The sequence below is a fragment of the Azolla caroliniana genome, unplaced genomic scaffold, assembly GCF_043228905.1.
Source record: "Azolla caroliniana isolate FFs.n. ecotype wild unplaced genomic scaffold, voAzoCaro1.0.p SCAF_8, whole genome shotgun sequence".
Taxonomy (NCBI): Eukaryota; Viridiplantae; Streptophyta; class Polypodiopsida; order Salviniales; family Salviniaceae; genus Azolla; species Azolla caroliniana.
The window spans coordinates 7,018,453-7,090,541 of record NW_028230443.1 but is presented as its reverse complement, the minus strand read 5'-3'; the positions used below and the strand labels follow the sequence as shown (position 1 = coordinate 7,090,541).

General features: G+C 38.6%; 3 protein-coding genes across 5 annotated transcripts; all 3 read right to left on the bottom strand.

The window, feature by feature from the left end:
* Positions 1-24,151: 24,151 nt before the first annotated feature.
* Positions 24,152-29,203, bottom strand: RRP41 (3'-5'-exoribonuclease family protein). The gene is made up of 12 exons (XM_087324024.1): positions 29,075-29,203; positions 28,827-28,873; positions 28,025-28,085; positions 27,792-27,830; positions 27,602-27,669; positions 27,444-27,522; positions 27,304-27,340; positions 26,857-26,973; positions 26,645-26,730; positions 26,470-26,559; positions 24,592-24,675; positions 24,152-24,445 (listed from the first exon to the last, which is right to left on the bottom strand). Exons 1-11 carry the CDS (start codon positions 29,126-29,128, stop codon positions 24,619-24,621), a joined length of 735 nt encoding a protein of 244 aa, XP_087180150.1. The 5' UTR covers positions 29,129-29,203; the 3' UTR covers positions 24,152-24,445; positions 24,592-24,618.
* A 2,911-nt stretch (positions 29,204-32,114) lies between these two features.
* On the bottom strand, positions 32,115-38,188 carry LOC147860936 (dehydrogenase/reductase SDR family member FEY-like). Its single transcript, XM_087323776.1, has 8 exons — positions 37,954-38,188; positions 37,110-37,221; positions 34,635-34,752; positions 34,416-34,552; positions 33,053-33,154; positions 32,858-32,953; positions 32,675-32,747; positions 32,115-32,522 (listed from the first exon to the last, which is right to left on the bottom strand). Exons 1-8 carry the CDS (start codon positions 38,139-38,141, stop codon positions 32,275-32,277), a joined length of 1,074 nt encoding a protein of 357 aa, XP_087179902.1. The 5' UTR covers positions 38,142-38,188; the 3' UTR covers positions 32,115-32,274.
* Positions 38,189-46,797: 8,609 nt separating this feature from the next.
* On the bottom strand, positions 46,798-61,393 carry LOC147860935 (Urb2/Npa2 family protein). 3 transcript variants are annotated; one of them, XM_087324033.1, is made up of 11 exons: positions 60,927-61,391; positions 58,342-60,118; positions 56,715-58,121; positions 55,328-55,659; positions 53,699-55,259; positions 52,510-52,762; positions 51,965-52,439; positions 49,758-49,920; positions 48,606-48,709; positions 48,431-48,522; positions 46,798-47,136 (listed from the first exon to the last, which is right to left on the bottom strand). In XM_087324033.1, exons 1-11 carry the CDS (start codon positions 61,193-61,195, stop codon positions 47,060-47,062), a joined length of 6,510 nt encoding a protein of 2,169 aa, XP_087180159.1. In that variant the 5' UTR covers positions 61,196-61,391; the 3' UTR covers positions 46,798-47,059. The 3 variants fall into 3 exon arrangements, with proteins under 3 accessions (XP_087180159.1, XP_087180160.1, XP_087180161.1); XM_087324034.1 differs by having other exon boundaries at positions 52,510-52,759; XM_087324035.1 differs by lacking the exons at positions 46,798-47,136; positions 48,431-48,522; positions 48,606-48,709 and adding an exon at positions 48,775-48,912 and having other exon boundaries at positions 60,927-61,393.
* Positions 61,394-72,089: the final 10,696 nt, after the last annotated feature.

The following is a 72,089-nucleotide window of genomic DNA, read 5'->3' as shown; positions in this document are numbered from 1 at the left end:
GCACAAGTTTTGTTGTATAGTACGTAGGTAGGTATAAGTCGCCTGAGGCGAAATCCTAGGTAGTACGCGTTCGGTAGGGAGGAAATCGAGGCGTATCCCTGTCCGAAAGGATAGGGAATAAACATGATGTAACGAGTGGTAACGGCCTCCCTCCTGGGGCTATAAAAGAGAGGGAGAGGTATTGTAAAAGGGATCAGGCGTTTTTGGTGGAGGAGGAAGTGTTGCCAGACTGGAACCGAGCGCTTCTCCTCTCCCCTGTCATCTCTATAATTGTTTTGTGCAGGTTCCGGGGGGCTGACTCTGTTCCGCGGGACGCCCGAGTGCTCCCGGTAGAGCCCCCATCTCGCGTTCTGTCTGTGTGTGCGTGTGTGCGTAGGCGTCAGAGCCCATCACTCACCGGCTTACCGGCTGTAACATCTTGATTTATATATATATATACTTAAACATTCGTCCTGTCTCCATCTGGTGTTCTGTAGCTAATTGCAATTCCTGTGATTCTGTGGGTCTGTGCGCGTGTGAATTACATCATAAGAGTCCTTCCCCTCCCTTCATTCGGTTATTTCTCGGTCTGAGGCCCCGGTGGTCCCGCCTCGTTCTCCATGCACGCGCATAACAACACGACAACGGACTCGAGCCTCGATTGGCGTCCCATACCACCGTCGTGGCGTCGAGTCGTACCTGGTGCTGGCACGCTTGGTACAAGAGTTGAACTACCACGAAACAGAATCTCAATGTAGTCAAAAGATGATGAAATGAGGGTAGCTAGGCCTCTTATTTATAGCGATACCCAAGGCCCCTAGGCAAGTTCACACTTGGCCTAATGGGTTGTCTCAATCCTGAGGATTAAAAGTAATCCTCCCCTTCTTTACACTCTAAGTCGTTTAACCCTCACACTTATCCACGTGTATAGAATACTACGATAAATTCTCACCACAGGATATTATATGGTCATGCCCGTAACATACTCCCCCACTTTAAAACATTGCACTCTTGCAATGGAAAGTTAGGGAAGTTAGTTTTAAGAGAATTTTCGCGCTCCCATGTGGCATCTTTTATTGATTTATCCATCCATTTTATTTTAAATTCTTGGATTTCTTTAGTACATAATTTTTTTATTTTAACATTGAGAATTCTTTTTGGTACATGTGGTTTAGAAGATAACTCTTCAGAAGTAACCAGACTTTCAGTTGTAACTGTATTGTCACCAGAACCTAGAAATTCTTTTAGATGACTCACATGAAAAATTAGATGAATTTCAACACCATTAGGAAGAGCGAGACGATAGGCTGATGACCCAATGCGTTTGAGGACTATAAAAGGTCCAGAAAACCGTGGGGCTAACTTAACGCACTTACCCTTAGACAATGACTTAGAATTGTGAGGTACACGTAAAAATACCTTCTGTCCAGGGTTGAATACACGAGGTTGCCTATGATGATCGGCATAAAAACGCACTCTATCTTGAGCTGTTTTTATATTATCTCGTGCAATATGCAACATATCTTGCATATCCCGAAGAAAGTTTTGCGTACTTTGCAACTCATCATGATGGATATTAACATCAATCGGGGCTCGTGGCTGAAAACCATACATAAACATAAAAGGACTATATCCTGTCGACGTATGCTTGGAGTTGTTATAAGCAAACTTCAAAATTGGGAGGTAACGTTCCCATTTTGTTGGTTTTGCACCAACGTTCTTGTGAAGATCCGTTGTTATGCGTGGATCGTGAGGCGGAACCACTGGGGTTCTGGACTGGAAGGATTCGAAGTTTGCACTAGCTTTCATGAGAAAGTATTTAAGATAGATTGAAAGAGAGAGATTGAGATAAAATTGAACGCTTGACTTTAGATTGAGAGCAATTGATATGGCGAGAGATTAAGTTTGATCCTTTGACTTTAGATTTGAGAAATACGATACATCACTAATTGGGTAACAAATTTTCTTCTTTTAAATTTCTTGATTCATACCTCACCACTTTTTCTTCTTCATCCACTCTTTTATAGATGCCCCCATGTATATGATGCATGTGAGGGTGCAAGACACGCATGTAATGCATAAAATGCATGAGATGCATGTTTGTCATTTGGCGCTCATGTATTACTTGTGTTGCATGATAACCATGTCACTCATTCAAGCTCTCATGTATGAGATTTTACATATGAAAAGTACAATGATAAAAAAATAGCTCTAAAGTCATGACGTGGCTTAATGGTAAGTCATGTGGCTCTGATGTAGGAGGTGCAAGGTTCAAATTCTTACTTACACCCTTGTAAACACAAAATTATACAAGGCTTTAGTCTTGTATTTACAAATGTTTAACTGCATATTACATCTTTAGTTGACCTCCAATGAACCGATGGAACCGTTCGACAATACCGTTAGCAATGTGGAAGTATTCCTTCGAGGATGTGGTGGTGTCTGTTCCAGACTCAACTCTTGCCCAATATTTCGCAAAATAACTGTCATTAGGACACTTTCCTCAAAGGTGATCATGAAGATCTGATGTTATTTCAGTGAAGCTAAGCATGTTAACTTCACGGCTGCGGCTTAGTGCATTAGCGACAGTGTTCATAGAACCTTTATGATATTGTATGGAAAAATCAAAGTCTTGGATGAGATCAGCCCATCGTGTCTTACGACCTTTCAGGTCTTGTTGGTCACAAAAATATTTCAAGGACTCGTGGTCCGTAGTTACCACAAAGCGATTTCCATAAAGATAATGACGCCATGTTTTGAGCGCATGTATGACTGCAAATAATTCCTTTTCTTGAACTGTATACCGAATTTGAGTAGAATCAAGTTTCTTACTCTTGAATGCTATTGGTTTACCATCTTAATATAAGACAACACCTATAGCATAATCTCTTGCATCAGTTTCAACCTCAAAAGGTTTTGAAGGATCGGGTAAAAGAAGTGAAGGAGCCTTGCACACAAGGTCCTTGAGTTCCTTAAAGGCGAGGTCTAGTGTAGCATTCCATACAATAGGTTTTGTAGACTTACGCGTTTGACCTTTTAGAAGATCAATAAACATCGTCGTCAATTGGGAATAATTACGAAGGGATTTTCCTAAAAACCCGACAAAACCAAGGAATGATTGAACTTCTCGAATATTCCGAAGAGTGGGCCAAATCTTGATTTTCTCGATGCAAGAAGGATCAATTTCCACTCCTCGTTCGGTTATGAGATGTCCAAGATAAGTAATTGATTTCTTGAAGAACTCACATTTTGAGATGTTCACATAAAACTGTTTGTCACTCAATGTTTGTAAAACAAAGTGGACATGTTTAGAATGTTCTTCTAATGTACGACTATAAACTAAAATATCATCCAAGAAAATAACGACAAATTTTCCAAGTTCTCGGAAAATTTCATTCATTTCTTGTTGAAATGTGGCCGAAGCATTGATCAAACCAAAAGGCATAACCAAAAACTCATAATGGCCATAACGCATACGAAATGCCGTTTTAGGAACATCGTCCTCACTTATACGAATTTGATGGTAGCCCGTACGAAGATGAGGTTTCGTAAAATACTGAGCTCCCTTGAGACGGTCAATTAGATCGTCAGCCCGGGGCAATGGATATGAATTCTTGATCGTCACTTTATTCAGGCGTCGATAATTAATACACATACGCCATGTGCCCTCTTTCTTTTTTACCAAGAGAACAGGTGCACCCCATGAAGATTTACTATAACGTATATAACCCATTCATAAATAGTCATTGAGTTGCTTAGATACCTCATCCTCTTCGGATCGACTTAAGCGATAAGGAGGTATACTTATTGGTGCAACCCCAGGTACAATATCTATACGATGGTCTATATTACGTTATGGAGGTAACCCATATGGTAGTTCACTCGGAAAAACATCACGAAAATCATTTATGATTTCATCGAGTTGTTGTTGTTCAAAATATGATAATTGAACTGAGACATCATCAATATTGTAAATGTAAATGTCTGGATCAAGTATACAATAAAATAAAGTCAAATAAGACAACTTGGATATTGATGGAGAGGAAACAATCAAAAGAGATTGTTTTTTAACACACTGAATAAAATGAGTAGAATCGTTCAGTACAAATGTAATTGAATGATGAACCCAATCAATAGATAAAGAAGAGTTTTTATTATAGAACCAGGGATAACCTAGTATTACATCAGTGGTACAAAGATTCATTACATGGAAGTCTACTTCCTCTATATAAGTATCAATAGAAATTCCCAATGAATGAATTGCCCCGTTGATGTATTGTACTCTTCCATTAGCCAAGTGCACCGTATAGGTGTGATCACTTATGGTGGGTTGGATTCCCTATATTTGAACCAAACGATCATTCACAAAGTTGTGTGAGCTTCCCGAATCAAACAAAAATTGTACAGGAGATCTAGTGATATACCCGTTTGCACGTAGTAAATCATTGGGTCCCAATACATAGTGAGGGAATGAACATTTACAATTACTTAAATGATGTGTATAGACCTCAAGAACATTAGGAATCTGACATTTATGGCCTGTAGCATTTGTTTTGCTGTCGTGCTCTTTTCGTTGGAGCTTTCGACATTGCTCTTTTGTATGACCCTTCTTTTTGCAGAATACGCAAAAAGGATGTTGTCGCTTACAATCACGATCCATGAATTCGTTGGGTGTCTTGTGTTTCCCAGCGAATTGCGACTGCTTAGTCTCGGGTGCTTCGTTGGGTTTGTTATGGTCCTTCTTCGAAGTGCGTTGATAGTGAAGAACTATTTCAACGACCTCTTCGAAGGATTTTGGACCCTTATCGTGCACTATCCAATGATAGTCTTAATTGGGGATGCCATTGACAAAACAAGCTATTAACCAGTTGTCCCGTTCTAGACCCGATTTTTGGATTTGGGTTCTAGCATGGTGGACATTGTCTTCTAGCGAGGAAAACTTTCTGCTAGAGAGGTTCATTAAAGCTTGTGTTGCTTCAGTTCGAGAGGGAGGTTGGAGAAATTGGCCCTTAAAAACTGTGACAAAATCTGTCCAAGTATCGGGCAATTTCCCCAAAGTTCGGAGCCCACACCACCCGGCGGCGGCCTTACCCCCTAGTTCTTAGCCGACATATGCAATCTTCGTACTATTTGGCGTGGGATAGCGCTCAAAATGAGACTCCCATCGGCCCAGCCACATGTAGATTGCTTCTTCGGTTCTTTCCTTTTTTTCTCCCATAAATGGCTTAATGACAAACGATGGTTAACCCTATCGCTCATCAGGTCTATTAGTCTCACGTTGTAAACTAATGACACGGCCTCGAGAGCACTTTGAGATTGTTGAAGTTCGGTCATCTTTTGAGCGGTGAAACTAAGGTATTGGCTTATTTGTGAAAAATACATCTCAATGGACATTTGTCTAGGAGGATTTCTTTGAGTTCCTTCCGCTTGAGCGGATGACATCGGGTCGTTATTTTGAGCCATTGAATAATTATTTCTGGCAAAGAAATAGGATAAGGTCAGACAAATAGTCATAACATCATGTCGTGATGTAAACATATCATGGGCAAACATTAATCGATATCATGATCTCACGTCAATACCCCTCTAGATGTATGAGATAAGGTTCAAGATCAGGTTACTATGGTAACACAAAGGTGTTTTAAAAACCATGGGGGTGACAAATGAATGTGATCTCTATATCGATTTTTTCATGGCGGCTCCCCAAGGCTCAACCATGGATGTTCGTGTCATGAATAGTTTATACACGAAGAAAATGTTAACAATAAACTATTTTGTTTCTGTGCCCACGTATGTGGTTTCGGCTCTTTAAGTCCTATTACGAGGACCCCGAAGTGCACTTAGACCTCAAGTCTAAACATGTGTTATAGCCATATGTATCAACGATGTTGTATGGTCTTGATCATATTTGAACTCGAGACCTTGAGAACAAATGCATTAAACACTATAGCCAACCAAGTAGGTTGCTCTTCTTGAATGTTTAATATTTAATGCGTATAAGAGATATGCGAGGCATTTGACCATATATGTTTTTTTAAAAGAAACATATATGTCAAGAGTCCTTATTTCCCCCTTGTTTACCACAAACTTTGTTGGTATGTTACCTAACCTCAAGTCACGTAATTACGATGGCAAACGCCAACATGCAACCTAATGGTCAAGCCAAATGAGCCCTCTTTTCATAGTAGGCCCACGTGGCCCATCACATGGTTACGTCATTACGAATGCCTTTCGTAAGAATGATCTCATGGTGGCATCCTATACATGTAATGAGGGAGGGAGGTTGGATATGTGTGTCATAAGAGCGACCTCACATCAAGTGGGTCAAGCCCTATGTTCCCAACACCATTGTGGCGAAGATTGTTTCATTACATAACGAAAACAAAGTCACCAACGGGGATGTCAACAATAAAAATTTGTTGAAAAAGGGATGGTGACAACGCCATTCTCACAAAAATGTGAGGACGGCCACCAAAATCCTTTCCCCGAAAAGGAAAACATTCGATATTGAAATCATGTAATATCAAATATACACATATGTTTATTTATCAGATATATACGATCAAATATGTATACATGTGACCACATAGGCGTATATTAAAAATAATCATAACATCAAATAGCCAACATATGATGAAATCGAGACAATAATCACATATTAAATATATGTCAAATGAGGTATTGACCTCGTGCACATATGTAAACGTTTTATATAACCAATTAATTACCACTACAATATCATTGAATTAATGAAAAAACAATTACATATGACCATATACAACCTCAGCCTCGATCGGCGTCCCATATCACTGTCGTGGCGTCGAGTCGTACCTGGTGCTGGCGCGCTCACTACAAGAGTTGAACCACCACGAAACAGAGTCTCGACGTAGTCAAAAGATGATGAAACGAGGGTAGCTAGGCCTCTTATTTATAGCGATACCCAAGGCCCCAAGGCAAGTTCACACTTGGCCTAATGGGTTGTCTCAATCCTGAGGATTAAAAGTAATCCTCCCCTTCTTTACACTCTCGTTTAACCCTCACACTTATCCACATGTATAGAATACTACGGTAAATTCTCACCACGGGATATTATATGGTCATGCGTTCCTACAAGGTGATCTTGAGGAACAAGTGTACATGGTATAACCCCCCGGATTTCTATCCGAACAAAACACCTCGGCAATTTGCCCATTGAAGAAGTCGTTGTATGAACTCAAGCAAGCCCTATGTGCCTAAAACGCAAAGATCACGCAACGATTGCATAAGATGGGGTTTGCTCCATCAAAATCGAACTCTTCGTTCTTCATTTGGCGAAGTCAGACTAGACCTATTAGCTTTCTGCTATATGTTGATGATTTAGTACTCACTGGTGTCGACCTCGGAGAAATCGGCTAAGTAAAGTCTCAGTTTGCGGCATCATTCGAAATGAAGGATCTGGGGGACCTTCATTATTTCCTCGGGATCGAAGTGATCCAAACACTCAAAGGCATATTGATCAGCCAACGCCATTATGTGCTCAATATGCTCTTCAAGTTCGGGATGGTCGATTGTAAGTCCATCTCAACCCCTCTGGACAGAAACGTGAAAGTTTGCCAAAATTCGGGAATGGCGTGGGACCTGACACGGTTCCGACAAATTGTCAGAAGCCTCATTTACATGACGATCACTCGGCCGAACCTCAGTTACCCGGTCACCTTGATCAATCAATTCATGTCGCAGCCAAAGGCCGAACACCTTAAGTGTGCGCGAAGGATATTGAGGTATATCATCGGCACCAAGGACAAGGCGTTGCTGTATCGGGTAGAAGTAGTTGATGCGTTAATTGGCTACATAGATGCCGATTGGGCCGGAAATGCTGGCAATTGCATGTCACCATTTGGATTCACGTTTTTGTTGGGAAGCGTTGCGATCGCCTAGAGCAGTAAAAAGCAACCGATAGTGGCATTGTCGAGCATTGAGGCCGAGTATCGAGGGGCGGCTATCGCCACATGCGAAGCGATTTGGCTCAAAAGGCCATTAAAGGATTTGCATGTAGAGGTGTCCGAGCCAACAACCATATACTATGACAACCTTAGCAGCATCCAGTTAGCAAAGAACCCTGACTTCCATGCCCGGACCAAGCACATCGAGGTGCACTATCATTTCATCCGCGAGCATTACCTCTCTGGTGAAGTCGAACTTGTGTATGTTCTGACTAATCGGCAGGTGGCCAATATCTTCACCAAACCTCTTGGCCTAGACAAGTTGCGGCAATTCTCGGGCATTCTTGGCATACAACACCTCGTTATGCTGAACATGAGGGGGGAGGAGTGAAGCCGAAAAGCCAAATCGGATGAAGAATTCGATTTCGGCGCAACTTAAGAAGTCGGAACGTCTAGATCGGCTGGAGAAGCCGAGGACACATGGACATGTGGAAGGAGATCGACTAAGCAAGGACTAGTCACATGCAAGGGGAGTGGCTGAAAGGGAGAGCCGAAGCCAGAGCCAACCAAACCAAGGGGTGGTGAAGCCGAGAAGGGCAAGAGAAGCAGCAAAATCGAGAAGGACAAAGCCAACCAAGGGAAGGCCAAGACCAAGACATGGGCAGATGTGGTCAAGGGCCTTAAGAAGGACAAATCGGAGACAACCTATTCGGATGAGAGCTAGAACGAATCGGAACTAACCGATTCGATTGTGGAAGGTGATTTGGACCAGCCGAATCACACAAAGGCCAAGTGGATAAGAAGGAAGCCAAAGCTGACGCCGAGATGGAGGAGCCAACAGGTCGAGGGGCGCAAATACCGCGACCGTGAGGGAATTGACAAGGGCCTTGGAAGCAGACAAGACGACTGTAAGGGTCGAAGTGCGTAGAAACAGACCAGTCGAGGAGTACCGTACCGAAGGGGTCGTGGGACGCAAGGCCGAATTGGACATGGAGTGCGAGCGAGGCATTGGGACGCCAGGAGAGGTTGGAATGACGAACCAATTGGAGCTGACACGGGGGGACCTCAAGTTGAGCTTGAGGGGGAGTGTTGAGAGACAAACTCAACATGGGCCGAATCGGCTGAAGAGACGAGGCCTGAGAACCGAAGAGCCGAATCGAATAGAGTTCGATTTGGGTGTGCCAAGTAGAATGAAATCCGAAAAGGCCATTGAGGGCCTAGTACATTCTTATTTATAGTAAATATGAATATTCTAGGTAGAATTAGCATCAGACTCATTTATGAGCATTCAAGTACTGACGGTACTTGTGCCAGTCCACTCGTCAAGGGCCTGTATATAAAGTGCACTATGAGCACTGTTGGAAGTACTGAGTCTTTTTGTAATCAAAATATTCTTGTCTGCTCTACTCGGTCTCTCTCTCTCCCACTCTGTATCCATTCTCTGTGTTTACCTAACTGTCGAGTTTTAGAAACCAACTGTGTACTCGGTGTCTATCGCACATGCTTCTGCACACGTATTCTTTTACATGATGGAACCAAAGTCCTTGTTTACTTCCCGGTCCAGCGCCGCGGTCTTTGTGAATCCCGCATCTATCGATGGATCAGCCCGTTCACCATAGTTCGTGCCATCAAATCCACTACTTACTTGCTCCGATGCAATTCCAATGACTAATTCACCTCCACCCATGTTGCCCACATCAAGCCCTATGCCATCCTAGGCCCATCTTCTAGCACCTGTCCTTTCCTCATGTCGTAAAACGCCTTGGTCTCTCAGGGGGGAAATGTGGTGTCCCTTTGGTGCAAGTGCATGCCTTTATGTTGTGGTTTATATGTGTTCCTTTGTGACACCCTTTTAGCACACATGTATGGTGTACATGTGTTCCTTTGTGCCAGGGTGAAAGCATGGGAATGGAAACACTGTTATAGTTAACATGTAGCTAAAATGGCCATAGCCATAGAATGAACCATACATATCATGCGTGCATTCGCATTTGAGAATGATTCAATCAAACGTGTATGGTAAATCATCTCAAAGTTGGATTGGATTGACTATGGTCTATACTATATATTCATTCACTCTCAGTCCCAATAAGTGAACTTTAATCCAGTGTGAACCACCAACATAAGTATGATTGCAATATTTTTTGGAAAAAAAAGAAAAGTATGGTTGTAATATTTGCATTGTATCACATGCATACCTTTGGGATGCTTCTTAAGAATCAAGACATCTCTATACTCCTCACTTTAGAACTTTACAAAAAAATGAGTATGAACTATAGAGATTGAATCAATTATAAATTATAATCAAACGTTCAAAAACTCATAAAACGTGTATTTGAGAATATGAAGAAAACGTGACATAAGCCGTAGTAGCATAACAACTTACCACTAGGGTGAGCTAATTTATAATAACAAAAAAGAAAAAGAAAAGAAGGGAATATGTCACTAACATAAAATTTTGCCATGACATGACACTGATGAGAGGATATGAGAAATTTGGGAATAGAGCCCAAGACATAGGCAATAATAGCATGACAACTTACCGCGAGGTCGACCTAATTTCTAATAATAAGAAAAGAAAAAAAGAAATATGGCACTAACATAAAGTTTTGCTATTACATGACACTAACAAGAGAGAGATGAGAAAATTGGGAATTGAAGCCAAGACATAGACATCAATAGCATAACAACTTACCACTAGGGTGACCTAATTTATAATAATTGTAAATGAAAAAAGAAAACAAAACCAGTGCCATTTTTCCCTTTTCAAACATGTTCGTTTTCAAACGTTTGAATGCTTGCACGAACACGTTTATTACATTCTATGCCATAGCTATTTAATTATTTGTTTAACTAAATTTTTGTGGGCAAATCTTAAGGATCATTTACAAAATTTGTTTGATTTAATAATTAAATACATATGATTTATTATGGTGAGGGAAACTTGGGAATACTCAAAATTTTGAATTTGGGATCACACACGTAGTGGAACATGGGGAATAATGCACTAATGTAAACTCAACTTTAATGTCACCAAAGTCCTTCCAATCCTGAGTTTTACACCAAAATTCAAACAGAATGGAGCGCTATGATTATGAACGAAAACAAAGCGCCTGCAATAACACAAAATCTCAAAAATCAACATTGTGCCATCAGACCGCCAACACAAAACCAGTTCCTTGTTTATCAAGGTGTGCATCAAATACAACTTATATACTAACATATAACCTATATATTTCTTTTTTTTCTAACTGTCTTTTTTCCAAAAAAAAACTCCTTCCATTAGTTATAAAATTTTACAAATGAGACGATTATGTACAAATCCCTAAAGGGACGCAATAGTTCCATCTTATGTGGAAGCCCACTGACTCAAGAAAGGGAGAGGACAACCATTGTTGGATGAAGGCTATGCGTTGTCTTTCAACTCCCTCGGAGCCACCTTTAAGGCCATAATATTGGCTCTTCAGAGTGGCTACAATTTCACTCCCTATCTCTTGGAATAACCTTGTTGGATGGGCGGTTTGGTTGGAGAAGACTCACCTGCATCGTTGTTTCCATAGAATCCAAAGGGTTATTGGGCTGACCAATTCCAACACCTCTTGAGATTTGTCATTAAGAGGAATAGGGTGGACATTGCCGCTGGAGGAGAAAAGGACCTCTTGTGCTTTTATCACCAAAGTCATCCCCTCCTCTTGATGCTCGTATCGTCCAATTGCAGCCTGCCATGATAGCCAACATATATTTCCCCACTTGATTGAACCTTGCACCTGGCATAATTGCAACAAGCGGCCAACCCCCCGCCATATTCGATGGGACGTTGGGCAATCCCACAAAGCGTGTCGTATGGATTCTACTACATGTGGGCACTCTACACAATTAGGAGAGCTAAGGTTCCCACTTTGCCATGCTCCCACTGGTAGGGATTTATGTATTAACAGCCATTGGAAAGTGGTAATTCGCCTCGCGTGTTGTTGCTTCCAGATTTTCTGCCAAAACTTGGTGATTATTGCGGAGGGAACTTGAAATGTGTGCCAGACCTTCGCAGCAGCCGGTTCTCGGGCGGTTTGAGCAGCTAGAATGTGGTAACCCAATCTAGTTGTGAATTGGAAGAAAGGGATGGGTTTGCTTCCTTGCCCCGCGTAGGGATCACGCCATGTCCATTGCAAAGGGTCCCAACTGACCTTACGTAGCTATGTGTTTTCATGAGTACATATATGCCAATCGGGTTGTACTTTGATCGGATCAGGATCTACAATCCATTTATGACTAGTGTACGCGAGTACTCGAATGGCGTTATTCTGTGTTGGTGTCTCAGTGTCTCGCAATTCAGGGCCTTCGAGTCTGTCTAGTGATCCCCTACCTCTCGAGATCAAAGAACCCTCCTCCTCATGGCCTATCCATTTCTCCATTGTCGTCCTTTGAGTAGCAGATTCCCTAATTAGTAGAGCGTTAATGATTTCCAATCCCATAGTCCATCCGCCCCTGATTCCATGGAGTATGTTCACTTGATCTTGTAGTGGCATTGACATAAACCGTCACCAACATTCTATACTTTTGCCTAGACCTTCTGCAATGTATCCCCATGACAACCCCTTACGTGATCCCAGTAGTTAATTAGATTCATCCTTGAGACATGGGTTCCATAGGATACGTTGACTGAGCCAGGCAGGTTCGGATCTCGGTTGATCACACTTGAGCCCTCGACGAATGTCACACCATGCCTTCCACATGGATGCACTGAATCTATCCTCCAAATGGCGGGAGAAACTAGGTTTGAGATCCATGTTTAGAATCCATCCCGTTTGGGGGGCCCAATTGAACCCTTTTCGTGGCCTAAAGTAAGTGAAACGTAACCTCAGTAGCATTTTCCAACAATCATTTCCTAGTTGGAGTCCTCGCACCACAAATTTGGCAAGTAAGGCTTTCGATTGTGAAAGGGGATCAATAAGACCCAATCCCCCTCTCGACTTGGGCGTTGTGAGTATAGGCCACGCCACCTTGGCGCGAGCTACATGGTCTTCCTTACTAGACCAAATGTAGTTGCGGACCAGTCGTTGAATCTGATGTATACTTTCCTTGGAGATTGTCCAACATGATAGACTGTACCATGCTGTTGCGAGGAGTACCTGATTTGCCACTATGATGCGACCTGCTAGCGACAATTTTTTCGAGCTCCAATGTATCAACTTTTGTCAAATGGAAAGGATAACGGGTGCAATCATAGTCTCCGGCGGTATGTTGAAACCAATTTGGAAGCCCAAATATTTGGTGCTCGCTCCTTGATTGATCCATTTGAAAGCGGGGTGTGGGTGCCACGCCGGATGTGTTTCCTGAGAGAGCCATATTGCACAAGATTTGTGCCAATTGATCATGGCGTTGGATCGCTTGCAAAATAAATCTAGCCCACTTTCTAGCTTTTGGAGGTTTTCCAAGTCCCCTTGCAGGTAGACTGTTGTGTCATCTGCAAATTCTATATCCAAGATGCTTTGGTAAGAATGAGGTATGGGAAGACCACGTAGGTTAGGATGCCGCGAGTTGAGAAAGCAAGAGAGTGCTTCGGCGTATAATAGAAATAAGGATGGAGCTAGTGGGCATCCCTGTCGTACAGAGCGGGATATTCGGAAAAAGGGACCCCTTTCACCTGCCAGCGAAACACAACTGCTGCCATTCCTATAAAATCCTGCAATGCCTTTGATCCATGTATCTTGAAAGCCGAGTTTCCTCATCACACTTTCTAAAAAGTTCCAACATACCCTGTCATATGTTTTCTCAAAATCTAGTAGCACCACCGCTACCTTCTTGTTGGTCTGCTTGGCAAGGGCTACTGCTTCCCAGAATGAGAAGAGGTTGTCTAGGATGCTCCGATTTCTAACGAAACCTGTCTGAGATGGATGAATGAGTTGAGGGAGAAGTGGAGTTAAACGGTGTGCCACGATTTTTGCGAGCAACTTATAGACAGTATTGAGAAAAGTAATGGGCCGCCACTTGTGAATGTCGTTGGCATTCCCACCAGTTTTAGGAATGAGATGTATCATCCCCTGTCCAAATTCCTCCGGCATGCTTCCAGAGGTGATGATCTCCTCATATGCCTAGATTTATATGTTTAGGGTTTAGGGCAAAGTCGTTGGAGTCGCAGACGAGGATGTCGTGGAAATTGTAGTCTAACAGGTGAATTTTCGTTTATTTCTAAAATCGATGTGAATAGTGTTTGACGTGAGTAGAATGAGGTTGTATTAATTTTTTATTAGGGTTGATTTTGGAAGGAACAAATTTATGATTAGAATGTCTATATGCAAATTTCATAGTAGGGTTGCAGGCAAACATTCTAACTAGAAATTTCTGATTAGGATTGATTTTGGAAGCAACAAATTTCTGATTAGAATATCTATCAACAATTTCATAGTAGGGTTGCAAACATACATTCTAACCAGAAATTTGTGGGTATGGTAGAAATAAATATTTGTTGCGAATAAGATAACATGCATATCTGATTTTGGTAGAATTAGAATCTATGTTTGATTTTGGTAAAATTAGAATCTATGCATATTTGGGTTGTTTATGATTAGACTTAAATATTTGTTTAGAATCAAATTCTAAATATCTAGATTCTAGAATGATTCTAAATTATTAGGGTTGAATTCTGGTTGTGGGAAGATGTGATTGAGTTACACATGTCCCAACAGAGGTAACATGTATTGATTTTTGAATTCAGGTGGCTCGTTCCTCCCTATCCTAGGGTGCTGAACTTTGCAAAGTTCTACAAGATAAAGGAGGATTTCAACCATATATATGGTCTGTCACTAGAGGGTATTGACCCTACAGTGCTAACAAATAAATTGATCAGTTATATAGATTGGTTGTTAGTCTATAAAGTAACTCGAGTGAAAGGTAAGGTGAAGTTGAAGCATGTACGACCAGAGTTGTATGAGGACTGGATGGCCCTAAACCCTATCCATGCATATTTGGATAGAATTAGTAGGGTGGCATGTGAAAACATGGGAATGGGAACAATTAGTTATGTCCTTGACATAACTAATTAGCTATGCAAAAAGTTATAGTTGTTTTGCAATTATAGGGAATATGAAAACGTGATAGATCAAATAAAGATATTTAAGTACATGTGCACCATAAATGGAAATATTAGAATGGTTTAATTATATACCAAATTCCTAGGTGGATTTAATGCTCCATTATGCATGCAACATCACATTGGGAATGTCATGTTGGATACGATTTAGGATTTCATTCCACTACAACCTTCCTTACAACCGGCTCTGCATGAACTTGTGTTGCAAACGTTCTACTGTTGCTCGTCTGTTGCCATTGTTTGCTCACATACCTCGCCACTATTCGCTCCATTGTTGCCACTATTCGTTGTTGATAGCCTGTGCAAAGGCATACGGTATCTTCATCATTTCCGACTTCTCTACCTTTGTCTTCCGGCTCTGCTTTTCAGACAACTTGCAATTTTCCGGAAGTGTTGACCTGACCGACTTAGCATCTTACATGTTGAACCTTTGAAGCACCTTTGTCACGTACTTCTCCTGTGACAACCACAACTATTTCTTCGTCCGGTCCCAAATTATGTGCATCCCCAAAATTTGTTTTGTTGCACCCATATCTTTCATTGCGAATGACTGACGACTTTCTTCAACATCCCAATTTTGATATGGTCCCGTCAGACGATCAACATGTCATCCACGTACAGCAACAGTATCAGGAAGTCTCCTTCGTCGAAATTCTTCACGAATACGTAGTGATCAGCCTGCGTCTTGTGGTATCCCTGATCGGTCATGGAGTCAAACTTTTGGTCCATTGTCGGGGGCTTGCGTTAGTTCGTATAGGCTCTTCCTTAACCGGCACACCAGTTTCTCTTTCCCTTTCTTGACAAATCCCTCTGATTGCTGCACGTAGATCTCCTCAAGGTCATTGTGTAGAAACGTTGTCTTGACATCTACTTCCTCTACCTTGAGGTCCATGCTCGTTGCTATGCTCAACACTGTCTAGATGGATGTCATCTTCACTATTATGGCAAAGATCTTGTCGAAGTCCACTACCTTTTTCTACTGGAAACCCTTCACCACGATCCAAGCTTTCTATTTTGGTGATTTTTCGGTATCTCCCAGTTTTATCTTGTACACCCACTTGTTTTGGAGCGCTCTCTTTCCTTTCGGTAGCTCCATCAATTCATATATATGGTTCTCATGTAGGGAATCCATTTCATCCTGCATGGCACTCAACCACTTACGGTTGTGGTTGTCCCTCATTGCTTCTTCAAAGCTTTCCGGCTCCCCCTTGTTGGTCAACAAAATATGCTCTTCTTTCGGGAATCTCCGAGGGGGCACTTCTTTCCCTGAGAGGGTATCTCTGTTTTTGGTTTTCTAGAGAGAGAGAGAGAGACCAGATGGATGTAGCTAAGTTGGTAAGGTTGCCCAATGGAGACGAGGTGGTCATGAATTCAACCCCTACATTCCACAGTGGCATCTAGTGAATTAAGAGATATAAGAGAGAGAGAGAGAGAGAGAGAAAGAGAGCCTAGATGGATGTAGCTCCCTTGGTAAGGTTGCCCAATGGAGACTAGGTGGTCATGGGTTCAACCCCTACATTTCACAATGGCATCTAGTGAATTAAGAGATATATAAGAAGTATATAATAGAGAGGTGCGGGAGTTGGGTTTCGAACCCACAACGCAATGCTGGTAGTAGTGCTAACAACTTACCACTAGGGTAAGGTAATTACGATAAGAAGAGAGAGAACAAACTCTTTTCTTTTTTCATTCATTCTCCATAAGGGGGTTAAATAGTTACAAGAGGGGGTAGATACATAGGGGTGCAAGTCTCCTTGCCATTCACACTAATCACTCACTCACACCTCCTCGTATCTATCCACATGCACACACGTGTGTGCCATGTGTTCAGATATGTATCTACTCACACTCACAATTATACTTATGCACATTCACATATACACAACAACATTAAGTCTTTCACCCTCACACATCACACTTATAAATCTCCCGTACATCCCATATGGTAACACATTATGGCACGTCTATGGGACAGTGCCTTGCATGTCGAACCCACAGGTCGAGTACTCCATCTGTTTGGAGTTCGAACTCGAACTCAGGATTATCAAGAATTTGATGACATTCAAGTCGACCTAAGATGATGGCACTATTCCCCATGTTCCACTACGTCAGAAACCAAAGTTCAAATATTTGAGTATTCTCCTAAATTAAATAACATGTATTTAACTAATAAAACATAAAATTTCATAAACCATCCTTATGATTTTCCCACAAAAACTAGCTAAACAAATAGCTAATTAGTTGTGGCCATTTTAGTAGCTAATTAGCTATAATAGTGTTTCCACTTGCATGCTTTTACCCTGATGTTGATCTGAAGGAGGTGATTGGGCAAGACTCTTACTTCAGCCACATTGCCAAATAGCTCCTCGTCCGTTGTAGCGTCATGTTGACCAGACACATTATCCACGTGAGTTACTCCCTGAGGTTCTACAACAACATGTATCAGCTAATTAGCGGTTGGTAATTTTGGCAAGCTATAGTTATTTAGCTAGTTAGCTACTACTCTTGTACATCTATAGCTAATTAGCTAACACCATTCAAGGCTTAGCTATTTAGCTCTCACTCTTTAGCTATTTTCAACAATATAAGCGCATATACACAAAAGCCCATTTTATCCTTTGGTATTGAAATATATGGGTATAAATGCTAAACATATGAATTTATACCTCATATTAGTCTAATTATGCTCTGGAAATGATGAAGTCCTATCTTTAGAATTTCTAAATATGATAGGTGATTGCAAAATAAAAGAGTTTTAGTCACCTCATTACAAATAACAATTCTTTGTATGCGAACCTTAGAATTTATTGGTGATTTTGCCATGCATATGTAAGGCTGAACTTTGAATTTCTTCATCGGTACATAATGTCAAACATTGAATGTCTTAAGAGGCATCCAAAATATCCATGTCTCCAACCGGCCTTGTCCTTATCACCTTCAAATTTTAAACTATTCTAGAAGGGGAAAAAACCTTAATGTCTAAACAGTCCATCACCATTTAAGAGTATATAGTTTTGTAACAAACAAATATACAAGAACTCTCACCCTAACGAACTAAAAGCAATTCCATCATTACTTTATTTACAACCCATTACTGGTCTAAAGTTGCATGCAATTTTATTTATTCATTACGATGAGCATCCTTGTCTTGTGCGTGAAAAGAAGAGTTCCCTTGGATCAATTTCAATAGTTGGAACTTTCACTTTTTAGTGTTAATTCATCTTGCGGTGCACTATAATATCATTCTCCATATCTAAATCACTGATACCCCTTCTTTATGACACAAAATGTCACCAAAGGTAGCACACATGGGGGAAAGGCATTAATAAACTCGAGCAATAATCAAATACTCATCCTAACTTCCGAAGTCCTTTCAATATATAATAAAAGTAAATAATATAAACAATGGATCCAATATCATACCATTTGGTTTCTATGATTCAACGTTGCACAATTGAAATTCTCGCAGAAGGTATAATTTTGGTAAAATGGATTGTTGAAGAAACTCCTCTTTGAATGGTTAATAAATCATTTAGAAGGTATACTGAATCGATGATATATTTTCAAAATATAAATGTTGGGTATTCTTTTCTATAAATAAATTGGGTTGATGCACATTTGTAATTGTATTTGTGTCCCTTCATATAAAATGGTTACGATTCTTCAAAGAATATCGTTCTTTGATACTTACATAAATGGTTATATAACTCTTCAAATCAAATTCATATTTTATCACTTATCACTAAATGTATTTTAAAATTCCCTCTTTCAATAGAGAGAATATGAATTTAGTTAGAAAGAATATTGTGAAGTTGACACAAGCTTTGTTTTTGGCATCTTCTAGTTTGTTATGACATGGCATCTTGGAATTCTAGTTTGTGATGTCAAACTTTAGTTTGTAAGCTTCTTTGTATCACCAAATATTTTTTTCACAAAAGCGACATTTACAAATTTTTCATAATGATGTGTTAATGCAAATAATCCACCAAACAATGTAATCCTTTTTGAAATAAAGCTCACAAACAAACTAAGATAGTAGCTCACCAACACAAACTCCAAGTCATGCTCCAAAGAAGTTTCTGAATCACGAATAAAATCAAGCACTAAATAGTCCACTGCCCCCCTCTCCTTTTAAGAAAATCACAAAACTCCAAGATAAAACATGGTAAGAGTAGAGATTGTGTGCGCTTTAAGGGCACATCTTCAAGCCATATTGGGAAATTATCCACTCTTGCATCAACATCCACACCTTTAGTAACTTAAGAAATATATGAGTCAAAACCAAACATCCTAAAGAGGGCAATTGCTTGTAACCATTGTCATAGATGAACAAAGGGTTTTATGCCTTTGATAAAAATCTATGCTTGGGTCACTTGCATCCTAACACATGGATGTTGTTGAAGAAGAGACGTGATATGCGTTTATTGTGTCTCCCCACTTTGTGAAAGATGGAAGATGTTATGTACTAGTTAGTCATATCCTATACTTATGTTGCATTAAGGAGGAATTATGGCTCAACTAGCATCCTAACAAGTGTAGGGGAATGTTGATGTCACAATGATGATATGGGTTTGGGGTTGGAAATGGATGTCAATGCAAGCAATAGAGAGCGCAAGGTAACTTTGAATTCCTTCAACTCATTTTGGTGTCAATTAGATAATTAGAAACTACATTGCATGAGGAGGAGGAGGAGGAGGAGTTTTTAGAGTTTGCATAAGTGCCTTTCTAGAATCAACCTGTACAAGTGTTAGAAGTGAAGGTGTTTGTCATGATACATTGATCACTCTACTCTAGTATGGTGCTAAGAAAAAGGTGAGAACAGAAAGATTCATTTTAAACATTTCATTTGGATGCAATAACTATTTCTTGTGTTAATTTAGAAGGAGTTTTTTATAAGGTCAAGGTTATTATTTACGATTAATTCTGGATGAGCCTAGATAAATCGCAAATGGTAAATTATGTTATCATAAGGATTTTAATAATAGTTTAGATCCGAAAAAGTGGACAATCTAAACAACTCAATAATAAATATTGTAAAGAATCATAGGAATTTCAATTGCATATACATTTGTGGGACATGCAAATATTGTGCATGTTGGTTTGTCTTCTTTTTTTCCAAAAAAAGAATATACTCCATTAGTTAAAATATACACAAACTCGATCCCTTTCTCGTGTAGGCCATGCCAAGACTATCCTATCAGGTTTCAGGTTTAGGGTTTAGAAGGAATAACTATTTGTTGTGTTAATTTAGAAGGAGTTTTTTATAAGGTCAAGGTTATTATTTACAATTAATTCCGGATAACCCTAGATAAATCGCAAATGGTAAATTATGTTATTAGAAGGATTTTAATAATAGTTTAGATCCGAAAAAGGGGACAATCTAAACAACTCAATAATAAATATTGTAAAGAATCATAGGACTTTCAATTTCATATACAGTTGTGGGACATGAAAATATTGTGCATGTTGGTTTGTAGATCAAACTTTAGAAAAAGTCAATGAGTTATTAGAGATTGATCACTCATGAACAAACAAACATATTATTCAACCATTTTTCTTAGAACAATACAAATGTATTCTTTCTTGAGAAACCCACCAAACTTGTAAGCCCATTCCATCAATTATGATTAGTCTTTTCATTAGCTTCAAACTTAGCCTTTACTTCTTCAAGCAATTGACAAATTGTTAAATTAAACATGCATTTTATAACAAGAGCATAAAGGTGGTTCACAAAGATTCAAGGCTTTTGGTAGAACTTGCCCTTTGAAGGTGCTTAAGAGTTTTAACATAAAAAATGGATATCAATGTATACAACAATCTATAACATTACTTATATTTCTTATAGATCCATTCTAACCATAGTTCGTAACTTTACACCCCCTCTTGATTAAATCTATTTTAAAATTCCCCTTGTTTGTCTAAAGATGTCACAATGTGCACAACAAGATATACAACGCCTTTTGAGTCTTTATGAATTAATTCTATCCATAAGAAGTTAACCACTAAAGTGAATTCTCATCCATGTGCATAGGAGGATATACAATGACTTGGAGTTTTAGAAAGTAAGCCAACCCATAAGTAGTTCATTCTAACCATAGTTCGTAACTTTACACCCCCTCTTGATTGAATCTATTTTAAAATTCCCCTTGTTTGTTTGAAGATGTCACAATGTGCACAACAAGATATACAACACCTTTTGAGTCTTTATGAATTAATTCTATCCATAAGAAGTTAACCACTAAAGTGAATTCTCATCCATGTGCATAGGAGGATATACAATGACTTGGAGTTTTAGAAAGTAATCCAACCCATAAGTAGTTCATTGTTAAGATGTTAAGCCATAGTGTTCAGTGAACATGTTGTCTTATGGATCTTAGGCCATGGAATCGAAAGTGGAGCACGCTAGGTGTTTGCTCAAGGAACTATTGGAGTGAAATAAGTAGGAGCAATGAACCATAATTAACGGCAAGGGATCAATAGAGCTCAATGTCTGCTTGGTTTAGCATCTTGACCGTTAAGGAATGTTGGTCAACCACCCACTTTTCTTTATATTTGTATTCCACAAAATAAATCAAACTTTATCTTATGTCCATATATTCCTCTAGCGCTAGAGGTGAGAACATTACATGCTATTTCAACATCTTTTGGATTACTCTTAATGAGCTTTCCTAAACTAATCAAATGTATGTCCATTGATGAAATTCTTCTAAATATCTATCCTTTGTGTTCTCTAGCAAGATGTTGTGTGATTAAATGGATTTGTTTTGACTAGGTAAATGTGTCTTTGTCTCTATTTACCAAAGAACTTGGTCCACTCCATTTGTTCAATGTGTACACATACGAGGCTTGACAATACTGATCCTTTGGGATCTAAGTATTTGTCTCTTGTCACTGATGTAACACCTTGTAATTTACTCAATATAGCCTTTCAAGTGAATCCTTGTCTCATCTAGAATAAGTTGGAATGTATTCCGATTCACATGAAATTCCTTGAAAAGAAATTTCCATAAGTGTTTCCCATGTAGGTCGGAAATCTCTTTTTGTGGGTGTTACATCCACCACATTTCAAGGATATGAGTGACCATAATGTCTTCTTGAGGGTGCAATAATGACCTAACATTGTGAGGGACAAATGTGTTGAGAGAGTGCTTTGAATATTTTGTTGAGATGTTAAGCTTAATTTGCCACATACCTTTTGCATGAACACACATTACATGGGGCACATTAGTTAAAAGTCTACAATTGACTTAATGAATAGAAGATACCTTTACATTGAATGACATGGATAATTTCTATATCTCTCATTCTCTCACCATTACTAAACTGATCCAAAGTCCTACACAAGGTTGTACATTGATGATCGTTTTATGTTTTGTTTTTTAACATCATTGTTGTGAGTGTGAAATGCATGATTTCCCTCAATTTTGGAGGTTACATTTATTATATGCACTTCAAAATACAATAATTAAGTACATAGTAGTAAGCACCCTCTAAGGTAATTAATGATTTTCTTATTTATGAATTATGAAAAATGCAAAGTCTTTGAAGTCGGGGAAAGGAATCAATAATAATAATAGATTAATGTATGGCACCAAAGGAATCTATGACTTTAACCGAACTTCTGGGAAGTGATCCACATGTTATAGTCTACATGCCTTGAAGGTAAGCGTAATTTTGTTTTGACGATAAGTGTAATTTGTTTGTTGAGCCTTGAAGGTAAGTGTAATTTCTTTAGATCATTAGGTGCTCCCATAGAATGATCACACATCGCCACCCATAGAATCAAGAAAGAGCTATAAATTTATCAAACCTTATAAGTTTCCGCATATCTTGCCTTGTTAATCTAGTTTTAGGATACCATGGGATCTATGGGAGGAAATTTATAGGCCTAAGAGCTCTACATGTGTAAGAAGAGAGAAACAAAGGTGAGTCAATAGAAAAATAACTCCTCAAAGGGGTTTAAATAGTAAGCCTACGAGCTCTAAATGTGTAAGAAGAGAAACAAATCTGAGTTGATAGAGAAATAACTCCTAAAAGGGGTAAAAATACTATAGGCCAAAAGTACAAGGTATGCTTACCAAGCGTTGTTGTGAAGCTATTGCTTCACTATATAAAAACATCGACGCAATGAGCATGAACGATACAACGTGTGCCTCCGCATTATGCCATTAATTGCAAGGAATCAACAAAATCCCGAATAGTTAGTGACAAGGATCCAAAATCTCTTTAACTACCCTAGTCTAACTCTAAATATCTTCTTGTCTGTTAAATACATGGACTTACCTAGCCATGGTCATCTGGCATCACCAACCATAACCCTTTTGGCGTGGTGAACAAGTTTGGCAACATGATCCCATGATAGGGTATTAGTCAAAAGCCATTAGTGAGACGAGTATTGACCTATTTGTCATGCCTTTTCTTGTGAAACATATGATTCCATGTAGGCCAACCCATCAAAAGCATAACTTTATCGGCATAAGACCAGATCTTAATTGGAACACTGGAACAAACACACCCATGGTGATTCACATCAAATCTAGGGCTTCCCTTATAGAAGACATCTGGGAACTCTTAATCCTTTTCTGAGAGCTGGACCTTAAACTTCTATGACTTTGGACGATGGAGTTGGTCATATTGCAAAATCACAAATAAAATCCAGCTCCTAAATAATGTGCTCCCAATTTTGTGACATTGGTATTGTGATTTCTCTGGATTAGACTTATGGACCTCAAGAAAATATACATAATAAGTCGGACAAAAATTTAGGTTAGCAATACTACAAATTTGTTGATCTTATTAAAAACCATTCACACAACCTATTGAAGGCTGTTTTATGTATCCCTAATTCAAGATTCAGATAATGGCTATACCTTTGGCCCCACACAGGTGTGTTATATATTGTCAGCCCTCCCTTCTAATGACTTTTCATAGTTGAAATTATAAAGATATAAGAAATTCTGAAGTTTCAACCAGATGAAAGAAATTAGGTAGATGAACCATAATTTCACCAGAAAGCTTTCATGCATGTGAAAATATGTAGCTTCCATCAATTCTTGATCGCATGCCACTATGGCATAAACAACATATTATACATTCTGTAAAAGAAGAAACTGAAAATAATGAAAAAACACCAAGTATTAGGATAACATTTGTGGCATAAACAAGCTTCGACATCTGTAACAAGGTTTATAGATGTACCAGGTACCATCTATTACTTTAGCTACATCTTTGACTCGGGAATCACAAAAACCACAAACTAATGAATAGATTTCAATGGAACATTACAACATCGACAATCTCTCACTGTTTCGTTGAGTTTCAGAAACCTAGGTTGGAGATCCATTGAACAACCTTGTTTGTTGTCATCTTAAATAATCTTCTTAGGATTTGTACCCCAAAAAGATTTCTCATTTCCTAGTCTTGCAGAACCTTCATCTGAGTGGAGCTGTGAACTTCACTACATAATTTACATCAAAGATTAATAAATCATATATTTCCTGATAACTAATCAAATTAAGGATTAATTTACCATATATCTCAGCTAATTACAAATAAACCCATATCTTAGCTGATTACTATTCAACTAACAAATATTATTTTTACCTGATGTCAAAAAAAACTGGGCATTCATCAAATTTTCACTACACCCCTAGCATACGCCAATTCTTTAGTGTTCTGCATCAATACCTACGATAAAGACATCACCAAAAGCCTCAAAGCTGGATACATCAATAAAAGTTTTTGTTTAATTATTTTCCAGGTTACCTGGCTGAAAAACCTAAATTCCATACACAATACTTAATGCTTTTTTAACATGGACTTATTGATTTGAACAGATTCTCTGATTTCCGCAAGGCCTAGTTTCCATCAACATCTCTGATTTTTGCAGATTACCCTCCACTCGCAACTCCAAATTTCCTAATTGTATCTATGTAACTTGAAAGGCATGCAATTCTTTGACTTATCTTCTTCATTTCCTTTCTGAGTGTAAGTTAAATGATACACATCGTGAAGCAATTAAACTTCAACATACTTTCTATGTAATCTTGGAGGATTTTGAATATATTTATGTACATACATCTAAAACCAAGATCAAAGATCCCCAATTGTTTCCTAATTTTCGAAATGAAGAAATCCTTTTCCAGTGCTCATGCTATGACGCAATCATAGATTGCTGCACAATGATTGATCAATATGAAAATACAGGACTAAACAAATAGCAATCTCCAATGAATGCAGGAGCATTATTTATCAGTCTTAATCAAAAAACATTTTTAGAATTACACCATGAAACAGAAAGTTGTTAAGATTCAGCAATGAACAATTCACAGAATTCTTCAATACAAGTGTGTTTAACTAGAAAACTCTTTACAAGTTATGTCACCATCTACAATTCATTACGCAACCTTCTGAATCATTATCCAAACATGTTCCACACCCTTATTTGTCTTTGAATCAAGAAGGGTCATTTTTTAAATATAATAAACGTTCTGGGCTACTAAGAGATCACAATTACAACAATGTAGGCTTCCTAAACACCACCAAATTCCTAAAACAAGATAGAAAACTTAAATTGTGCCATAAGCAAACCATGGCTTAGATTTCCATTTTGAATGATCTGTCTTAATGTTATCATGCACCCTTCATGTAATATGTACATATGTGACCACAAAAGGAAATAGGATATCACAAGATTTCATGATTTTCTCACTAGTGCATAAGGGTTTTGAGTAGAAGAGACAAATATATACAAATCAGTTCATGACAAATATCCAAACAACATCACAAGAGCCCAGAGACTGCTATGGGCTCGGTTTTGGATCAAACCGAACCGGTTGTTAAGCCATGGTTTAACGGTTTATCGGTTCCAAAAAAATTAATGGTTTGGTTTGGTTTGGATTATTAATAAACAGTTCAGATTTTGTTTAGGTTGGTTCTAAAACTCGGGTTTATCGGTTTATAGGTTTAAGCGGTTTGGTGTAAAGGTTTATTGGTTTTTGGTTGACTTTTTTTTTCCTTAATGGTTTAATAAATGTTTTTTTATTGTTTTCATTAATTTAACTTAATCATATAATTAATGCTTTTCTATTGGTTTAATAAATGTTTTTTTATTGTTTTCATTAATTTAACTTAATAATATAATTAATGCTTTTCTATTGATCTAATAAATGAACTTAAATGCTTATTTTATTTAATGTATGTTTGTTTATTTAGTTTTTTTAATTGTTTCACTTAAGTGGTTTTGGTTTAAATGGTTTAGTTTGGTTTTTGTTTTATATAAATGGTTTGGTTCGATTCGGTTTGGTTTCAAGGCAAAGAAACCAACCCAACTGAAACCAAACCGGGCCCATGGGCCCGACAGAGTCAGAACCACTTCATGTACAGAAAGCATGATCCTTAAAAATAATACTAGATAATGCAGTGCATCAATGGGCCATCCTCAAGCAGATCAAACCTACAGAAAAAATAGAAAACTTGTACCTCTTGCATGTAGTTTGCCACAGCCATGCAACCTCTACTTCCTAATTCAAAAACCCTTTCAAACATCTCCATGGATAACTTTGCATCCATCTGCATTTTGTGACAATGCATATCAAGTTATTAAAAGGAATTGTTAAAAATTATGAGTACAGCAGAAACCGTAACCACAGCTTACTTGCAAGAGAGTAACTTTATCCATCTTTGGAAGTAGAGCAACAGTAACATCTGGGCCACCACCACTATCCTCTAAATAGTTGAGATCTGAGCATCAGGAGAAAAACATGATTAAATGTGCACAATACTAGTGTAGGAAATCTACCCTACAACAGATGGCAAAGTTTAAAATTTCAAGCATATGGCTCTACTTGTGCAAACATCTAAATATACCAAGCAATGGAGTGTTATTCAGATAGCCAGCTGCACAAGATGTTACAATATCCCGCATCGGAATCCCCGCATCTGCCAGTGCTAGGGATGCAGCATTAATGCAAGCAGAACGTGTACCTGCAGTTATCATTCTACAAGCATTCATTTTGATATTAAACAACTATTTTCAAAGTGCACGCAATGGAACTAATTTGGGGAACAATGTGAGCAGAGAATAATCATATATTAGCAAGTGCACGCGATGGAACTAATTTTCCATCGCATGTCAAAGAGTATGTGTGTTCTTGAAAGGAAATGAAAACAGCTCCTACTAGACTCAGAAACCGAATAGGATGTTAAATCCTTCCAAAAATCCTCACAGATTCCAAAACACTTGGACCAAACACTAACGATTATAAGTACATAATATGATTATCCTATAGAAAATATAACACACAGAATGTTTACCTCCATCAGCTTGAAGTACATGAACAAAAATATCTATCTGCAAAACATCAAAATAATACCAAGTTTAGTCTATTTAAACGGAAAAGATTTCAGAAATGGTTTGCAATAGTTATCAAGCTATAAGACAAACACGGATTTGCCTGTGTACGCGGAAGAAGGTTTGTCAAGATAGCAGCCTCCATGCTTTGCCGGATAACAAGTGAAATCTCAACTGAACGTCTACATGGTTAAAAGATATTTAGGAAACCAAATAGTTTTAGATACAATTCATGAAAAAGGTAAACCGTTATAGTTATACCTATCTCCTTTTTGCTTTCTTCTACGATCCCCTGTGCTGAAATTTGCCATACTATACTCACATTTAACCTGTTCATGATTTAAAATTAAATGGAATCATGCATGTAGTCTTTATTCCCATGACTAAAATATTCCACATTGAGAAGTGGGTCTTAAATAAGAAAAACGGAACTGAGTCCAGGAAGAACTACCAAAGCTTGATCATTGAGCTGCTGACTCCGGTTTTGTACCTATTATCATCAAAACAATTATTACAGTGGTGCTGCAATATCAATGACTCTCAATCTTCTTTGCTAAGTGCAGTCTCTACTTAATTTAATATGTTACCACTAGCTGTTCTTCCTATCATGTAGAAAAGGATAAATCTTAGAAATCATATCATACAATTTTATTGCACATGGCATGATAAACTAGACAGGCATACCTCATGAGGTCCATATACTGCTGCTATCACTTTAGTGTTTCCCATCTCAAATGTGGCAGAACTGCTTGAAAAATATTACCGCATTGAAGAATCAACAAAATCATGGTTACCAAACAACCCATAATTGATGAGATGAAAACTTTATTTTGAGTTGACGTTTGAATTGAGACAGTTAATAGCCTTAGGATGTCCATAAGGTTTTCCGTTCAAAAACATGAAGCTTCTTTTTCCACTGAAGAAACATGAACAAACTGTTCACAAGGTTTTCCATTCAAAACATAAAGCTTCTTTTTCCACTGAACAAACATGACCTATTCATCAGTACATAGAATCATAGAGAATTCCTCCCATTAATCACGTCCATAATATTCAGATAAACACCGTATTGTTTTTGTATACAGTGTGCATTGTGACCAAACCTATGCACATATGAATCCCTCTCATTTTTCTCATTGCTCACCCATATTATTCAGATAAGCATTGTATATATGATGCAGCATTGTTGCTTTTAGCACACGGTGTGCATTGCGACCAAACCTATCCACATATACCACAATATGTATGCAACAATGCACATGTCCCCTTACACTCTTTATTTTTCTCATTAGTTATTCATATTCACCTACTGATCACATGGATCAGCTTTGATATGCCTCTTTTTTGGCTCCATAGGTTATATTTGGCATTTAAGGACATTAATAAAATTAATCTAATCTATCCATCTTCAGTAGCAGAAACACTTTTTGCTGGTTTCAATGAAACCAATTTCGGGGTTGTAAGTATGAGGCAAGGAACGTCTTACCCATTGGCTTGGTCTATCACGCCAAGCTTCGCACGCATCTGTCGCATCTGAAATATGCCAGAACAACTCTCTCTCACTCTCTCTCTCTCTCTCTCAAATTGCAATGTGAGGGAAGCAAACGAAACAAAAGAGTAGGGGAGGGGGGAAGGCAAAGCAAAGCAAAACAGAAACAACACCAAAGCAAAACTGTAAAAACAAAAAAACCAAAGCAAATTGCAAGAAGAAAGAAGAAGAAGAAGAGACTAAACCTCTGCTGGACGGCGACCATCGAGACGAAGGCCTTCGGGACTAACAAATTCCATGATATTGAAAAGAGAACACACACGCAGAGTATTGAAAAGGGTAGGATTCTTCTTCTTCTTCTTCTTCTTCTTCTTCTTCAGAGAAGAGGAGAGGGAGTGTTTAGGCTCTCCTCTTATACATATGTTTGTATATGATGAGTAGAGCAGAGTAGAGTAGAGTAGAATTGAGCCGTAAACCGTTTCTAAATGGTTTGGCGGTTCGCTTCAACTAAGTTCAAGCTTGGGTCTCCTTACACAGTTCGATCTCGGTTTGGCAATGCTCTAACCGAACCGAACCGAACCGTTTTAGGTACAATGCTTGAACCGAACCGAGCTGATAACAAATACTTAAAGAAGCATCCTTGATGCCATAGTGCATGTCTTAAAGTGAATGCACTCAAAAGAACGGGCATTTGTGGCATTTCGGTGTAATGTTTAACTTCAACAATGGTGCGTCATTGTGTTCCATAGTTTTGCCACGTCAAATGCGCTTCTAGTATAATCATCTTTACAGGATAAAGCTCAAGTTTTACAACCTCAAATTTGCTCCTTGGAAGTTGGCTAGTAGTGTCATTTGACTTTACGGACACCGAATTTGAAGTAGACACTAGAAACCATTAGGCAAATGAATAAATTCATTATCATAACTTTTGCACACATTATTAAGTGGAGACAGTTTCATAAATGGTGTCATCTACAACCCCGGTGATATGACATCAACTTTGCTCTTTAGTCTTTAAACAATTCGTTGAAAAAAGTAACATGCCTCAAGACAATGCTCAATTCGACTAACATCTACTTCGTATATGTTTCGTACTCTACCATCTAATTACTTATACCTTGGTTGATTCACAAAAGACTAACTATCAAATTTCAATATTGTATGCATATTCTAAGAGTTGGGGTGATGGACATAGATGGAGTCCATTTAATTATCAAAATTGAAAAACAAGAATTAATTATGGATATGCATTTGATTCAATCAAAGTTATGGGTATATGGTTGTCGTCCCCTCGTCGAACTAGAATGGGACCTAGGGGATTTCAGGTGGAAACATGATGGCAGATTTCGCCATTTCTTCGAGTACAACACTAAACTGGGTCGGGCTTTTCAATTACATCTAGACGACCCCTTACGCAATGGCTGGTGTACATTGGGCATCCCTGATGAGGTGCTCATTACCTTTTGGAAGGGTCTTTGGCGTCTCCACATGCCAGAAAAGATAAAGTTTTTTTGGTGGCAAATCGGTCATAATGTGGTTCCCATTGGCGAATAGCTGGGTAAATGTGGCGGCCCGTTAGGCTGCCCACTTTGCCATTCACCTATTGAGACTCTGAGGCATTGTCTGTGGGATTGCCCTCATGCTCAAAAGGTATGGGATAGATTGACTCGCCTCCTTGCGGCATGTGAAGTGGAGGGAACAACATCGTGGAGTGTTGCGGCATGGCTTGATCACTCTGGTGATAGGTGGATGGACGCCTTCAATGCGGATAGTTGGTGCTATGTATGTATAAGAGGAAAAATCGCCAAGATTCGATTTGAGAGAGGCTTGCAGTCCGCATCCCCTAGGTTCCCGGACATTTGGATGTTGATCGCAGGCTTCACCCTATGGTATGTATGGAAAGCGCGTTGCCTAAAGGTCTTCCAGGATCTGGTGCGACCCCCGGAGGAAGTGATCATGGACATATGGTTTGTGCTTATTAGCTGCCTACGAGGGCAATTGGACAAGGTTTGCAGCCATTCCTCTGACGTGGGTACTGCTCGTTTACGCTTTTGGCAGAAATGGCGGAACACACCTATGGTGACACAAGGAGGAAGTGGCCCGAGGTGGAACTACCAGCCCCCACGCTGGTTGTTTCCGGCTCACTTACCACCCTCCCTCTGTTGTTGACCCCAAGAGTTGTTCCGTACTAGCCATCATTACAGGGCACTATTTTAGCTTTAGGTACTTACACTAAGTAGTCAAGTTCGAAAGGCGATGTAACTAGTCTCAATTTCTTGAACTTGATCGGAGGGGGATTCCCCAATCTCTGTTTAAGCCTCCTTGTACAATCTCTTTGTAATAATCCTACCTAACTAATGGGAAAGTAGCTTCATTTTGGAAAAAAAAAAAAGATTCAACAAAATCAACATATATCTTGGTCTTTTCATGATAGCTTTAAATCCCAATCTCCATTGTTTTCTTCCCAATGTCTCTTAGTGTGTCCTTCACCTATTAAATCACTTATTAAGTCATAATCAATGACATCTTACCTTTGGGTGGCAAGTAGGCTTGTTATCACACATGTTATGTGTGTTGTACAATATGACCAAGCTTGCACTTTGAATCATTTCCAAAAACTTCTACCCAAAAACAGAGATGCCATATGTGGTGAAATACCAACAATTGGTAAAAAACAATTACCAAATTTTTATAAAAGACATATTAAACATCGCTAATGATGAATTGATTGATAAATTTCCCATGGTTTTTTGCAAAGAGTATTTTGCCAATATCGGCATAAAGCAAGGATTATATTAAGAAGTTTTGATCTTCCAATATTTCTACAATGTTTCACTATATAATAAATCAACTTAACATCATTAAGGCTACTTGAAAATACCATTGATGAATTTCCTATGTTTTTTTGCAAAGTGTATTTCACCAATATTAACATAATGTGCGGATTATGTTAAGAAGCTTTGATCTTCCAATATATGAACAATGTTCCACCGTATAAGAAATCAACTTAACGTCATTAAGGCTCCTTGAAAATAACTTGAACCTATCGTATCCAGTACAACGACAAATTTCAACCGAATTTTCATTTCATGCAAAACCTCACAAAACAGTGTTCTACATTTCTAATAAGATTTATTATGCATATAGGAGAACATGCAAAAAGTTTATACAGGCTTTTTTGAGCATATATTGAATAGTCTTAAGTCAAGCCAAGTGAAATGCCTGAATTCAAACAATTGTATGCAAAATTTCATCATTATCATATCACTCTAGTATTCGATACACTTGGACTAATATATACTTTTGCATTCATCCTCTACATAATGAGAACAAAAATTCTACTATTGTTCATGCAATAGTATCACTAATCATTTCAAGCAATATGCTTGTGGTAAAAGTTGATATAAATAATAGATCAATCAATGAAAGCAATGCTGTATTTCTTCTACATTGTCATTTTATTAGTTCCATCAATGATTTTTTCTACAAGCTCGCTTTTAAGACTAATGGCCTCAAGTGTCTTCTCCCACACTCTAGATGCCATATACCTCACATCCTTGACTTTCCTAACGCTAGCCATTGGCTTGCAGTCTGATGAATAATAAGCACATAGTGGCCATCCTTTCTCTCTTAAGCTATTTGCATATTTCAACACGTGTGGATCTGTGGCACAATATAGGACACTCCTTGCTCCTAAATGAAATGCCACAAAAACAAAATGATAATATATAAAATATAGGCATGAGGGTGAAAGTTTGAACAGCAATGTACGCAAAGGAAAACCCCAAAATATGGGTAAACACCACACAAGTTAGCGGTTATCTTTCCATATATATGATCTATACCTTCAAGTGGGCTCAGTGAGAAAAAGGCGAGCAAATGATATGCTGCTTGAATAAATTTAGGCAGGGTCCTCACCTGGAATTAAGGAAGTTTATTACATCTGGGAATTGCAATGAAATTTTTTATATGCAACCAAAGAAATAATGAGTGTGCATACGTTAATAAAGTTCAAATAAGAGGCATACCACATTTGTTTTCACAATCCCTGGGTTGACACATATTATATATATGCCAGTAGAGTCATTTGGTAGCTTATTCTGTAGAAAACTGCTAAAAAATATCTGCCATATATAGTAAAATAAAATATAGAACGTAACCGAATCTTAGTTTCTTCCACACTTGACAGCTAACTTCTATATTTCCAATCATAGTGTTCCTACCTGAGCAGCTTTGCTTCCAGAGTATGCAGCAAAGTTACTATATTTTCTGCTTCCAGTTGTAAAATGCAAATCATTGGGGTCAACAATGCCAAAACACTGCATCTGCACATATAAATCGGAGATAAAAATGCAATATCATCAGACAGCACAAAACCTAATTCCAAACAAAGTAATTTGGTCTCTTCCATGCACAGGTGACTGCTTAAACAATATAATTTCAATTCAGACTTAGTGATATCCATATATAGTCTACAATCTCCAAGATCTCTTACGGATTTTTAACCAAACACTTGACTGGGGAAGTGACTTGTATTTCTTGCTAGCAAGAACTGATAATTAGTTGTGTGATTTAGCACCCCTCTACTAATTTCCAATCCCTCATGCATTGTTGTGACTGCACCATATGAACAGAGAATTAAATTTTGCAGCAATTCCACCACCTTCAAGCCAACAACGAGTAAGATCATTATCTGTGACAACATCCCCTATGATAATATAGCACTTTCTGCAATTTCCAAGGTTCTAGCTATGCCAGAGAATAATGAAAGAAGTGATTCAAAAGGAATTCCTATCACAAACGATTTGGGGTTGTTGAGTTTGTTCCATTCTATATCATACTGGGCTGGTTTTTCTAGTAAGGTATCAATTTAGTACTGAATGGACATTGTCCTACAACAGGTGACATGCTCTAGGTCAATATATAAAACATTTGAATCACATATTCTTGCACATATAGTCCGATATATCGTCCATTGTACATATCATCAATTACAACCGCAGTGCCAGCACATGAATCTCTGGGTTTAGAATATTTAATCATTCGCACAACTTAGGTGTACATATTTCTGTTCTCATTACCTTCAAAATTCAGAGACTAAAAAAATACCTAAATCAAGCCCCACTTCTACATGCATGTGTACATATATATATAGAGAGAGAGATTACATGTGTAAATATATGTGTGTCTGTGTGTATGTACACACAAACACACACACACACACATATACACACATATAACCACAGGTAATATTTAGGTTTTCATTTTAATTTACAAAACAGAATTGTGTTTATAATATGAAATGAAACAAAAACTTTCTTGTGAAAGTACTACTGCAATTTCAGCCATCCTCACATCATGAGGCATAACCCTTGATGATCAGAATCCATCTTGACAGGAATCCTGATAGGGACTTTGTATGATCATGGTACACAATTCCAAAAGTCTTATGCTAAAACATTATAAAATGATGCCACACTATTTCCAAACGTACAAGAAAAGAAAACAGCATTGAAAAGGTGCTTCTTGTTCACTTCCTAAATCCAAAATGACGAGTAAATTTTCAAAGGAAATTTCCACACTTACATCTGAGTTTAGATTTATAACCCGCGATGGAGCACCTCGATGTAATGATGGCAGAAGCAACATTGTCAAGAGCGCAGGTGCCAAATGATTAACTTGCATATGCTCCTCGTATCCATCTTCTGAAAACCTCTGGGGAGCTAAACATACAATTTCGTATCACAAAAATCAGGATAACTACTCAACAAATCTATACATTTGGGGAAAATAAAGAAACGTTACCAGACATGGAAAATATTCCTGCATTGTTGATCAGAACATGAAGAGGAGCCTGTCGGGCCTCCCATGCAGCTGCAAATGTCTTCACTGATGACAATGATAGCAGATTCAGCTCCATCACCTTTAAAATATGCCATATCCGACATCCTCCATCACAATGCTACTCAATTTCATACATGGTAATCATAAAACGTAATTTTGCGAAAACTCCAGACACCACTTATTCAATAGCATGACATAACCCTTCACCCTCTGGCCCTACCCTGATCCTTTCTCCTTCTTTTGGGTTTGATACCTACACTGGGTCTACTCTTCTCCCAAAGGAGTCCTTCAATTTCTGAATATGATGGGTTATAGCACTCTGACTTTTATAGGTAAGGTTATATATGATGTCTGTATGAAAGGCCAAACGACCATTGAACACATCGTGTTCAACTTTTATGGTTAATATAAATAGTGGCCTGGTCAGCAGCAAATTGTGAGTTGAGATTGCCATTGTGAAACCTGCATGCTAGGGATTCTCCTCCTCCTGCTCTTCTCTATCGCTTCTCACCTGTGCATGCATGTACCCAGAGGTTCAAAAGGTTTACAGCACTGAACCCTTCACTGGTATTAGAGCTAAGCAGGAAAAACGAGTGCGGTAGAAACTACTCAACAGCAAAAAAAAACCACCTCTAGAGGAGATCCCCCATCCAGGTTCTGTTCTCAAAGGTAATGGCTTAATTTGCAGAATACTAACCACTGAGACATTGTCACTTGGTTTTGCGTGGTTTGGGAGGACTAGTTATAAGCTTACATTGATTATTGTTACAATAATTATTCCAGGAGCAATGAGAATCATTGTCTTTACACCAAGAGATGTTAAGATGGCAACTTCATATGTTTGATACTATATGAAAGATTTGGGAGATGAAAGATATATTTTTGGTATGTGCGTTACTCATGATAGGAGTAAGGGATGCACATTTGTCTCAGTCCGAGTACATATCCATAGTACTCCACTGGTTAATATGCAGACTATAAAGGTATTGATTACTCCCTTGCTAGCATATGTAAGGCTAAGTACGAATGACACTCCCAATTTTGATTATGAAAAGAAATCCATGACCAAGATTCCTTATCAGTCTGTTGTTGGTAGTGTTATGTAGGCTATTGTTGCTACTAGACTGGACATTGCATTTCAGATGGAGTTGTTGTATACACATGTCAAATCCTGGGCAGGAAGCATTGGGAACTGGTCGAGATGATATTGAGATATCTAAGTGGCATTAAGGATAAGTATCTATGTTTGGGTGGTAGGAAGTGATGCATTAATTACTGGATACAGGGACTCGCCCTATGTTTGATGTTTAGAAAACAGAAAGTCTACTTCAGGGTATACCTTTCACTTTAGGTGCTATTGCTTGGAGATCTCATCTTCAAGAATGTATCATCATTCACACAGAAGCAAAGTATGTGGCTACTAGTGAGGCATGTACGGAAACATTGTAGATTTCTAGACAAGCATCTGAGATGGGCATACCTCAGCATGTACCTAAGTTACTTTGTGTCAGCCTTGGCAAAGAGAACTCATTCTATCATGCAAAGACCAAGCATTTTGAGGTGCGTTAAAACTTCATTCAAGATTACCTAGTCACTGAGTGCATTTGTGTTGAGAAGTTCATTACCTAAGAAAATCTTGTAGATGCCTTGACTAAGACCTTACAACAAGATGCATTTGGACATTGTTGTCACTTGATGGGGTTACCTAGCTTTTCTGGTACAATGTGTAACATGCCTATCAGGTTTGAGGTAAAGTGTTACTCGTTTTCTAATCATGTCAAATACCGAAATATCACAGATAGTCCGGAATAAGATTCTAATGCTGATGTGTTGCATTAGAGCTTGTGGTTCACATGTACAAAGAACTCTTGATAAGGGGAAACTTATGTGAATTGTCATCTAGGGTTGATGAAGAGAACATGCAGGTGTTATTGGAACTTAGTTCAATCACAACGAATTGCAAATATTTCACAATGCAGCAAGTTCTCAACTTTTAAACGTTTTTTGGCTAGAGGCTTGCTTGGCAAACACAGAATAAAAGTCCATTTTACTTCCACAAACTGGGTGTAAAGCATATGGGACCAAAAATTGACACGCAATATCAATACGATCCACTTAGGGGAGGTGCACTTAAACCACATGTTGGACATACTCATGCATAAAAATTACTATAAAACATATACGTATTACCTGCGGAGTTTAGAAGTGACTCTCTCTGCATGCTCACCAATTTTACAGATAAGCATTTCAATTGACTGTGCACATTATACATAGATAGATGGATCGATGGGTCGATGGATTGATGGATCGAGGAGATGGAGGGAGGGACTTTTTTATAACCCTTGGGGGTGAAATATGACCCATTTGTAATAGAACACGATTAACACAGCATCAAACAAATATGTACAGGAACATTAAAAAAGGCATGTCACTAACCTCCACGGACAATTGTCGAGAAAGGTCCGCTTCCCATTCATGTATTAACCTTTGTGCCATTGCAATGTTGCGACATGCTAGCACAACATTAGCGCCTGCCTCAGCCAGTTGTCTAACCCAAACAAAGATGAACTAGTTAGAACAATGTAGTCACATGTTTCTGAATTTGAAAGGCTAATCTTCTCTATCCAGATTCAAACAAAAAAAAAAGAACTATTATGTAAATAAGCATTGATCAAGTAAGGAGAACGAACTACTGCTTGCTCAAATTAACAGTTTTTATTTTTTTTGCAGTCTAACTTTCAGAGTCAAACGTCTCTTTTTCTTCTTTCCATACTGTTTAAACTCCTTGAGAATCGCAATGCAATGCGGCCTAATTCTGATGTGAAGTACAAAGCACAGTATGCAGAATGGATGTAGCCAAGAAACTGGGCTATATGAGTCCGAGGTATACAATGCAAAAGAAATCGATAGTGCTGGTGTTTCTCTCCAAGCAATGATACCAAAATCGAAATCAGAATGATTTAAGAGACACTAAAGACCCCCAAGCTTTGAGGAAAGACTGCCATCTTTTTCTTGGAAGAGACAAGATTAAAGAAAGGTTGGGAAAAAATAGCTCAAGTTGAAGAAGAAGGAGAAGAAACAAAATTGGAAAATGAAGCCAGAATAATCGGCCCGAGTGCAGGTGTGAGGGAATGGAGGTGTCTAAGAGACAAAGTTCTATCAGGACTCGAAAGGACTTGGAGATCAAGATCGTGATGTGCATACTGTACTATAAAGAAGGAGAAGGAGAAGGAGAATGGCGCAAGATGGAGGTCAGATGCGAGCATATTGACATGGTTACCGTGCTGTTTCGAGGCCGATTCCGCTGGTGGAGCCAGTGATGATGAAGGTGAGGCCAGCGATGGAGGAGGAGGAAGGGAGGGCGATGCGTGGAGGGAGGTGCCATGTCAGGGCTCTCTGCAGAAGCGTCTGAGAGGTGATATGAGCCCAGGCGGAGGCCCAATCCATCCAACCCATCTCCATAGCCATGGCGGAGGCGGAGACCAAGATAATCTGTCTCTCTCTCTCAGTCTCTGTCTCTCTGTCTCTGTCTCTCTGTCTCTGTCTCTCAGTCTCTCAATCTCTCAGAGTTTCCATGAGGAGACGAAGTCAATTGAATTGAATTGAATTGAATTCATTTCTCTCTCTCTCTCTCTCTCTCTCTCTCTCTCTGTCTCTGTCTCTGTTCATAGCTCTCTGTGGGCTCTACTATGTACATACATACTCTGTTCCTCTGTTTTTCTTCAATTTTTACTCTGTTTTTGGCCTACTCTGTTTTTTGTGTAGGGGAAGGGGGGGGGGGGGGGGGGGGGGGGGGGGCATTCTTACTTCCTCTTTGTTTTTTAGAGGAGTTTTTTGGGGCCATTCTTACTCTCTTTTCAGTGGAAACCCCTAGCAACTCGAGCATCACGTGGCTCGGCTCGGCTCGGCTCGCACCCGAAGCCGCCCAATTCTTCGGTGTTTCTTTTGCACGGCCTTTTCTTCCCTTCCTTTCCGCCCCGTTAGAGCACCTTCCTTAGCCCCGCCTCTTGCCCCCCCCCCCCCTTGCCCTGGGTGGTCCCTTTCACTAGAGGCTAACGGATTGAATGCCGCCTCTTATTTGCCTCGGTCATGTGAGGCACGATGTATGCATCACATCTCCCGTGTAAAGGATCGCATGCACACATGGATTCACTGTGTGAGTTCCTCGATCTGCCCGAATCATGTATGTATTAAAACAGCTGGCATGGACACAACATTACGTGCTCGAGACACACATACCTCCCCACTATCCGTGTCATATTTACCATGCCAACTCTTGTTCACTTTCTTTCCTTTGCTTTTGTAAAAAAGGAGGGGGGAGTGGGCGGATCTTTTACACCCTTGAATGAGAACTTTCGTAGCCATTCTCATATTATGCTTTTTTTACTCGATAAATGCCTACATATCGATGGCATGCTTGAGAGGTTTGTCATGATGGACGACTAAGTATTAATTATATTTGCACTTTCTTTGCTCTCTTGTTACTTTTCTTCATTAATGAAAACGTTCTATTTTGGAAAGACTAAGCTATTTTACTCGCAACTTGCTTGCCTTTCTTTAACAAAGTGTACTTTACTACGTGCATAACATACAAAAACAGATCATCATGTGGACCTAGACCACGTATATGCGATAATCGGATGTTCCAGAATTTACGATGTATTGGGCTCTAGAACCACATGCAAAAGCCCTACTTGAGTTTGTAATGTGTTAAAGTATGGGTCCATACACTTGATGTTGACCTCAAAACTTTATGGTCTAGGATTTCATGACATAGGCATGTGATGGAGCCATTTAAAACATACATGTGGAAAACAAAAAGTGGTACAACTTGGCATCCTTGTTGTGAAGTTGGCATTATGATCACCTAGACATTACTAGCATTCATTAAATGAATGGCAAACAATAGTGTACGACGTACTTTTCACTCTTTAGAAACCAATTCATTTGCCAACTCTTGATGCCATTTAGGGGACCATATCTGGTTACCGAAGCTAATTTATCAACCAAATTGACACTCAATGCATGTTGTCTCGAATACTCTTTTCCCTTGGGGTTAGAATTGATATTTCAAACATTTAAACGGGTAGTTTTTTATATTAACCAGAATTTTGAAGGGCTCTCCCTATATTTAACCATAAAAATGTTTAGAATTGTACAGTACCTAGGCCAAAGCAAATTGTTGGTTATTCCTCCCTTCCGTGTATAGTATGACTAGTGAACCATGAAAATCCGAGATATTTACAACTATGTATGGAGATCCATCAAATTTCTTACTATTTTCGACATTTTCCCCTCCCTTTGAGTATATGTGAAGTCTTGTAAAATTGTCCGTACATATGTTAATGTACTTTCTTTATACAATCTTAGTGATTTTTATACATTTGTTTGTTTGTTTGTTTCATGCAAGTTGATGTTGATTAGTGTTCTCATAACATCACAATTTGCAAGCACATTTTTAATGAATATGACGATTATAATTAAAAAAGAGCTTCTGTTTAATTAAACCAAAGACCAATTTTTTATAACATTAATTATATATACACTTATGTATTTAAAGAGAGTTCATGTATTAAGGAGCACTACTTAGTTGGAGGTATAAGTTTCTCATATAATGTCTAAAGCAAATGGTTTTACATAATGCTTCATAATGTAATTATTGTTGAACACGCTAACAAGTATGTATGTATGTATGTATGTATGTATGTATGTATGTATACACACACACACACACACACATATATACATATATATTTATACACACACGGGGGAATTTAACACAATTTACAGCATGCAAACATTTATTTTGAAACTTTATTAATGGCCCAAGCACTATGATCTCGTAGCTCATTTTTTCAAGGTTAACTATACTATTGAACATGATTCCTCTGTTAATAGTGATTGAAATGAGAATATCCAAAATCATGAAAGTGGGGTTGTGGGAAAGTGATGAGAGATTCGCCTTGATTAAAGTTAATGAACCCTTCAAGGTCAATGAGAATAATGAAAGTACCTAAAGACAATTGTTCACCAGGATCAATTAAGGATGTGCTCAACCTTGAAAACGATCATGATTCTCTAACAATATGCTTCTAGGCATTTCTAGAAACATATTATTAGAGAATCTTCTTTAACGAAATAGGTGGATCAAGAAAACAATGATAGCAAATGATGTATAACATGACGTCCATAACTACCCTAAGGCTAATACTTTGTCGAGGCTTCTTGTATAAATGGATAATTGTTAAGTACTTCATGTACATAACATGATTCATGAAGGCATTGGCATCAACGTAGGCATAACTCTGAAACAGGCCAAACTTCCTTGTAAAAGCTATAAACGTCATTTGTGGTGAGTTTGGTAGCTCTTCTTCCCCCTAGAGTTTTTTCTCTCCTTACAACTTAAGATTGAGCTCTCTCATCCCCTTTCTTAATCTTAAGGTTAAGGACTAAATAGTTATACCTTAATAGCTCCTCCTTTTTATATGTGTATTGTGAATCTTATGTTAATCGTGAAAGTTCAGCATTAGTACATAGTGTTTGTCTTTACATATCTATGTACATGTTTACTTTCTAAGCTCTTCTTGGGACGGACTTAGTCTTAATCGAGGGGTTAATGCAAGACAGTGAGAGCGAGAGTTTGTGAGTTTAGGGTTGATAACTAATGGCTCACGAGTGATTGCCAACCAAGCTTGCCCCAATTTGCTACAATAGGGTATACAATGGTCTAAATCCTTTGCTCACAACATTGATGCAGAGGAAGAACTCCGTTGATCAAACATGCTCTCGGCGGTGCGCACCTTGAGATGATACAATTATATTTATTTAGCTATAAATTGCAACTAGGTATATTCAAAGCTTTACATTCCAAAAGGTTTGGTGACCAACGAACGTTCGTATAAGAGAACAAACAAAATTGAACCAAACAAGTTGTTAAAAGTAGTTATTACTACGGTTCATGATCATGGATATGTAAATAATCAAGTGTATGATTATGTGATGCGGAAGTAGATTAGAGGTGTGTGTGTGTGTGTATGAGAGAAGGAGAGAAGGTGTGCGTATGGTTATCTGGGCTTGTTGCTTGTGAGACTGTTGTTTCAATTTCCGACAGTGAGGTTGAACGTGTCCATAATTGTTGTAGTAGAAGCACTTTGGGGACCCTTGGGCATCGTGATTGGGAAGTTGCGGCGAGCGACCTGTAAACGTGGTTGGGAGTCGGATAGCGTACAAGCTTCGATGCATTGGGCGATGAGGATGGCTTCGTTAAATGTCTTGGTACCTTGGTCCTCGGGCGCGGCGGGTGATGTCATGGCATAAACGGGGCCATAAGAATAAAAGCTTGGCATGCTCAGGCATAGTAGGATTGGCGTGAACAAAGAGTTGATTTAGGCGAACACCAAATTGGCCAACTAGTTCATGTGATTGTTATTGCAATGTTTGGATCTGTTGTAACGACGTCTAAGCGGAATTTTGATGGGCAAAGTTTTGCACGAGCAGATCTTGGAGGATTACCTAGTTCTCGGTCACTTCGCTTGCTTGTTGTACGTACTAGGTGGTGACGACATTTTCGAACAGGGTGCGAGCTTCCAAAGCTTTGCGTACATCGGACCATTAGTGGTAACTAGAGATCATCTCAAAGTGGTCCAATCAAGCTAATACATCCTTAGAGGGAAAGCTGGAGAAGGACTTCGGGCGGGCCTTCGAATCTGACCATTCTTGAGGTTGTTCAATGTTAGCGAAGAGGAAGGAGAGCATAGCTTGATTCGTGTGACTAATTTGAAGTATGGCATTGGAGAAGACCTGCAGGAGCTACTCCATTTGGAAGGGGGTTGGCTGCTCAAGAGCCTACGAGAACTGTTGACTACATAGGGGTCTCGGCTTCAAAGGCGACGGGAGGCAGTTGGGACGCCATGAATGAGGTGTTAGCAGCTAAAGTTCTACCCCGCTTCTCCACCAATATGTGGAATGCACATAAAGAGATTAAAACCAACCCACTTAATGTCTTACGTCTTGCTCGATTTAAAGTGGATACACAAAGGTACCCATTTGGGTTGGCTTAGCTATATGCGTGCTAAAAGGGTGGGTTGGCTTAGCATAGCCACATGCATGTTAAAAAAAGGGTGACACAAAGGAACGCGTGCACACCACAATATGTTACTTTCTTTCTTCTCGTTGTCTCGCTATATATTTATTCTAACTTCACTTTGTCTAGTACTTCTCGGTTTCTTTGTTTCTCTAGTATTATCTACTATTTTACCTGTTTCTCTATCTTTCTTCAAACTCTTATGTCTAATATCTCTGTTTGTGTCTGTGTGTATATATATATCTCTGAAGGCCACGTACGAGGGAGTGGTCTGATTTCCCTGATCATTGGCGATGGCAATATAACAGAGACAGACCCATGGCTGGCACCAAAGAAGATTAGTGGAGATAGAAAGAGTTCGCATCAGTGTCCTTCTTTCTCCTCTGATTCCTCTTAATATACATATCAGACTCTGATGGCCTCATCATCTTCTTCTTGTACTCTTTTGTGTCCTTCTGTGTTGATGCAAGAAACATCTGTCCTGCATACTAGTATTATTTACATAATGGGTTCTAATCGTTCCGAATTTACTCTCGGCAATTGAAAAGTCTGATTAGGGTCTCCTCAATTGTAGTAATGTGGTCGGGTCTATTGAATCTTTTGAAATAGGAATTCAACTCTACAACAATTAGGGTTTCGTTTAAATCGGGATCCTCCTTGGAATTGAGGGTCTCGTCGATTTTCTTGTCGATATTGGGTTTCAGCCCTGATTGTTATGTAAGATTGTCCCTCCTTATGGGGGAGTCGGAAAGCTGAAACTAGACTCAGCTGGCCGAAATCGGCCGGAAAGCCGAAAACAAGACTCGGCCAAATGGATGAATATATATATACATATATGTGTGTGTGTGTGTGTGTGTGAGAGAGAGAGAGAGAGAGAGAGTTAGGTTAGTATATATAGACATAGTGGTATTACTTGCATATGTATGTGGGAGAAGAACAAACGAACTGAGAATATAACAGTGAGAGAAGTGTGAGAGTGAACGTTGCCAGTGAGCGCGTGAAAGAGAACGTAGCGTAGGGAAGAAGAACAAAGTGTTGACACGGTGGTGGTTGTCTGAGAGACATAGCTCTACAGCTTCTGAAGAAAAAGAAGAAAAGAGGGGTGAAACAGAGAAGAGAAGAGAGATAGAACAGAGAAGCTCTAAAAGCTTCGAAAGAGGTAAACAAACACCAACGAGTTAGGGTTTGGAATCCCTGACTGAAACTGTGGTTTCAAACAACAACCTTGGAGTACCTCCATACTCAATCTCAATCAGGTTCTATCATTCTAAGCTTATATTTTCTTTATCTCATAGTGAAAATCTTTGTACACTGTGGGTTTTCCTTGGAATTAGGGTTTTCCACATAAACCGTGTGTTGCTTGTTTCGTTTACTTGTGTCTCAATATATCTGTGGTTTTACGTCTGAGTACAAAATCTATCAAATTGGTATCAGAGCCTAGGTTCTAGATGGAAGGGAGTGTGAGTGGTTTTCCGGGGATGTTTGTCTTGAACTCACAAAGCTACTCAGATTAGAAGATCAAAATGGAAGATCTTTTAATAGTCAAATATCTGTATGAGCCTATAGAAAGGAAGGATATAATCAGAAGCCAATGTGACACAAGAACTTAGTAGAGGAAGAAGCAAACACAGAAGTCTTGAAAATAGAGATAAGTCTTATGATAGGTCGAAATCTAGAGGAAGACCTACAGGCTTCTATCGTGGGAAGCCTGGTCACTTCCAAAAGAATTGTCGACACCTTAGGAAGGACGAAGGCATGGTTGATGAGGTCGAACCCAGAAAATATTCTGATGATAAAAACACCTCAACCATTGCAACCAGTGAAGAAGAGATGTTATTTATTTGTGAACAAGCTAGTGTGAACCTTGCAAATGCTGAGTGCTCTTGGGTAGTGGACTCTAGTGCATCGTTCCATCTAACTCCCACTAAGAGAAAACACTAGTGGGAGCTATGGATAGACATTTATATAGATCATACCCCACTAAGAGAAAACACTATTGTGCATTAGGAAGATCTATACATGTACTCATCGCTATCAACTAGAAAAAAGCACACCCATGTACCTACATGAGTAGATATGTATATATATCACCTATTTTAGCGAGGTAATTCTCATCAAACTTAGCTTGGTGCGAAAAACCAAACAAATTGTCCAAGGAGATAAAAAATACGGATACAAAAACGCAACCACACACACACCAATGTATAGGTAATCCCACACGGAATACAAATTAGAGCACTCAAACACACATAAACTATGCGGCATAGTTGTAAGTTGTAACACACAATCATAAAGAACATATGATGAGAAAGACAAGAGGATTTATTTTTTATAGATACCGCAATTTTATGCTCCACTTGTTCCTGGATCGAGAGGTCACACCTCGATTGTTGCTCCAAGGATCACAAAAAAACAAATGAAAATATGAAAAAAAATTAATGTGCTTTGATACTAATTATTAAGAGTCTAACTAGTTAATTAAGCAAAACATAAGGAAATGTAGACCAAAGAAAGGAAAGAGAGGTGGCAAACTACCCGACCACCCCCTAGTAATGGCGTGAGACGAACCTAAACCTCCTCGATGTCTCCTACTATCAAGGCTTGATGCAAGTCGTACCTTGGGTCTTGTGAGGATCACATATGCTTAGCTAACAAGAACCACAACCACACTGTCATAGTCTGAACATAAGTCAAGCCCCTTGAAAAAGAAGGTAGCTAGCATTATTATATAGACATAAACCCTAGGCCACTTTATGTGAAGTGATCAAATGATAACACACTTAATAGTTATCCCATGCTCTAGAATTGAATATTACAATCCATAACCTTGTTCCTTTCAAAATTAACATGTGCGTACTTATCATAAGTTTAGGGAAAACTATGGAAAACCTATTTCATGATCAATTATGGTTATGCACAAGTTTAGGGAAAACTATGGAAAACCTATTTCATGATCAATTATGGTTATGCACGTAACACAACCAACCCATATTTAAAGGCCCTCATCAAACACAAACGAGGCAATGGACACTTCTTGTACTAAAGAGAAAATCACATCAAGGCCACTAAGAGCCATTAATACAATCAATTATAAATATTTTGACCTTGTGACTTGATTGTATATTTTATCTTGCAAGCCAAGACAATCATGACCAACTAGATGAACTTATGGTATTCATGCTAATAAACATTTCCAACACAATGCCAAGTGCACAAAAGACAAGTAGATGCCAATCTTGTTAATCAAGTCACATACATTAAGAATATGATGTAAGCAATCTAGCCTCTCCTCACAACCGACTTGATCATCATCCCCTACATTTCTAAATTTGAAAAATATCCATTTTCATTAGTTTCAATGTATATGATGTTGTGGTCATACATAAAGGGGATGTTCCATTTTCAATGTTTAAGCATATAGGATGATGTGATCCTAGAAGGAGTGTTAATTACGGTATTCAATAGTCATAACCAAATCCAATATGGCCATAGAAAGAGGAAGTGTTCCATGTTCAAAAGCATATATACCAATGATTATAAATAGAGATACCATTCCATTCTCAGTAGTTAACCATGAATGATGGTGGTTTACAGATAGATATACAGTTTGCATGTTCAATAGTCTTAACCATATACTACGATCTGGTCATATATACCAATCATTTTCCATGTCCAATGGTCTTAATCACATGATGTAATTATATATACCAATAATGTTCCATGTTCAATAATCTAACCATATATAGTGTGGTGACAGATGGAGATGACATTGCATGCTTTTAATTAAATGCTGAAGATGTTTCGGTACACAATCAATTTTACTAATGAATTTTGACTCTAGAAAATCATTTCTAGATGCAACTAGTCATTGCCCAATGAATTATCTTTTTGTTAAAACAAGTTACTCTTCAATCCATATGGTGAAACAAACTAAATATTTCTTCTTTCCAACAAGTTCACCTTAATCAGCATAAACATTTTTTCTATTGAAACAAATGAAACATTGAAACCAAAAGACAGCCATAACGAAGGTGCGTCATCTTCATCATAATGCATCTTATAACGATGCCTTTATTCCATCAGAACAAATGAAAATTTGGAACCAAAAGGAATGTATAACAGAGATGCCATCTTGGCAAAAAACTCGGTACATTTCAGAGCTGACTAGATATCAGTCAACATATTTTTCTTACACAGACCAATTCATGTATGTTCATTACAAAGATCTCAGAATCAACGAAGCTTATATTTAGTCAAAGAAGTTTGTACTCAATACAAGATTTACAGCTTACAGAGTTTTGTATCAGACTTTTCCAGTGTACTTGAAGTGTTGTTCGTAATCTCTTCTTAATTCAGAAAGTGCAGTTCTCCTTGGACCCTCTGCAAGATAATGAAGAAACACCAAGCATACAGTTATATAAAACAAAAATTCCAATGTCTTCCTCCTAAAGCACAATCAATAATCTGATGTAAGTGTAAACATTTGGTAGTTATCTAGTATTTATTGTTAGAAATATTGGGAATCGATTAGAGTTACAATCACAGAGATGGATATATGAAATCAGAACTTCGCATATGAGAGTAGCTCACAATGGTAGTTCACCCATGCACTCACAACTTAGAGCTGAGATGGGATCTGGACCAGCTCGCTACAAAATTAATGAGGACAGATGATCATCACACCATTGTGTAAGAGAGTAGATTATATTCTCTGTTTGGTCTGAGTGTAACATTAAATGTGCATGTCAGTTAATAGCAGTGGAGATATTCCTTTTCTGTCAACTGACTTGTCATTTAATATGATCCTGCTCCCTAGATACAAGCTAGTGCTAGATAATACTTACCTTAAAGTCAATGGCACATACTTCAAGTCTAAGTACGCCATAGCTTGCCCACAAAATATTCTTCTAGTTCACTTGATTAGCCAATCCTATTAGCCTACTTGGCTCTTTCTTAAATACATTGTGTGCTACGAATCTACGGTTTCCTAGATTGACACCTTATCGGCCCATATGGTCAAGTTGCACAATAGCTACTCCTCATTTGGGGCACTATCACAAAATAAGCACTCTATAAGAGTACATATGAGGATAGATTTACAACTTGGGGTTGATCATTGATTATATATAACATTTATCAAGTGGGGAAGGATACATACAACAATCTTATGATAATGATTTTTTTGTTGTATAAATCTTAGCAAATATATTATGAGTCAAAATTTCCAAAGCTTAAAAGATAGTGTGGATCATGTATTTGTTGTGATGATTTGGAGAGACTATTTTACTTGGCCAATATTTTACAGTTCTCTTTTAATCCCTTTTTCATCCATGTCCAAAACTAGAAGAAACAGAAGACAGTCATATATTGAAGTTCTTCACAAAAACCTAATATGCTTCTCGATTAGTATCATCATAAGTATGTAAAGCAGCACAGTAACATTAAACGTTAGTTATTACTTTGAAAAGATTATGATTCTTAACACAAGCATTAGAGGGTTTCAATTCCAGCCAACATTTTCTAGACAGAGACAATATTATGCATACCCTACCACAGTAAAGGAGAGAATACAAACAGACATGCTGGACCAAGATCAACTATGCAAACATCTAATGTAAAGGCTGAACCATCTACTACCAATATACATTATCAAATAATATTAACGAAATTCTACCTCCAAGAACTGCATGTAACTGTTGTAGGTCATCAGGTGAGCATGAATCTACCAAGGCATATGCTCCTGACCGGATGGTTACTTCAATTTTCCTGCAATTATTGAGAAGCATAAAGATCACACTTTATAATCCTATGTCATAACTTCATATTCGTAATAGAGTAAGAAATATAACCTTGAGAGCCCTGTGACAGTCATGCCATATCCTGATATGACACAGATGTAATCTGAAAGCAAATGAGCATAATAAGCTCCTACAGTATCTTTATGTTCGGCAATCTGCAATGCAAAAGCTCAAGGCTCAACTATGGAGCTGGGTAATGCAGTAAACACATAAATCAGAACGGAGTTAAATAAATCATGAAGTTTTGAACACTGTTATTCTTGTCATTTTGCATCGAGTTCACTAAAAATACAAAACTTACATAACGTTGTCAGTTGCAATTGAAGGACCTAATGAAGTAAAAGAAAATTCATATAATCTGTGCATGCAAAACAAGACTCCCAGCCGGTTACTGATTATAAGGGAGCAATACAAACTAAAAGGCAACAGGTAGCAGCAAACTATATACAGGGGAAAGAAATCTCAACCACATACTACAAAGAGAAAATCCCCACCCCAGTGCAACATTCTTTGAAATCAAACGAGATACGAGCCAACAAAGGTGTTCCAATGCACAAGTAACATTGATGACAACTGGAACCCTATAGCAGCAGCTCTATACATGATATCAAATATACATATACATATACCTCAAGCAATGATCTCCCAAGAATGGCAAACACAGGGTGACTATTGTGCTCACTTTAAGTACATGGAACAGCCGTCATTTCTTAACCAGGATCTGCATGTATGCATACATACATACACACATACATAACATATCCATATTTATATATACATACATACATATATATATTTGCATTTTCCTCAAGAATAGAAACAGTGTGAAATCTCCAGAAATGTTCACGGAGATATAATTCTGCATCAAATATATAGATGGATGAAAGGATAGAAGAATATATATATATACATATTCCTCAAGAACATAAACATTATCTAATGTCCAGAAACTTCCACCTTTATGTTAACTGAGATATAATTATGCATCAATGGTTCATTACATTCTGATATGAAGCATGGAAAGAAGTAGTGAAATTAAAAATACACTTACATACATAGTGTATAAAATTAGGGGAAGATTCTACCTATCCAATTTAACACTTATTTCTTGATAATAATAAAAATCAACAGGTAAAGCCTCAACAACCATGAATAACCATTCAAATAAATTTTACTCTCAAAGATCACAAGTAATGCACTGACCTCTTCATAAACTCGCCTCAATCCACTTGCACATTGAATAGCGCATTCAAATATGTGTCTGCTACCATTGTGTATTAATGATGAAGAAAGATCCAAGATCTCCAGAAAAAAGAGCATTGTGCGTAATGAATCTCCTAGAAGTGCAATGCAGTGTCCACTTTCCCTGCCACAAAAACAGTAATTTCAATTAATCAAACAGTTGCTATAACTAGACCATCCAAGATTGATAAATCAAGCTGTACAGAATTTCACATACAGACCAAGCAAACAAAATATCTAAAAAACTTATGGAAGCACAACTTCCTCCTACATGAAATCCTCAATAACAGTGCACATAAATTTTTATATCCATGTATGAAGAGAAAATGGAACTAAGGCACATGTCTCACATGTAACTCATAACACTAATTCTGCGATTATGACCAAAAACAAACTCTTCATAGTTATTAACTTGGTCACTGCCAAATCAAGGGAGGAAATTTGAGGGCATGAACAGGCTCTAAAGCCAGAGAAGGTATAAATTGTATATTAATCAAAGATAATGCAATAAATATGACTAGAATTTTCAAATGGGATTGAAAACGCTGATTGCAAATGCCAGCAGAAATGAAACTAAACTCAACTTCTCACAGTTATTAACTTGGTCGCTGCCAAATCAAGGGAAGAAATTTGAGGGCGTACACAGGCTCTAAAACCAGAGAAGGTATAGATTGTACATTAATCAAGGATAATGCAATAAATATGACTAGAATTTCCAAATTGGAAATGGTCGTTGAAAACTCTGATTGCAAATACCTGCAGAAATGAAACTAAACCAAGCTACAATAATGGAAAATGCAGTGAATAAATTATTTCTGAGCTTTTTGGAAAAAGGACATGTTACGACACAACAAAAGAGATAAATAGAGTAATTGTGCGAAAAGCTGTTAATAGCAGCAGCGGAAGAGTTAGAACAAAATAGACACAGCCAAGCTGTGAGAAGGCTGTTAGACAGCAGTAGAAAATATGGTTGCAAAGAGTAGAGACACAGCCAAAGAGTTGTGTTTGTTTCTAAGTAGCAGCAGAAAATAATCTTATTACAAAAGAGGCTGGTATAAGCCAATTTATACAAAATTGGGAATGGTTGTTTGGTAGTTAAGAGACTCTTGTACTACCAAACAGGTACAATAAACTAGGAATAAAAAAAGGGAATATCTTGGAAAAAGTGGAAGAGACAAAAAGCATTTAAAGCATTGCAGATTCTAGAGAGAGAAGGCATTTAAAGAGTTGAAGATTCTAGAGAGAAAAGAATCTAGGAAGAGAGAGAATGTAGTACAGAGATAATAAAGATGAAAGAGAGTGCAGGTCTGGAGCTGCCACCCTCCAACAATCTACAGGAAGACATATCAGCAATATCAAAAGAAGATAAAGAAACAATACATTTTGACGATTCAATCTCAAATGCTGTGTATAGGGTTCTTGCTTGCATAATTCAATGAGTCTTCTTGTTCTTTGAATTGTAATTTATGGTGACACCCTACTTCTGGTTGTTAAAAGATTTCAAGAACTCTTCAGTTCTTAATGTACTTTGTACATTTATGCTTAGGCAATGTATTGAACATTTTTACGTGTATAGGGTAGGCCTGGAGTATATGTCATTCATCTATCTTCCTTGAACCCAAATTTTGTTTAAAATTCTAACCTGTATTAAGTTGTTGGACATGTCCTCTACATAAAAGCTAAACATCACATATTCTATCCACATTTCATACCTGTGATAATAGAACAGTCATTTTGACTTGAAGAGCCTTAATAGATTATCAATAGTCACAACCTGCCACAATCATGCCTCAGCCACTACAATTTAGATTATATGGGGGCGTCTTGGTATATGTTTGGCTCTCATCTGTCATCCTTGAACACAAACATTTTCATTGCTGCTTTATATGGTGCTTTTATGAGGAACAAACATCAGAAGTTGATGAATATGTCCTCTTCATGAAGGCTAAACATCATTTAGTCCATCTAAATTTCATATTTTGACAAGAACGTTAATTTTGACTTGAAGTGTCTAACTCAATCATCAGTGCTAGTTGCAACTTGCCACTAACATGCCTCAGCTACTATATTAGATACATAACAGCTACTCTTTCATATAACATCCCCATCAATATTTTCTCAATTTGCATTAGTTGTAATTTTATATTTGAATTAAAAGAAAAACATACCTTTTTCTGTGTTTTAAAAGATTACAGAGCAATTTGCAACTGGACACATAGACTTCCAAAAGCACATTCAAAGCAGGAGAATCATCTGGAATCAAGAACTTGCAATCCTTCCCATCCCATACATCCATATTAGTTGAAATATTCTGCATCAACTTCAATTGGTTCGCATTCCTTTGGTAGAAAGGTCTAAATAACACAGAAGGAACTGTCATTGCTTGCGCTACATGATTAGATTTCATTGGGAATATCACTTCTCGAGATGCTATGGTTGATAAAATCTCAATACATTTTGATATTGCAACTGTTCTTGAATCCAGTAATTCAACATTCTCAATCTCAGTGGAACCATAAATCTTCAGGTAAAATGATGATCCAGCCAGACCATACCAAAGAATTCGATCATTAGCAAACAAGTTAAATATCGCTGCCAAATATCTTGAAGAATACCTTGACAGTATTTGCAACCTCTTGGCACCTGCAAATAGTCACTGAAATCACTAATTCCAATATTCAGAGAGTTTGTGCCAATCTTCTGTCACACTTACCAGTAACAGCATTCAGGCTTATTGAAAAGTACTCTATGCCAGCAATCAACAAGAGATTCTGTATCGAGTTACTGAAACCGGATCCTCTAATAGTTTTATGCTTAGGAACTTCGTTGAAACCTAGAAGAGCACGCTCAATAGTTTGCAGTGTTAAATGGAAGTGAAGACCAAGAGGTCTCTTCAAAAACATAATGAAACAATTCTGAAGAGAAGTTCTGAGATCCTGATAGAATTGCCCAACATTCTTCACCTGCTGACAGATTAAATTCATTAACTCCCCATACATCTTCGCATCCTTATGCACCTTCACAATAGTACATTATATTGAATCACCCAATAAATCATGCAATGAAAAAACTACCAAAATCATGATCAACTACAAAGTTCTTAACAAGAGCAAAGTAAATCATAATACATGAATCTTTAAAGTGGCCTATAAGAGACGAAAGAATTGTACCACATCTCATATGATATCTCATCCATACAATGGGGAGAAGATCTAAATTTTGAAATCGAAAATGATGAAGCTAAAGTTAAAAAACACTACCCCAGAGAAAACAAGACCATTAAAGATTCTGTGGTACAAGAAAACAGTCATTTGACTAACCATTCAAGAATGATTTTCGTTTCCATCCAAGATTTTCACTCTCTAGTGAGGTGCCCATGGCTAGAGATGACAACCTAGAGACAGCCACCAAGTTTTGCTGAGCTTGTGTCTGCAGATCATTTGAGAAAGTATAGATATATACCTTACTGAGGACATATCCTCCATGCTCTTGGCGTTGAAGAGTGGGAACCTGGATTGATGGCTTATTAACTCCTTCGTGTACCGTGTTTAGGTCATATCTATATCGTGATAAGACAAACTAATTGAAAAGAAGTGGGGGCAAAAGAACACAGAAAAATAACAGCAAATATCATACCTATACAAAAACTACAGAGTGTATAGATATGCAATTTCACTCACATCATTTTAGCTCTTTAATTATCACTTCTTTTTTATTCTCAAAGATACATAGCACAATCATAGTATCGTAAAACCATTCCTATTTGTTGTATAATCCGATGAGATCTATCGATAAATTAGAGTTTGACAATCATATTGTTCTGATTATGAGAAAGGGAGCAATTACATAAGCAAGATTACTATAGAAATAAAACATTTTACAGAATGTCACAGAGGATTCACCTGAATTTTGGAAACAATTGATCCATACAATGACATTTGCACGCTGATGAGGCTCACAATAGCTGAAGGTGAATATGTTGGTTTGGCATATGGCAGAAAGCTTCCAATAGATTCCAAGTATTTGGTAGCACCTAACAGGAGCATGAACTGCATGATATCATGGGTCTGAGACATTATCGCTGCTGCTTGCAGTATTTTGCTTGCAAATCCCCCATGCAAACAGATCAAGTTATCGGAAAGTTGTTTCGCAAAACCACCTTCACAATTGATTTTATTTGGAGAATGTGACAAACTCTTCAACCGCAAAATAGCAGCCATGGAAATGAATATTTCTCCTAGCAAATCCGAAAGTGTGATTATTTTCCCAGAAAGCATCTCTTGGAACATTGAGAGTTGATCATCTGAGATTTCTGGGAAATCAGCAAAAACTTGACCAGCTGGATGCATCAACTCTTCAGTTACATCTGATACAGAATGCTTAGAGGTTGAAGTTATTTCTCCAGATGCCCTCTTATGGTGTTCCTTGTGTAAATGCATATCTTCTTCACTGGAAATATCTACCTCGCTATCTTCACTAAGTACATCATGATAATTCGTTATTCCAGCAGCACCATCTTCTTGGCCTGCTAAGTCTACAATATTAGCTACATCAACGAAGTGATTTTCATCACCTTGAAGTTCTACTTCACTTCCAGCAACAGCATTTTCAACCTGAGAAACATTGTCATGTTCAAGGTACTTGTGTGTCTTAAAGTTTTCTGATTGTATGGCAATACTCTCATCAGCCAGTAATATTTCCTGTATGCATTGAGTTAGAAAACTTTCTATGGTACAAATGAAGCTTGAAAGTTCATGAGGGAACAAATCCGACCACTTTGTAGACCCACTTTTATCTAAATGGCACTTCTCATCAAAAGATTCCATGGTTTTAGTGACATTCCACAATACAGAGCTTATAGCAGCTAAAAAGGTGACCAACCCATATGGATATTCTTTCCGAACACTGTTTTCTTTTCTGTTCAATTCCTGCCTAACGTTTTGGTCTAGCGAGCTTGATAATCCTCTTGATCTTATGAGCTCAGAAAAATATATTGACTCAGTGACCAGGCTGCTAAAAAGGGAACTTAGATTAAAGTCAAATGCTGATGTTGCAATAGCGGAAATTGTATCATTTGACTGTCTCATTAAAAGTGGTTTAAGATATTCTCTGAATAAATTCTCACAACAAAAGGAAAAGAGACCTCTAGTACACCTTGCAAGAGAAAGTAGTGCTTCTTTTAGCGAAACATCCTCAGCAGGCTTTAAGGCATGCACACAACATGCAATAGCACGCATTGAAAGGGTAAACCAGTACATTGAAGAGGATTCATTCATTACAATAGACATGACAGAAGAATCTCCATGCGCAGCATGGAGAGCAGTATCTTTTAGAAGCAACAATTCGAGACACCTGCGACATGATATAAGAAGGTCTAGACCACACAATAATTGGGAAGCTTTTGTAATACTGCATTGCTCCAAACAATGGTTTCTTGAGTTAAGGATCAAAAGCACAATACACCTGAATAAAGATTAAAATATCAGAATCAGAATATATATCAAACATAAGATCGACCTGGTCAAAACTACCTTTCAAGGCGAAGGACAAAGCTAATGAATGTAGGTACAGATTCTGTCTCTATGTATCCATTGGGAAACTTTGAAACTAAATTCATCAATTGCACACACTTTGACAGCTTCACAGAATTAATGTTTGTGAAGTTTAAGCTGCAGTCTTCAAACACTTCATGGGCTTCTGAACAAATTGCATGACTCCTATTGAAGTTTGAATAAGTATTCCTAGTACCAAGTTGAGTCTGGATATAATTAATTGCTGATTCAATTGGTAGCTTGAGTTTAGACAGGCATAGATTGTCTTCCAGCTGTTGGCATAGTTCTTGTAAAAATATTTCCCGAACCACCTACACAGACATTTACATTATCAAATTTTGGTTAACATTGAAAGTGAATAAACATTCACATAGTGATCAATAGAGATTCAACATTTCTATTCCAGAATAAACGTTATAATTGCACCACAGGATTTATGACCTGGACAGGTGGCTAAAATGCTCTAAACCAATCTTGATATTGATCGATGTCATAAGTATTTTATAAAATAAATTTATTTATATCATTGTGTGAGTAAAATGTAGGATCACCGGTATACAGCCAAGAAGAGAAGGGCAGGTGATCATTGAATAAATGGAAAAACTAGAATCAAAGTATCATCACAAGGAATTCTCTAAAATGCTCAAGCATTTTACTCACTACCAAAACATCATTATGCATCCACGTGTGTCAAGAGTCAACTAAGTAGACTATCAGGTAATGTATGGAAAGATATGTAAGGAGCTTAAACCTGAAGAATAACAGTATCACTGAGTTAATGACATATAAGGATACTAGCCCTTCTTCATCATCTATATATATATGCTGGCAAATTTTTCACACATAACCCTATCAGTAAATTTGGAAATTCAGGAAGAAAGAATAATTATTTATTAGACAGATAGATAGATGGTGGTCAGAAGAAAGGTCTCAGGTCATCTAGTCATTTGAGACACAATGAAGATGATGAAGGACAGAACAGTACAATTTGTGGTTTTACATGTTCTTTATTTTATTTGCATCTTGAGCAGATGTGTGGAAGTACACCTGGTAGCATATGGAATTAAAGTTTCAGGTCACCTTTCTCAATTTCATAGTACGATGGTAAATATATGACTGCTTCTCAACTTCCAAGTGAGATAACCTTTAGAAAATATTTACCCACATGCATATAGTTTAACTCCACATAATCATATGTCCCAAGGCTCTATTTGAAACCAAATGTAGGGGGGAACCAGATTTCACTATCTAGAAGAATTGCACAAAAAACAAAAGTATCAAAAATATCATGAAACCAAAAGTAACAAATATATAAAATTTACATCTTAGTGTAAATATTACCTTACCAAAAAGAATCAACTATTACCTTCTCCTCATAGAATGAGTCTGTGTTCAGAAGATCTTTAGTGATTGAAAAGACATTGCAGCATTCCTTACCATCATTAGTATGATTGTCCAATGATATTGTGAACCCAAGCATAAATTGGGTAAATAATTTTAAATCGTCACTGTTAGCAAATTCTGACCAAACACCAAGATTCTGACAAATCAAACCCCATCTTGCTACTGGCAGTGTTTGACTATTAAGGTTTGTAACTACTTTATTCCAAGTTACTTCAGGAATGTGCCAAGAATCTATCTGTCCTGAAGATTTTCTCTTAGGTTGAAATCTTTTTTCTTTTCCCAATAAATCTTTAATCCATTGTAACAAAAAACTGGTAATAGCCACAGCCTTCCTCTTAAGCTTCTTGTGAAATTTTTGTAAAGACTTTTTGTGGCAAAGATTTGATTGATTTGTTGCAAGCTTTTCCTTATTATTCTTACAAGAGCTATCTAATGTTCCCAGATCTGCTTCAACTAACGTATAATGAACGGCTTTAATTTGCCTCTTTAAATCAGCAAGGCTCTGAACTCCAATACAAAGTAGGGTATACTCCAATGGTTCTACCTTGTTTTGTTTTGTTGTTTCAATCCACTTATAAATACTAGATAGAACATCCAGGACAGAAATATCCCCCTTCCTCGCACAGGAAAAGAAGCATTCATTAACTATTAAGTCTTCAACTTTGGTCTGTTCTCCTGTGTATAACACAAGCGTAGTATCATTTGCAGAGATGCTACCCTTTCTTGCCGCCTTTGGGGGCATTAAAGTGACGCATCTTCTATGCAAACACTTGACTGATATATAGAGGCGAAGAATAAATGCCCATGTTAGTGAAACAGTGGTACTGGAATCATCATGTTTATTGGTTGGACATATATGCTGAAGATCTATTGGACTACCACTATTTTCAGACTGTGCATGTGTAAACCTAGTATACATGCCAGTCATGTCATCATCACTTAACACACTGTCCACTAAAACACCTAAACAAGGGATCAAACTTCTATCCATCAATGTCCTCAATGATGCCCCAAACTGTACACTATTAGAGGCAGTGACATTTCCCTGGTCAAGAATACAGACATATGTCTCTGTGATCACTTTAATAGAAGTTTTCTGCAATCTTTTGTGCCTGTCTGTCGGATGAACGATGCTTGATTGTATCATTTTCAAGGTCTGTTCCATGTCTTCACCAAGTAATCTCATGAACGAAGCTACTTGGCCTTCAGGTATCTCTTGTATCACTGAAGACAGAACCATAAGGAAATGTTTGGAGAGTAAGATTGCTTCTAAAGCTTTCCTTGAAAGCTTTACTCGATAAGATAGGGGATTTTCCAGTCGAGTTATGTATCTCAGAAAATCGCATAAACTCAATATCACTCGATCAATCTGATAAAAAAGAAAGCAAGATAACTCATCAGTGAAATGTTACTCAAGATCCTATCATATTCATATATGCTCAAAACCCATTGAGCCATATGTTTTCAAAATGAAATGCATGCCGTACAGAAAAGAGCTAGTATATTATGATGATGAATCTTCCTGTCAGAGAAAGTTGAAACCTTTGTGGCACAATTTGGAACACCTATCAAGGGTAGGGTAGGCTGACCTGCCTTAGTTCACTGAAAATTGTCAGAATCCTTGAAGCTAAATTGACTGCTCTCTCAGTAACAGAGACCAACTGTGCACTTGCACTTCCCAACATAAATTGGAATGCCGCCATAAAGAAAACCGTCATCCATATCTTTTCCAAGTCATTTTCAAGCACTCTGTACTCAAGCTCCAGAATATGATTGATGCCTATAAAAGTACCATTTAGGACTTCCATTAACAGGACTTGGATTTCTTCATTCCCAATATTGCTCAAGTTTCCTGATGTTATTTGAGCATAGAACTTTTGCAGAGCCATGTTAAAATCAGTAAAAATATTGTATATCTTCTTGATAAAGTCTAGATTCATAAGAGTTGGCGTGTCCTCTGTTGGCACATAAATCTGCTCTTCTTTTGCTACCAAGAGAAGATTGTTAGTTGAATTCATTAAAGACTTTAATATTGTAAGATTTTCTACTGTAAGTTCATTCTTCAAGAAGCAAATGTGCGATGAAGCCTCAAATTCCTCCAACAATGGGGAGATGAATTCTGTGAAGACAGCAAAGAAAACTATTCTCTCAGGACCCTTTTTTGTTTCATGATGATCAATCCCTGATTCAGTATCCTGATCGGGCAGTTGGTCCGCCAAACCAAGAGATTTTTTAGATGCAGCAATCCTAGAAAGTTGCTTATTCCTTGAACCAAGTAAGTTTGAAGACTTTAGAACCATCTGAGTTTTAACTTCTTGTATATAAGTCCTGAATATCCAGGCTATGGATTTTAAAGTAAAAACCTTCCTTTCCTTAACAAAATAATCCAACTTCTGAAACAATAATTTGTGATAGCTCAAAAAGGTAAGCGTTTCCTTACTACTATTAGTGGATGGTTCATCCTTTGGGATGATATCATCAATATGTGACCCGGATTGCTTCAACAATTTGCACACATTCTGATAACCCTCCAAATGGGATCGATGAAACAGGCTATGCTTCAGTATATCTTCAACAACACCCAATATTTTCTGTTTCTCATCATCAGCACCTGCCAAGCTAAATTTTCCTAGCAAGCTAAGAAGACTTTCAAGCAATTTATCTACAACAGACTGAAAGACTTTGCGAGGATTAGGAGATGATCTCAAAAAAGAAACAAAACGCCGTAAAACAAGAATACTTAGATCAAAAAGTATATTCCCATTGTTTTCAATATATGTTGATGAGCAAAATACAGAAGCGATCCTTAAACATGAAATTGTAGAAGGAACCCATAAATCAAGCTTTGGTCTAAAAAGCCCCTCATATCTGCAAAATAGTAGATGAGCAACATCATGTACTGCTGCAAAAAAATCTTCTGTGAAATATCTCCTTCCATTATCTCGATCGGTCTTCTTAATGTTGTTACCTCTGCTATAGAATAATGCATCTTGAGACACCAAGGTGTAAGCCTCATCTAGTAAACGAGAGAGAGATTGCAGTATGCCTAGTGAGACAAAGCCCACATTCCAAGGAATACCTGAAGCCAAGCACCATTTGAGAATAGCCCAACAACGTATATCTAGATATGTTGCAACAGTTCTCTCCAAAATACTTTCGTGAAAAGGCTTTCCCTTATCCTCCACAATAGAGTTTGTAGGATAAGATTTCGAGGAATTGATTATCAATCCCTGTACCCATTCAGAGAGGGATGTGACTAAGTGATACCGGGGTACCAATCCACTTTCGATAGAATGAACAGATTCTCTGTTTGTACTCAATATACTGCTCCCATGTGTAATAAAACCATATGCCTGTTCAACTTTCCTGTTCCAGGAAAATAAAGAATCGTTTTGAAGCAGCAACTTTGGAGTAACCATATGACATTTGCAGATAATAAAGTTTGTTTTATGAAACATGCTTCCAAACGAAGAACATGACATGAACACATAGAATCATTTAAAGCACAAATTTGTTTTATTCTCTAATTACTTCAAGATTAAGCTACACAATGATTCTGATGACCTTTGTGTGCATTTCATATAAAAATTGATTTTTAAATAAATAGATAAATAAAATTGTTTCCATAGCAATGGACTTATGTTCGTCTAACATAATCCGTTTTCCAGAAAAAGAGCATAATTTGAGAGATTTTGTGTACAACTAATAGAAAACTAAGGTGTACATTTAATACAATTCTGTGCTTCTTTTCAGTTGTTTTTCACAACATTGGATTGATAAGAAATGCAGCTTCAGATCGACTGTACAATTTAGTTTTCTATTGTAAAATAGGAGAAAGGCATCCAATTTTTTTATGGATTTCGTGTACAGTTAATAGAGAGCTAAAAAGTGCATTCAATCTAATTCTGTGCTTCTTTTGGATTACTTTGCACAGCACTGGATTGGACTTTATATTTATAACCCAGTTTTTCAAGGAAAAAAAAAACATTGGATACAGAAGTTATTTGCAGTGTACGGTTGATATAAGACATTTTCAAAAACAAACAGAGAGAAAGAAAAATGAAAACATTAAAACATATCCTTCGATTTTGTGCATTGTCAAAATAGCTCATATTTCTGAGCAAGGAGAAACAAAACATAGAAACGGATAATGATGATGATGATGATGGCAAACCTCTCAGGAGCTATATCACGGTTCTTGATGAGTCTGAGGAGATTTAGAGCTGAAAGGGAGTCGGGAGGAAGAGATGCAGATACTGATTCAGAGAAATTAGGGTTGGTTTGAACCTCCATCTCCATCGAGTTGTCTTCTGTCTTCTGCCGTTTCTTCTTCGTCTTCTTATGATCATGATCATGATGCTGCTGCTGCTCTTCCTCAGAAGGGGAGACCACGGTCTGTGTCTGTGCAAGGCGATGCCGCTTCTCCGGCTGTGAGGGAGACATCTTCGTGGGTTCAGGGGATTGGATTGGATTGGATTGTGCTCTCTCAACTCTGCGTCCCCTTCTTTGCAGGAGATGGGAATGGTGATCCACCCAAAACCCTAACTATGGAGCCAGGAACCCTAAAAAAAGAGAAGGCACCAAAACCCTAAGGGGTCAAATAACCTTGAAAATCAAAAACCCTCAAAAAGAGAGGGCACCAAAACCCTAAGGGGCCAAATAACCTTGAAAGTCAAAAACCCTCAAAAAGAGAGGGGGGCAAAAAACAGTGAAAGTCAAAAACCCTAAAAAAGATAGGGCACCCAAAAAACCCTCAAAGACAGAAGAAACCCGGGATGATTGGGCGGCCTTATCTGATGGGTCTAGCTTCTTCTGGTCACTCACACATTCAGTTGTGCGAGGACACGTGAAGAGATCATCTGAAAGATCGAGCTGACCACGAAACACTCGCTCGCAACCCGCACATTAAATGGTGAGTGAGCTTATGGACAAGCTGGCTTTTAAAAACATCATAGCATCATTGATCACCTTGTCACCCCCTTCGAGTATTGCTGAAGGAAAGTCGCCTTAGAGGTAAAGGTTTAAATTGTTGATTCGTAGACTTTAAGGAAGCTTTTGATATGGTACCTCATGCATCTTTCGAGGCGAATGGAAGAACTGAAGGTGCCAAGTGAATAATATATGCTTGCAATTTCACGAATATATAAGAAGGGTATATGTTGTGTGCCTATGAGCGATAAACTTTTATATTTTTTCAATAGCACTATTTGTGTTAAGGGATGCCCACTCTCACCAACCTTATTTGGTCTATGCATTGATAGATTGGAAGAAATAGTTGCCAAGTTTGTAAAGGAAGAATGTGTTGAAGGAGTTCCCGTTGGGAATGTTGTCATTAGAAATTTTTTGCATGCATACTAAATTAAGTGTCAATTACTCTAAAACAAAGATCATATGTTTGTGAAGAGCCAAAAAAGAGATAAATCATGCATTACGTACAATAATGAGCCACTTGAATATGTGGAAAGCTTCAAATATCTTGGCCTTAAAGTTCTTTCAAATCATAGATACAATGAATGTGTTACACATCCCATAAAGGCCGGGTAAGCAAGCATACTGTGCATTTGAGAACACATGCAATCATGGAGATATTAAGTGTTGGGTCCTCAAGATTTCGACACTTTGGTGATACTTGTCATGAACAGTACTGAGACAGAGAAGGAATTAGTACTAAACGAAGGATTAGTACTATAAGAGGTGTGGAACTTCTTCGAGAGAAGGAAGAAGTGAGCGAGACAGAGTGAAAGAGAGAGATTGAGAGAGAGAGTGATGATAAGAAAGATATGTATTATATGAAGAGAATATACAATGGTGGCTAAAAGGCTTAAGACTGGCGTTGAACCAATTTGGTTCAACATAATGCCTAGTGCCCTCTTTTAGAGTGTTTTCAGGAGTAATCCTGAAGCATCTAGAATGTTCCAGAGAAATCTGGAATATACACTAATTTCCTATAGTAAAATGTAAATGAAAATAGTAACCTACGTATTACAATAGATGATCTAATGGTCAAGAGCTCGACCCATATAACCTAAGGTCATGGGTTCGAGTCTTGCCATATCATGACACTATCCCTCCTTTAAAACGACAACTGTCACGAGTCGTCTTGCATTAAGGACCTGGTTTGTGTGGATATTGATGATGGAAGTCTTCAAGAAGAGCACGAGCATTGGTCACATTCTCGATCGGTTCCCAAGTACGTTCGCTGGGGCTATAGCCTAGCCAATCGACTAGATAGTAGAGCTTGTTGCGAACAATCTTGGAATCAAGGATGGCGGCAACCTCATACTCCGGCCCATCTTCAAGCTCGATCGGGGGTGGAGGTTGGATAAGACATCCTGGGATGGTGCTCTCGTGGTAGGGTTCGAGGAGAGAACTATGAAACACCGGATGTATCCGAAGTTGAGGAGGTAGATCGGGACGAAAAGCAACATCATTAATTTGTCCAATAATACGGAAAGGACCTAATCGCCGATAATCTAACTTCTCACATGGACGAGTAGTCTTGATGTGTCGTCGTAGCAGCCACACCCGATCTCCAATATTAAAACTGGATGGAAGTCGATGACGATCTGCGTAGACCTTGTGTGTTTGTTGAGCTTGCTGGAGATGAGTAGATAAATCCGTTTGTATCGTGCATAACTGCTCCAAACGATCCTCCGCGCACGGATTTGTGGAAACCTCTGGGGTTTCAAATACACTCCATCGGGGGTGACATCCCGTATAAGCATAAAATGGCGTAACTTTAGTGGATGTGTGGATAGAGTTGTTATAGGCAAATTCGGCGAAGTGGAGAATATTTGCCCAGTCATCTTGATGATAGCTGAGAAAGCACCGCAAATACTGCTCTAACGTTTGATTTGTTCATTCAGCTTGGCCGTTAGTTTGTGGGTGGTAGCCGGAGGAGAGGTTACAAGTGACCTTGAGCATGTTAAAAAGGTGCTTCCAGAATTTTGACATGAACTGGGGTCCACGGTCGTTGATGATACTATCGGGAAGTCCATGATGCTGACATACTTCACGCATGACAATTTCGGCAGTGTCTTCATTGGAGATCTCCTTAGTACATGGCAAGAAATGAGCCATCTTCGTATATCGATCGACCACCGTTAGAATCGCATTGAACCCTTAGAGACTGGAAGATCTGTGATGAAGTCTAGAGCAATGGATTGCCACGGCTTGCTTAGAATTGGTAATGGTTCTCATAAACCATATGGATGATGCCTTGGCATTTTTGCTCTGCAACATGTATCACAAGTCCGAACAAAATCCTCGACAATTTGTTGCATACAGGGCCACCAGAATGTTCGTTGTACTAAATGTAATGTTTTAGTACTACCAAAATGCCCAGTTGTATATGTGTCATGACAGTTTTGTACTACTCGAAGGCGGCAAGAACCATTAGGAACATACAAAAGTTCTTTACAGAAGAGTAATCCATCATGGTATTTGAATTGCCGATAGTCTGTACCTGGTGGTTGCGACTGTGAACACGACGCTCGAGAGGGATCAATTTGTGCTAGTATAGCTTGGGCAAACACATCTGTCTTCAAGTCTTCACGTATGGTATCGATAACGCGGGAATCCATAGGCATGTCAAAGATCTGTGTTGCTTGTAGTCGTGTCGGTCCCAAGATGACTTGTTTTTGGTTATCGAAAGCTGGCTCGCCGGGACGGGGTGCTAGATACGAACGTCGTGATAATGCATCTGCCTTCCCTTAGTGCCTCCCCGGACGATATGTAATTTTGAAGTCGAAAGGCGTGAGGAAGTGGGCCCATCGAGCTTGACGTCGATTCAACACACGAGCATCCTGAAAGTAGGCAAGATTCTTGTGGTCACTAAATACGGTGACTGGATGAGAGGATCCCTCCAGAAAATGCCTCCATTGCATAAAAGAATCCACTATTGCCAATAGCTCCTTATCATGAATTTCGTAATTGATTTCGGCGGCGTCAAACTTGCGTGAGTGAAAAGCCACATGTAACTTCTCATCATTCCCCTGTTGTGACAGAATGCTCCCCAATGCAAAATCCGATGCGTCAGCTTCGATAATGAATGGTTTTTCCAGATCGACATGAGCTAGAATTGGAGCCGATGTAAATGCCTTTTTAAGACTCTCGAAAGCCATGTCCGTTTCTTCAAACCATATGAACGGTTGTCCCTTCCTGGTAAGTTGTGTGAGAGGTAGAATGATCTTTGAGTAATCTTGTATGAACTTCCGGTAAAAATTGGCAAAGCCTAAGAAGCATTGCACATCCCGCACCGAACGCGGAGTCTGCCATTCTACCACCGTTTTGACCTTAGCTGGGTCCATGGAGATGCCTTCTGACGAAATGATGTAGCCGAGAAATTCCACTTGGTTGCACCTGAAACTACATTTTTCCAGCTTTGCATACAGACCATGTTCTCGAAGCCGTTTTAGTACTAATAGTACATGAGAATCATGTTCTTCTTGGGTCTTTGAATAAACCAGTAGATCATCCAAATAGATGATCAAACAATCATCCAATAGATCTTGGAATATATCATTAGCCATGTGCTGGAAGATTGTTGGCGCATTAGTGAGGCCGAACGGCATGACCGTATACTCGAAGTTCCCATATCTGGTGCGAAACGCGGTCTTCCATTCGTCTCCTGGTCGAATCTGTACGAGGCTATATGCTCCCCGTAAGTCGATCTTCGTGAAGAACCTGGCACCATTGATCCGTTCTAAAAGACTTGAGATAAGGGGAAGAGCATACCTATTCCTGATTGTAACCTTATTCAAGCCACGGTAATCTACAACGAGACGAAGCGATCCATCTTTTTTCTTTACGAAGAAAATGGGCGCGCCGGCTGGAGATTTCGAATGCCGAATGAAAGCATTTTCCAAATTCTCCTCTATATAGGCCCGAAGGACTTCCAGCTCGGTTGGTGACAAATTGTAGATCGGTCCCCATGGCGGCTCTTTTCCCGATTGTAATACGATGGGGCAATCGTACGGTCGATGATGAGGAAGTGTGTTGGCTTGTACTTTATCGAACACATCGGCGTAATGACGATACTTCTCGGGAAGTTGAATAGTGGATTCTTCTTTAGTGGTGCTGGAGGGGTATTTTTAGTACTGACTATTACTTGGGCTACGAACACATCACTAACTTGCTTAGAGGGAATGGAACCACTAATCGGCTGCACAAATCTAGGGTTGTCCAACCAAACGGCTCCTATTTTGGCTGGACTTAGTCGTTTAACTCTTCTTCTAACTGACTAAGGACATCAAATTTGTTTGCTAGATCTGGGATATTAGTACTATTAGTACTATTAGGACTATCAGATATCCCTACTGAAATAGCCACGTATTTAGTACAATTAGAACTAGCGACTATTTGGTTTACCTGTCTTCTTGGCCTATGGGGGCAATTTATTGCGATATGTCCTGGTCCACCGCAGTAAAGACATAGTCGATTTGTACGGCGTCGCTGCTTTTCTTCTTCAGATAATGGCCCTCGACGACGTGTAGTGTCAATCTCCATCGGAGTCGGAGTATTCGTTGGAGGCGCATTATATGACTCCCTCGGAAAAGGTCTTGCTACCACTGAGGCGTAGGTGGGCTCTGATCTTGCCCTCAGCATTTGTAGCTGTCGTTCCGAACGTCGCTCAAAGAGGCGGTTGTCACATCTCACTGCGCGACTGATTGCTTCTGTTAAGGACTTTGGCTCTTCGGGGAAGGTCAATAGTAAATCCTTGACGTCGTTGCGTAAACCATAACGGAATTGCTCCATCAACGCTTGATCATCCCAAGGAATATCGGCGGCGAGTAGGCGAAAATCTGCAGCATATGCGTAGGCTGGACGGTCACCTTGGCGTAATCGCCGGATTTTGTTGATTGTAGTCCTAATGCTGTCAGTATCTCCGAAACATGCTTTAAACTCACCTAGAAACTCTTCAAAATTGTTGAGTAACGGAGATTATTTTTCTAATAGTGGAGCGAACCATGACAATGTTGAGCCACTTAACAAAGTGCCTACTAAACCCACTCGTGATGCATCGGTGGGATATCGAGAAGGATGCATTTGAATAACTAATCGTACCTGGTTAAGGAACCCTCTAAACTGCGATTGCGTTCCATTGAACTTCGTGGGAAGGCCAATCTTGGGTTCTTTATGAATCCCTTGTGTTCCGGGCCTTTGTTGTTGCATCGCTACGATGGTTGCTTCGAGTTGTTGCACGCGTAACGCAAGTTCCCCATGTTGTTGTTGCGTTTGCTGCTTTTCTAAGGAGATTTGCTGAAGATCCCCCAGCAACCGTTGGTTTTCTTGTTCCAAAGCATGGAACTTCTCCTTCAAGCATTGAAATTCTGAGAAAACAGATTGATATTCTTCAGCGCTAACAGTGGCCATGGGATGAAAGAAAAGAGGAATAAAATATTAGTAGGAAATGAGAGAGACAGAAGGTAAGAGAAATTGGTTCAAACTGTCATGAACAGTACTGAGACAGAGAAGGAATTAGTACTAAATGAAGGATTAGTACTATGAGAGGTGTGGAACTTCTTCGAGAGAAGGAAGAAGTGAGCGAGACAGAGTGAAAGAGAGAGATTGAGAGAGAGAGAGTGAGAGAGAGAGTGACAGTGATGATAAGAAAGATATGTATTATATGAAGAGAATATACAATGGTGGCTAAAAGGCTTAAGACTGGCGTTGAACCAATTTGGTTCAACATAATGCCTAGTGCCCTCTTTTAGAGTGTTTTCAGGAGTAATCCTGAAGCTTCTAGAATGTTCCAGAGAAATCTAGAATATACACTAATTTCCTATAGTAAAATGTAAATGAAAATAATATCCTACGTATTACATTAGATGATCTAATGGTCAAGAGCTCGACCCATATAACCTAAGGTCATGGGTTCGAGTCTTGCCATATCATGACAATACTGGTGCTTCTCTATGGGGTGGAAGCATAGATTGACACATGCGTGATATTCGTGATATTCGCAAAATTCGAGAATACAAAATAGCCTTAAAAATATTATAAAACCATTCGTTTTGCAAAATAAATATAGTAAAAATTAATAAATAAATAAATAAATAAATTTAATTCACTAAAAAAAGAATAATCATTCATTAATAGATTATAAAAATATGATTAGTATTAATTCTCCTTTATAGTGTCAAATAAAAAAAGGGAGAGTTTATGAATCTTTATTTTATTTTATTTATTAAAAACGAATATTTTTATATTTATTATAGAAATATGATTAGTCTGACGTCCCATTTTTAATGTTAGGTACAAATATCCATAAATTTTAGGGGAAGAAAAAGTGAGTAATTAATGAACCTTTATTTCATTTATTATTATTATTATAAATCAAACGAAAACTTTTTACATTTATTATAAAAATTTATTAGTGTCAAGTCCCTCTTTTATTGTCAACTTTTTATTGTTAAGTCCCTTTTTTTATATCCTAAAAAACTAAAAAGGAGGGAGTCATGTACTCTCTTTTCTTATTTTTGTTAAACGAATACTTGACCGTGCATTCGTATATGTATTCATTTGCATTCGAATGGGAAACCGCATGAATGCGAATATGTCAATTTATGGGTGGAAGTATGGGATGGTCGCATCCCTAAATCTACTTAGAAAGAGTTTGAAAATGTTAGAAAACATTTTCTTACAAAGTTTATACATGTTAAGAAACAAATGTCATACATCGTCCTCCTCCAAACGGGATCACTTCCCATTAAGATCTTGGCCATGGAAAGGGTTGTTGAATACATGCTTAAGGTTCAAAAAAGTCCCTCATCGACTTCCTAGAGTTGCATGGGATGCAAGCAAAAAGATCCAAAAGATACATAAAACCAAAATTTTGTGTTATGGTTGGATGCAAGATATGAAAAAGTGGTTCGGTAGATGGGATGCAACACATTTGCTTCATGATGCATCATTAGATTCCTGTATAAATGAGGCCTTTTTTGCAACGCCAAAGTATCACGACATGGGGAAAACGTGGAGGCGCACGCTTCATACATTATACTATACATGTTGCACCTAACTACAAAACCATATTCTTCACGAAACGAGAAAATCGTACACATCGATACATGTTCGAGCCCATTCCGTTATCTGCCATTCGAACCATTGCTTCCATGCGACTTAGCTCACATGCATTGCAATGTGAGATAGGGCATTGGGGCACAAGTGACGAGAGTGGTCAATTATGCACACTTTTCCCTAAACAAGTTCGAGAGTGTGAGTATCACACTTTGATATAATGCTCTGCCTTTGATCATATTTGACCATGCTTTCCACACATCTTTGACCAAGCTCAATCCTTGCACAAATTTCTCTCACAACCACAATGTGCACTCTCGATTGCAACATTCATTGGTAAAGTTCTTGAACATCAATAGTCGCGACTTGCTACTCACTTTCACATGTCTCATGTGCAATGTAATTTTTTGGGTCTCATAGATCATATTTGACCTCCGAATACGATAATATAATCTATCTAAAAACAATGTTTGTTATTAAAATAAGACAATAATACAACCATTGTTATCTTCACTACTTCATAAATAGTGATAGTGCAAGGGAAACGCTTTCAAGAGTTGTAAAACTAGATGACATAAGTCAGTCCCCTCTTCAGACAATGTCCCCATACAACATAATTGTGAAAATTGCCAAATCAACTTCATTGCATCATACGGAGTTGTTGTGTTACCCCATGAAATCCATCAAACAAGAACCCATTTCTCATGGTGCAATTAAACCACATCCCCCAATATCTAAGGTAGTCAAACACAACCTTATATGATGGTGCGGGCATAGCTTTATCCTCATCAATGAAAACCCACTTATGAGTTGACAATATATTTTATGTTATTGATGCCCAAATTTGTGATATATATCACCTAAATGGTTTAGCAACCGGACATGTAATGAACCTATGTCGGGCATTTTCTTCAGTTACCATTGTATAGGAAAAACATGTTCCATTCGAAATATGTTTTCGTTTTAAGGCCATCGCCAAAGGCAACCCATCAACTATGGCACGCCAAAGAAACACCTTTGCACAAAATGGAAGATGAGACTACCACCCTACATCCAAAACTCTACACCATCACTTTACATGTCGAGTAATGTACCACGTATCCACAAACTTATTTGCTAACCAAGCTCTATCTTCAACCAACTTATGGTACACATCATTAATGTGAACCACGAAAATTGATTTCCCAATACCAAATGACCAATCTTTCCATGGGTCCTTGACCACCAACTTTGGAATTGAGAAAACTAATCTAGGTGTTGAGAATCAAACTCAACTTCCCCTAAATGGGAACACACTCTAGGATACTCAAGTGTGTCAACACTCCACCTCCTTGTATAGTAACTAGTGTGTCATAGAAGTTAATGTCCTATGACACATTCTTTAAGTGGTTAAGACACGACCTCTTTCCCAATAGGTGGTACTAGTGAGAGAACTTAGAGAGAAGGTGACTACATACGCGCCTTCTCCCTCTCTTTGTAATTGTTGGTCATTCTTGCTTCATTGTAATACAATTTTTCTGATTTTCTATAATCGTGAGCTCTCTCTCTCTCTCTCTGCACACACACACACACTTCTTCCGCTGCACAAAATCCATTCGATTCTTTACATGGTATCAGAGTGCGTGGTTGCTTGATCAAAGCCCATTGCCTCTGCATGTGTTGTGCCTGATTCTACGTTCGACAAGAACCGATTGATCGTTGTAGCAGCCATATGCAGAGTTCATATCAAGAAAAAGAAGAAGAAGCTCAACATGAACACACAAATGGGAAATGTTCTTCCTACCGAAAAGTTTGACAAAAACAACTTTCAATCTTGGGAGTATAAGATGCAGCAATACCTTGTCGGCCAAGGCTATTGGAGTTATGTCGAAGGGGCAAACGAGAATCAACCCAACCCAACACATGCCAACTACCTAGCTTGGGAGCAAGCGTCGAGTCGTGTGTTGTACTGCCTTGCATCATGTGTCCATGATCATATGCTTGACTACATTCGAGAGGTCAAAATGTCGAAGGAGGCATGGGGGAACCTCAAGAAGATTTTTGCGGCCAACACGACTGCAAGAAAGCTTCAACTCCGTCAAGAGTTGAACGGTATACAATAGAGGGACGTGTCAATCAACACCTACACCTTGAAGATCAAGGAGTTGTGCGATGCCCTCGGGTCGATCAATGTTAGCATTGACGACGATGAAATGGTGCAAATTTGCCTTAGAGGCTTAGCACCTCGGTTCGGGGCCATTCGGTCGGTTGTCCTCGTGAGAGAGAATCCTCCCTCCTTCTTTGATCTCCATTCGATGTTGCTAGTCCAGGAGAATCATGTTGTTGCTCTATTCGAACTTCGATGGAGGAAGAGGACAAGGTAGGGGAAGAAGAGGCCGATTTGGCCAAGGCCGAGACAACCAAGAGCAACCCTGAGAACACAACTTCTATTACCGACAAGACGTCTCGAACACGCGAGGCGGAGCGTCCGGGAGAAGGGGGAGCAATCAAGCTGGACCCAGATGACAAAACAATCGCGCTAAATTCGGCCACTATGAGGTAGAGAGTCGAAAAAAGAAGAGTGAGTCGGCCTCCACAAGCCGACAACTCACAAACTACGCCTTCAACTTCGACTACGACAATTGTGGCGGAATGTTTGTGATGAGGCACAGAGCGCACTCAATGACAACCTCAAACCCGACCAACACCTCCAAACCAAAAGATGTATGGTTTGTTGACTCTTGTGCATCGAACCACATGACATCCCGTAAGGATTGGTTCAAGGAGCTACGGAAGCCCAAACGACCCGGCTATGTGGAAACTGGGGATGACACAATTCACCCCATTCAGCATATTGACAATGTCCCATTTGGGGAAGAAGGCAACCAAACATACATCAAGAACGTTGTGCATGTTCCTACAATAACAAATAACTTGGTCTCAGTTGGCCAGATAGTCGAACAATGCATGCAAGTCCGCTTCAACGATGTAGGTTGTTTCATTGAAAAAGAAGGCCAACTTATCACTCACAACCGGAGAGAAGGTAAGATGTTCATCCTCAACTCTCACGAAATGAACTCGGCAATGTATGCCAAGGGCCAAAGAGCTGACACTGACATAGAGTTGTGGCACAAGAGGATAGGCCACATTAATCTCCAAAAGCTTAAGGGAATGCAGTTGAAAGGAGTTGTAACCGGACTCTCGACTTTCACCAAAAAGGAAATTGCAGTCGTGTGCGAAGCTTGTCAATTCGGCAAACAACACCAACAATCATTCCCAAAGGAGAGGAACACAAGCAAAGGGATCCTGGATGTACTACATTCAGATGTATGCTGAC

Coding starts and splice junctions, on each gene's coding strand:
- RRP41 (XM_087324024.1), bottom strand. CDS start 29,128: ATGGAATTTGTTAGTCCCGAAGGCCTTCGTCTCGATGGTCGCCGTCCA. Junction 27,831..28,024: donor CAGTATATGGACCTCATGAG/GTATGCCTGTCT, acceptor TGATGATAATAG/GTACAAAACCGGAGTCAGCA. Junction 26,731..26,856: donor GAATAACACTCCATTGCTTG/GTATATTTAGAT, acceptor CCTGATGCTCAG/ATCTCAACTATTTAGAGGAT.
- LOC147860936 (XM_087323776.1), bottom strand. CDS start 38,141: ATGGCTATGGAGATGGGTTGGATGGATTGGGCCTCCGCCTGGGCTCAT. Junction 34,553..34,634: donor AGGAATATTTTCCATGTCTG/GTAACGTTTCTT, acceptor TTGTATGTTTAG/CTCCCCAGAGGTTTTCAGAA. Junction 33,155..34,415: donor TTATAAATCTAAACTCAGAT/GTAAGTGTGGAA, acceptor TTATATGTGCAG/ATGCAGTGTTTTGGCATTGT.
- LOC147860935 (XM_087324033.1), bottom strand. CDS start 61,195: ATGTCTCCCTCACAGCCGGAGAAGCGGCATCGCCTTGCACAGACACAG. Junction 52,440..52,509: donor AAGCCTGAATGCTGTTACTG/GTAAGTGTGACA, acceptor GACTATTTGCAG/GTGCCAAGAGGTTGCAAATA. Junction 47,137..48,430: donor GTTACATGCAGTTCTTGGAG/GTAGAATTTCGT, acceptor ATTATCTTGCAG/AGGGTCCAAGGAGAACTGCA.